The sequence below is a fragment of the Triticum aestivum genome, chromosome 7B, assembly GCF_018294505.1.
Source record: "Triticum aestivum cultivar Chinese Spring chromosome 7B, IWGSC CS RefSeq v2.1, whole genome shotgun sequence".
In the NCBI taxonomy this organism is placed as follows: domain Eukaryota; kingdom Viridiplantae; phylum Streptophyta; class Magnoliopsida; order Poales; family Poaceae; genus Triticum; species Triticum aestivum.
Window position 1 is genome coordinate 1127536 of NC_057813.1, and position 72089 is coordinate 1199624.

At 46.3% G+C, this 72089-nt stretch overlaps 1 protein-coding gene and 1 pseudogene across 1 annotated transcript; both read left to right on the forward strand.

Annotated features, from left to right (window-relative positions):
• Positions 1–36702: 36702 nt before the first annotated feature.
• On the forward strand, positions 36703–37930 carry LOC123162259 (phytosulfokine receptor 2-like; annotated as a pseudogene).
• Positions 37931–42818: 4888 nt separating this feature from the next.
• On the forward strand, positions 42819–44229 carry LOC123159460 (phytosulfokine receptor 2-like). Its single transcript, XM_044577300.1, has one exon. It carries the CDS (start codon positions 42834–42836, stop codon positions 43959–43961), a length of 1128 nt encoding a protein of 375 aa, XP_044433235.1. The 5' UTR covers positions 42819–42833; the 3' UTR covers positions 43962–44229.
• Positions 44230–72089: the final 27860 nt, after the last annotated feature.

The window sequence follows — 72089 nt, forward strand, 5'->3', positions numbered from 1 at the left end:
ACAAATAATATGTATGGACGGACATTCTCTCACTGAAGCACACTACATAGTTCTACAGAATTCCACCTTGGTGGCTCCGTATATGGATGAACATAAGAATTTGCTACGCTCCAAACACCCGGAGCGGTTTGAAGACTGGATTACACGTGAACAAACCAGGAGTTTCGCCAGCTGGTTGCAGACACGTACCATGCATGACACCTCTATTGAAGATGACCTGTACTTGCTGTCTCAGTTACCATCTTCGAATATAATGACTTTCAAAGGGTATGAGATAAATGGTAATACATTTTACACGATCACCCAAGATAAGAAGAGCACCAACCAAAACAGTGGTGTCCGCTTTGATGCAGAAACCAAGACGGGAAAGGAAACATATTATGGTTATATACAGGACATATGGGAACTTGACTATCGATGTGGTTTAAAGGTCCCTTTGTTTCGGTGCAAATGGGTCAATATGACACGAGGCGGGGTAACGGAAGACCCGCAGTACGGAATGACAACAGTGGATCTCAACAATCTTGCGTATGCAGACGAACCATTCGTCCTAGCCAATGATGTGGCACAGGTTTTCTATGTGAAGGACATGTCTACCAAGCCAAGAAAAAGAAAAGATAAGGAAGCGAATGCATCGTACGATGAGCCAAAGCGGCACATAGTTCTTTCTAGGAAGAGAAACATCGTGGGAGTGGATGACAAGACAGACAAGTCAGAAGATTATGAAAAGTTTGATGAAATTGCTCCATTCACAGTGAATATTGACCCGAGCATCCCGTTAAATGATGAAGATTTTCCATGGTTACGGCGCAAAGGGACACACGCCAAGAAAAAGTTTCACACCAAAAGATCTGGGATGTGATCGGCTTCACTATCATCACTTTCTTCTGTGTTTCACACCCAGAGGGGAATCTCTGTAATAGTTAAGGTAGTTATGTGTTTTGGCATTTGAAACGCGAAGAAATTTTATGTGCAAACCAATTCTTTCATGCCTTTACTGATTTTTAAAGTTAAGTTATTCACAAACTAGTGATTCACATTAATTTCAAATATTCACAAAGAAACTCTAAATACACAACCTGCCTAGGCCAGAGCGGCCTGCATATGACTAGAAACCCAACCTGTTGTTGGGCCAGGATGCAGGCCCGCAAAGGCCAAGTGGGCCCACAGGACAGCAAAGAACACGTAGGCCCAGTAGGCCTGCTTTGGAGAGGAGCTCGAGAGAGCGACCGCACTGGGGTTTATAAACCAGTGCGGTCGCCCCTCGGCTAGCGAGGTGGGATTAAACTTGCCGCACCGCACCTGCGCCAGCGCACCCCCTTTAGTACCGGGTCGTGGCACAAACAAGTACTAAAGGGGGGGCCTTTAGTACCGGTTGGAGCCACCAACCGGTATTAAAGGGGGTGCGGTTCCCGCTGCTTGGCCTGGCTAAAACAGGCCTTTAGTACCGGTTGGTGGCTCCAACCGGTACTAAAGGTGCCTTCTATATATACAACACTTACGAAAATTTCATTCTCCCTCTGTTTCTTCCTCTGTTTCCCCATTGAAGCATCGCCCGCGCGCCCCGATCGATCGACGCCGTCGCCGTCGCCGCCCCCGTCCCCGTCGCCGCCCCCGTCCCCGTCGCCACCCTCGTCTCCGGCGCCGCCTCGGGCCCGTCCCCGTCGCGCCGTCCCCGCGTCGCCGCCCCCGCGTCACGCCCCGGCCTGTCATCGCCCCCGGCCGTCGCCTCGCCGTCACCGTCGCCCCGCTGTGAGCTCTCCCCCTCTAACCCCTCTCCCTCGCCCCTGGCGGCCACCATGGGTGCCGCCCCTCCCCGAGCCCATACACACACACACAAGCATGATGAACACACACACACACACACGTACATATGTATGAATTAATGCATGTATATATTAGTATATACGTATTTTGTATGCTTAATTAGTTTAGATTATTTAGATTATTATTTTTTCACTATTATATATGTATGAATGCATGTTAGATGGATATAATTAGTGTTTAATTAGTATGGAATTTTTTTATATAATGTTGTTTTCAGTTTTTTAATGGATGTATAGAAGTTGTGTTTTCTGTTTTTAGTGTTAGATGCTTAATTAGTATGAAATAGTATATAGATTTTTGACATATGCAATGATAGCATAATTAGTGTTATATAGAAATGTTAGAAATTTTAGTTATCAAAATCCAATCATTAAAAAAATGTTACTTTTTGCAGGCATATAGCTAGTATTTGTTCTCGACGATGCCCGGCCCGCATCCTCACCGTCGACCCATCCGCGACGACGTCCGGCTGACCCATGTCCGGGACTGGGCTCCGCCGGGCTGGCACTGGGAGGTGCTGCCTGGAGGGGCGCGCCGCTTGATGAGGAACCCGGCCCCGGGTCCCGTCGTCGACCCTGATCTCGTTTGGTGGCGTTCCCGTGGGCTAGTTTCGGTGCGGAGGGACCCGGCGCCGCCGGAGGTGGTACGTCGTCGTGTCAGGGAGGAGGACGAGCACGTCCATCGCTACATGGTTGCGTTAGAGGGCGGCAGGTTCTCCAATACCTGGCAGTTTCTTCAGGGATCTCACTTCAGCTATGATCCTGTGAGGGTTCCTTCTCTTTGGGTGTCCACCGCCCGCGCCGCAGGAACCGCGAGTGTCCTAGATTCTTCTATAGTATTCGATCTTTAATTAGCTACCTAGCCAGTGATGTACTATTCAATATTATATATTATTCGAGACGATGTATTCGAGATTATATATATTATTCTAGACGATGTATTCAAGATTATATCTATTATTCGAGACGATGTAATTTGAATACTAAATTGTTTTATATTTCTTTTGGATTAGTTAAATAAAAGCTATGGCAGACAATATCGACAGAGAGGGAGAACAGACCAAGTTCGATATGATACGCGGGCCAGATGATGATCAGAATGAAGAAGATTATGACGGCTCCGAATTTCTAAACAACACCGGAGAGGGTGATATGATATTCGATCGCGACGACCGAATTGATGAAGTCATGAACTACGATTTTGACGATGACAAATAACATGTTGATCCTGAAACAACAAAGACCGGCAAGGTATATATATTTATATAAGCAGGCATCTGGTGATCATCACATGTTTTAAATGACTTGAAGATATATTAACGAATCGATCTTTGTTCTTTCAGCCATCCGGATCGAGCAAATCTTCAGGCAAAAGGACGAAACGAGGCCCGAACAAAAAGTTGAAGGAGGGCGTAAAGTACAATATCGAGGCAGTCAAACCTAATGGCGAACCATTAGCGCCTAAGAAGATTGCGGACAAGTTCGTTCGTCAGTGCGGAGTTCTTGTGAAGGACCAACTCCCGATCAAACTTCAAGAATGGAGAGAGCCAGCAAAGCCACGTCCAGATGTTACTTTTGTCGACAAGAATCAAAAAGATCTGCTTTGGGATACTCTCATGGAACATTTCACCCTACCAGATCATTTCAAAGAAGAAGATGTGCAGAAAGTCAAGGACGCTGCTCTTAGGAAGATGGCGGTTGCATTCAAGAACCACAAGAATCGTGAATGGGACAAGTACGTCAAGGGAGGAAGGAAGACTCCAGTATTCGAGGGAACACTAGAGAACCAACATGCTCATTGGAACGATTTCGTGAAATTCAAGGATTCGGAATTAGCTAAGGAACGGTCGAGAATAAACAAGAAGAATGCCGAAAAAAGGATAAGTTCCATAAGCTGGGGCCAGGTGGCTATGCGGTGGCAATGCCTAAGTAGGATAAGTCTGAGAAAGAGATGGAGGATGCAGGTGTCACTCCGGTTACTAAGAGCTGGCCCCCCAGGTGTAGGACTTGGTTCTATGCGCATGGGGGGGAGTTGGACCCGATGACAGGCAATGTTTCGACGAAGGCAAGTCTGAAGGGAGCCGAGGATGCGATACTTGTTGCAATAGAAGAGGCACGATCGGGGGTGTTCCAGCCCAACAGAGAGAACGACGAGCTTACGCGTGCCCTGGGAAATCCTGAACACCCAGGAAGAACACAAGGCAAGGGCGCTATTCCGTGGTATGAGGGGTTTTCAGACTGGAACACCGACTACAGAACCCGTGCGAGAAAGAAGATTACGGAGGAGAAAAAGAGGAAGATGGAGGAGGAGCAGAGGAAGCGGGACTATGAACGCCTTCAAGGCCTAGAAGCAAGTCAAGCGGAATTGGCAGTCAAATTCCAGCGGCAGCAGGAGCAGATCGACTCACTTACCCAGCAAAGGGGGTCTCAGCAGCTGCAGCAGCTAGCGGATGATCCAGCATTGGATAGCACCGCCCCATCCATGCCGAGAAGCAGCGTGGGTTTCACCCCAGACGACGCAATGCTGGGTAGATACCCCGTGGATGACATCACGGAGAACACTAACTGCGAGCTACACGTCAAAATGAAGAACATATCCATGAAGGTGGCGGACGGTGTTGCTTTTACAAATCCCCCCGAGGCAACCTTCCATTGCAACCCGATTCCAGCGGGCTATGCTCGTGTCTTGGTTGATGAGGTGGTGGACCCACCATATTCGGAGCTACAGCTTGACATTCCTGGAGGTGACGACGAGCGCTTTCTCGGAGAGGCCAAACATCGTATCATCCTATGGAAAAAGGATTGCATCATCTTTCGAAGGCCACCGACACCGCGTTAGCCGACTCCTCGTCGAAGTCCGCCACCGAATCAGCAGACTCCCGCTCCTGCAAGTCCGCCAAGTCCGGAAAAGTGTCAGGCCACTCCTCCTCCTCCAAGTCCGCCACAACGTCAGACGTACACTCCTCCTCCAAGTCCGACACAACCTCAGGCCACTCCTCCTCCAAGCCCGGCACAGTTTTAGGCCACTCCTCCTCGTCCAACTTAGCCCGGCCGTCAACCATCTCCGCCGCCTCAGCAATCGCAGAAGAGACACCTCGCAGCTATGGTGCGTAGCGGTAGGAGTCGAGGTAGTACAGGAAGTACAGGCGGAGGCAAGCGATATAAATATGGTCCAAGCCTCACACCTCTTCCGCAGAGGCCTTATGACAAGTCCGAGGAGGAAAACGCAGCCATATCGAAGGCCAAGGTGGAAGCCCATTTTGCACCGAAACCGCCACCGCCGCCAAGGGAGAAAGTGCCTAAGGAAACGATTGACCACTTCATTCATATGGCTCAACCACCAGCTCCCAAGCCTGTTGACACAGACTATGAGCGCCACATCAGGAAGTTAAATCGAGCACGTCTGCGTAAGGAGGCGAGCTCGGGATCGAGCAAACAACAAGCAGCTGTCAAAAAATGCGGGAAAACCATTCCCCAGCTGGGAGAACAGGCGGCGCAATCGATCCCCTCGCTTGTTGTGCCAACAACACGTGACAGTACACGCGCCCAATATTATTGTGGGCAAACAGTTTACGTTCCCGAGGTGGGCAATGTGGTAATAACCAAGGACCATATAATGCAGGCTAAAGTTCTCAACATCACTGTTGGACAACTCCTCGAGATCAAGCCCATGCCTGTGCTTACAGAGGATGAAATAAAACGGAAATATGTCGGGGGCCAACCTTTGGTCGAGCCAGACAAGGTCAAGAACCTCCCAACGAGAATGTATGAATTGCATCAATGGTACATGAACATTACCAAGATTTCCAATCGAGAGTCCCTCATGGTGAATGTCAAGGAGGAGCATTACTTCCATGAGAAAGCTCTGTCCGTTGAGTATTCTGAACTGTTTCAGTTATACAATCAAGACGCACTTGACAAATCTATCGTCAGTTGCTATTGTCTGTAAGTGATTTCTTTCTGTAATTTAAGTCTCACGCTAGCTGTAGTGATCCTTTTGATCAATCATTACCTGTAATTATCCTCACTATATTCTTTTCTTTGGTATTATGCAGGATGAAGATATATGAAATGAGAAAAGTTGACGCCGGAACAGTTGAAATACTGGACTCACTACTCAAAGCAAATACTGACTATAACATCTTATTTGGGATAGTCAACAGGTAATTTCAATCATTATTAACTATATATCTCGGCCTATTTAGTTCGTCATTTCATGATATGAACTATTTAATAACCCCTTTATTCATTTTCTTTGTCGGCGGGCAGGGCTTGGGCAAGGTTCATCAGCGTCACGGAAGGCGAATGGAAAAAAAGGCTTAAATGGTTTCGACCCAAGGTAAGTAATTAAGTAGTACTAGCTAGCTAGCTAGCTGCCATCTCTTTAATTATCATGCTTGATTAATTATTATCTGATCAAATTCCATTCTCGTAAAGGCCCTGAAGCAGGCGCAGGGGACTGATCTGTGTGCATTCTGCATTTGCGAGAACATTCGCATGATGGTGTCCGAAAGGAGCAGATCTCAAAGACAGGAATGGGTACGCTTGTCAGAACACTATTCACAATTTTTACACCATTATCGATATCTAGTCACAAAACTAATACACATGCATATTGATCTCCTTCTTAACAGTTCAAAGAGGTGCGGGAGAAGCTCCTAGAAACGGAGCGCGTAGAAGCACTTCAAGAGGAAATAGCGGGATTTTTGCTCGACTAGGTCATAAATCCGAAGGGAGAATACTATTACCCGCTACCGCCCTCATGAAAACCACTTCCAATTGTCATCGTGCTCCGAAGGCACCAATTAGGCTAATGCCACTGGCTCCGAAGGCAACATGCATATGTAGGAGAAATTGTATATAGCTATACATGTGTGTATCTGTGAATTAATTAATATGGTGATTTGTGAGACATTGATGATATATATATGCATGATTGGTTCCACTAAAATTCTATTTATATATATACATACATATATATATATATATGCATAACGTGTACAATGTGTATTATCGTAAAATACCAGCAAATGAAAAAGAATTAAAATGGAAACACAAAATTAAATGAAAAAGAAATCATAAAACTAAAAACCCCCCAAACCTTATAGTACCAGTTGGTCTTACCAATCGGTACTAAAGGGCTCCAGGCCCCCGGAGCTGGCTCGTGCCACGTGGTTGCTGTCAGGACCCCGACTCAATGCCACATCGATCTAGCATGTAACACCCCATATCACTTTGCGGCCTCACGCACGGTATTCCCACGGGTGTCGCCTTACCTTTGCCCGGGACCGTTTGCGTCTTTTGGCACACGTATATGATAGTGTCGCTAGCATCCATATGGTAAGGAGCCCGGGCTGACATGGCTAGTCGTAAACCCAAAGTGGCACAAACTTACAGGGACAGGCATCCATGACCCAACATCGAACGTGTCGGTCATCAGCGAGTGAATCCAGGCTGTAGCACTGGGCTAGCAGGACTCCGGTGAACCGGGCTGTAGCGGGCTAACAGGACTCCGGTATTCATCGCGTGACATTTCCCCGAAGGGACAGACACAGGAACGAAGAAGGACACATGCCGGCCAGCCTAAGTGTTCCGGAGCAGTAGCAAGCTACCATGGCTCAGTGGAAACACTAGGAGACATTTCCCGGTAAGAGAGGCTACTAAAGATAAACAACTAGATAGTCAGATCCCACACATACCAAGCATTTCAATAACATACACACAATATGCTCGATATGTGCAGATACAACATGGCATCACAACATGACTCTACGACTCAAGTAATTTATTCAATAGGCTCCGAGGAGCGAGATATTACAAACATGGGTCTCATGACCCAACAATCAGAGCATACAAGTCAAAGCACAAGCGGAAGCTATCATGTCTGAGTACAGACAACTATAAATGAAAAAGGCTGAGAAGCCTGACTATCTACCAGATCCTGCCGAGGGCACAAGATCGTAGCTGAGGTAACAAGCTAAACGTCGAAGTCCACGCGGAACTACTAGTGAGACTGAAGTCTCTCTGCAAAACATAAAATAGGCAAACGTGAGTACAAATGTACCCAGCAAGACTTACATCAGATCTATCTACATATGCATCATTATCAACAAGGGGGTGGAGGGGTTTGACTGCAGCAAGCCAGCTTTGACTCGGTGGCTATCCTGAACTACGACTGCAAGTAACTCTTTTGAAGGTGGCGCACACGAGTCCACATATTCACCATATCAATACACCACTATGGATCCGCTCCCGTCTCCCTACGAGAACGCCATCCATAGCACTCACGCTTATCTTGCGTATTTTAGAGTATCCACTTTCACTTGTCTATGAACTATGCAAGGGGTCCAAGTTTCCATATCCGAGGAATCCGGCTATTCGAATAGATGATGTTAACCCTGCAGGGGTGTACTTCTTCACACACGCTTTCGCCACTTACCGCCCTGTACACGTCATGTACCTCGGCAACCTTCAAGCGGAAGCCGGGCGAGGGAGTCGGCCACGACCTGACTAACCGAACAAGTCTCTAGTCCAGGTTTATCGCCTATTCGGGTTCCATCCGCAAGGAGATCCGGCCGGGGTGTCGCTTACGGCCCCAAACGATGTGTGCAGGGTTCCCAAGCCCACCAACCGGGTGCCACTTGGTACACCGTGCCACTGTGCCTAGTCTGTCCCAAGCCCACCTGTACCGGGTGCCACTTGGTAGACTACTAACACTACCTACAAACACCAGAAACTAGTTGCAACTCCTGGACAGAGATCATGTTGATTAATAAGTCGAGAGGGGCACTTAAGCATTCCAATGTGTGGTAGTAGCTGGTCATGGATCACAAACACAGAACTCAGTTCCTGAGGACGGCTGCAATGAGACAACCCACCATGTACTCCTACATGGCCTCTCACCGCTACCTTTACCAAATCGTGTTCACACACTTAGCTCACACACATTGGGACATGTTCACACGCCTCTGATTCATCCCCGATGAATCAGACCTGACACAACTCTAAGCAGTAGCAGGCATGACAAACAAGCATGAATGAGTAGGCACATCAGGGCTCAAACAACTCCTACTCATGCTAGTGGGTTTCATCTATTTACTGTGGCAATGACAGGTCATGCAGAGGATAAAGGGGTTCAGCTACCGCAGCAAGTAACAAGTATATCGTTGTTGTCCTAATGCAGTAAAAGAGAGCAGGAGCGAGAGAGTGGGATTTTATCGGAATGAACAAGGGGGTTTTGCTTGCCTGGCACTTCTGAAGATAACATTGAGCTCTTCATCAGTGTCAACGATCACATCATCGGTATCACGTCTATCGAGAGGGGACAATACCGGCAACACAGAAGGAAACACAATCAATGCAATGCACAATATGATGCATGATCATGACATGGCAAATGAATGTGTTTTGGGCTAATGCACCTAAAACCAGATTAAATGAAGTTGGTTTGAATCCAAGATTCAAATTCAAACTCCATATGTGGTTATTTAAATGTCATTCACTTCATTTGCCTAAACAGTAGTGATAAGTTGTTCTAACATGCATGAAAATGGTACAGATGGATTCCTTGAATTTTTCTGATAATTTTTCATATATAAATTATTTAATTTGGAGTTACGGTTGAATTTCTATGAATTTTAGAAGTTTTAGGCATTTTCTGGAATTAATAAATCATTTAAGAATTATCTAAATTCCAGAAACATTTACTGCGTCAGCAGTGCGTCACCGTGACGTCAGCAGGTCAACAGACGCTGCTGCTGGTCAAACCTGACGTGTGGGGTCCACACGTCAGTGACACAGGTTAGTTAACCGGGTTGATTAGGGTTAAACTAATACTAACGAAAATGTCAGCAGGGCTGGGCCCACATGTCAGTGGCTTAAATAATTAACTAACTTAATTAGTGTTAACTAATCTAACACCTAAACTAATTAACAGGGGCTGGCCCCACCTGTCATCGACCCAGGGGGGTTCCGCCGTGGTCAAGTGGGTCAACCCCACCGGCGTCTCGACGCCGGCGAGGTCCGGGACGGTGGCGACCGTCGGAAACATGCTACAGGGCACGGACGAGGCCGTGCTTGGGCTCGTTGGAGAGCCCTTGCTCCCGCGCGTCGAGCGGTGCGGTTGCTAGGTCGTGGGGAGGCCGGAGCTGACGACGGCGAGCTCGGTTGCGGCCGCCGGAGCTCGGGTAAGACACGGGCGACCACTAGGGAGCGCGAGAGGGCGAGCTGCGGCAGGCAACGGGCTCGTGGAAACGTTCTGAGCACGATGGTGCACTCGGGTGGGAGCTCCAGTGGCTGCAGTGACGGCGGCGACGAGGTCAGCGGCGGCCGGAGTTCGGCCGCGGCGGAGCTATGGCCTAGAGCTCGCAAACGCGAGGGGAAAGAGAGGGGTTCTGCACGGAGGCTCACCGCGGAGCTGTAGGGAGGGTTAGTGGGCTCGGGGGCGCGCCGGAGTGGCCGAATTGACGGAGAAGGGCGCCGGGGCCGAAGCTTGAAGACGATGTCGATGGCGGCTGCTCGGGGCCCTTCTGGTCGCGTGAGACGATGAGGAGGACGAGGGCGGAACAGCGGAGCTCTGGGAGGCGTCGGGGAGGCGAGAGGGTGGTGGTGGCCGCGGCGAACGGCGTCGGTGGCGACGGGGCTCCGCTCGGTGGAGGAGAGAGGGAGCCAGAGAAAGGGGGAAGAAGGCACGGGGAGAGTGCGAGGCCTGGGAGGGTGCGTGGCGTCGCGGACGGGGTCCAGGGCGACGAGAGGAAGCAGGAGGTGGCCAGGGGGAAGCAGGAGGTGGCCGAGGCCTCTCGGGCGCGCGCCACGCCTCGCCTCTGTTCGTCCTCCTGGCAAAGGAGGAAGATGACAAGGGGGGGGGGAGGAGGTGGGCTGGGCCGGCCAGATGGGCTGGCCAGCTGGGCCGGCTACAGGTAAGTGGCCCAGGTAGGCTTCTGTTCTTTTTATTTTTTTCTTCTGTTTTGTTTTATTTAATTTATTTTGCCACTGTTTTGAATTTAAAATAATTCAAACAATGCCAAAAACTCCTCTGAATATTTTATATTGCTAGATGGACTTTTCCAAAAGCTTATAAAATATATCAGGGGTATTTGAAATTATATTCTAATTATATGAATATAATTCAAATTCAAATAGCTAATGAATTAAATCCAAAGTCCCAAAAATAATTCCTTAAAAATGTTCAATATTTTGGTTGGGACCAGAACCCTTACCAAAAATTATCAAGCATTTAAGAAGAGCATTTTGGAGCAATGAATGAGATTTTTAGGGTTTTTGCCCTTTTTTTATTTAAGTTTTTGAGGCTTCCAAAATTCCTCAGTTCAGGTTTCAAAAATTTAAACATGATGCTCAGATGGAAGCAGGCCTAGGACAGGCCAGAACTAGGGATGTGACAACTCACCCCCACTAAACAAGAATCTCGACCCGAGATTCAAGGGTAGGGTAAGACGAAGGGGAAACGCAAACTAGTACAATCTTCATGATCCAGGTTGCACTTCAAATGAACGTTGATTTGAACACCATCTTTGTCTTGTCGTCTTGCTCTGAGAACTCCAGCTAATCATGACAAGAAGAGGAAAGGAAAACTCTGGAAGGATCGGTCTTCTCGAAGGTCGAACAACTCAGGATTAACTCCCGGAATGTGACATAGCAACATCTCTCGAGCTGAGAGACGAAGCATACCTCTAGAAGGATGGAGTGGAGCAGGTGACGAGGTTCACTAGGTAGACAACAATTCCAGACTTAAGAATGTGGCGATCGGTTTTCAACGTAGCGAGGAGTTGAATTGCCATGATACCACGACGAAACATCCTGGAGAAGGGTGATTCGTAGATTATTATCTTAAGTGGCAAAAAGAATTACCTTTGATACCGAGATCATTGAAACTCTCTATATCAGCCGAAGGCAAATCACAGCAATCGATTGGCGGGGGTCAGTAGAATGGCATACTCGGACTTGGATGATGTGGATTACCTTGTTGAAGACAACGTAATGGATGAATTTGCTTATCACCGGAGATGGAAGAGACCCATGGTAGAATGGCACATTGGCGGTGCAAGCTAGGAACAAAATGCAAATGCTGGGAATGATTCTGGTAACTGGGGAGGAACCCAACAACAGAGAGTGAATTCACTGTTTGAATAGGTCATAGCATTTCCGAGGAAACTGAGAGCAAACCCAACTAGTTCCGAGGATAACACGTAGCGCTTGTGCGTGCTCTCAAGAACTTGAGCATTTCCACAATCATCAAGGTTTTACCAACATCCGTGTCAAGGGTCCTGGCCACACAACTTACTACCCTGATGAATACCGGTGGAAGATGCAGATGCAAAGGAAGATAACACTTTCTCAGATTTCACCCTTGGCGGGTCCAAGGAAATAAAATCTGGATGATCGACCGAGAGACATTTAGCACTCCGCTTCTAATGTTCTCCTTGATGTGCTAGTGTAATCCATAGATAATTATGGTTTGATATCTAGAACATCAAGTAAAAGGTCGGACTTCGGGAGCACAAGAATCCATAAGGAATAACTACGGAGGTAAATCCTACGAAATCCTTATGGGGAGGTGGCTAACTTCCTCAAACAAGATACTATAATAATAGGTCTACCGGATGGGTGTGTTGGCCACGACATCCACCTTGCCGGTTATTGAGAGACCAATATTATAATTCTTGGGAAATGTTCCAACCCATCATATCTGCCTGAGACTCAGATCTGGTTGGTGTCAGGATATTCCAGACTCATCGAGTCTAGGAAGAAAAATGAAAGTTTGCAACACAAATCGACGAGATGACGTTGCGAGATTCTCGAGGGACGAACTGCGATAGCAAGCTCCAAAACATGAGCTGGTTCTGCTAAACATGTGAACACGCTGTCCTAGACAAACATTATCACATGGTAGTCTTACAATAAAACACTACCGAGTTCAGGTGGGGAATCATAATCGAGGATATTGAAGTCTTGTGCATGACCTAGGATTAGCACATCAACTCCTTTTCCGTGAACAAATCAATCAGTGGCTTGGTGTGCTAGGATATACATATGGAATGGAGGTTGCAAGTCTCCGAACCACAGAATACTTCGCACGTATGCATGACTGATTTGGGATGATTCCAAAGGAAACAACATTGACTTTCTCGAGTCCACGGCGGCAACTTGCATCCAATGCACATGAACTAGAGGAAGTCTCTCCTTACATCCGAACATATGCTTCATGAGCTAGCATGAACAAATGCTTTCAAAAGTTTCCAACACTAGCTTAATGCTCAGCAAAATTATGGAGAAGGCAAGGATGTTGTCAATGGGCTCAACAACAATTCATCTGGGTTTCCTTTCAAAAGGAATTCCATAGTTAAGTGAACAAGTGATAGCATTGGTCAGACCCAAAAGATATAATGGTGTATGCTCGAAGGATCAACCACGAGTAAGACAACATTACGAATATCGTTGGTTCTGGTCTGATTGGATGATAGCCCATACTCAAATCAAAGATGGGGTAAGACAATAGGCCCAACAACTAATCACAGGGACCAATCGATGAAGATATCATCTTTCTTCAACACACACCACACAAGGATATCCCTTTGGAACGAACTAAGTCAGGCAAGCTTTTATCTTCCAACTCTCCAAGTTGTTGTCTAGCTTAACCCACTAGCTTCGAGATATCCATCACAGATTCTTGGAGAAAGGGTGGTTCACAAGAACCCGACTTGATCACGAGCTCAACATAGCAGTCAGGTGACAACCTGGTAATACTTCCGAGAAGACATTCAGAAAATCACGAACCACCGGTATGTTACTAAGCTCGAGAACAACCTCGCCTTTCAGGGCAAGACGATATGATCAAATGAGCGAGGACTTGACAAAATCCTAACTCATCAATCGAAATGTGCACCAGGAAGATGGACAAGGTAGCACGATCAATCTTAGAATGATGATTCAAGAACCAACACGTTAAGAATGAGGTTATTGTCCATTTAACTACCAAGCAACGAGGTTGCTGGGAGTATTGATTTCACACATCACAATTCATTTGTCGGTATTCCGGTTGCATCAACACGAGGGCCGAGGAATGGCTAATGATGGTGAGAAGTATCACTACGTCAAAATTCATGAGAGTTGGTGCAGTTCTCATGACAATTCTGACATAAAGGGGGTAATACTCCAAGGTAGAACAGAACCAAAAGCTGAATTGGCATTTGATCTGCGGAATACAACTACTTTGACCCAATCCTAGATATGGATGAGGTACTGGAGTTTGTTTCTCCAAGTCATTCAGGACAGAATGGCTTGACGGACCACAATGGTAATAGGCATCGATAAACAAAGGTATGCATAACCTTGACTATCAATTGATAGACGAAGGTCAGTAGACAACTAAAGAGGGACAACTCAAAGGAACATATAATTTTCTGAGTTGTGGATGCATGGTTTAGCATGTTGAACCAAGTTCAACATGTTTCTTCCGGATAACCCATGCAGAAAGGTAGAACTGGCAGAGCCACAATATATAATGGAGAACTCATCAAAAGTAATCTTGTTGTGATATTTCAGTTCAACGAGGAACTTCTGCCATAAGTAGTTCATGGTATTTGGAAGAAGAAGATACCACGGACTTCAAGGACTATCGCAAAGGTTACTAATATCCTAAAGGCACTAGCAATTACTATCAACATGAAGTAGGTAGAGTGAATCTCGGGTTCAAAACCCAGAAATAGAATACCTACTACTAAGTAGCATCACGGGATGCTTTCGAGGGTAAAGGCCAGAATCATCACACTGGGACACAAATCATGGCTAAATTACTAGATGATCCCCTAAGACACCTAGGGTCATAATACCAGCTCCAACATATATGTCAAGGCAATAAAGTACCTCAACTCACTGATTAGTGTGATTAATCTGGCCCAAAGGCACATCGAAACAGGAGGAAGGAATTTGCAAATGCATCCAACTATTTAGAAACCTGGGATGACTCGGACAGCATAACGGCTGTAAATGCTCAGAAAAGATTTGAGACATTCACAAAATGGTGGCATAACCACTCAGAAGCACGATATCAAGGTTTCGAGATCAACAATTAACATACGGAAGTAGTAGAAACTGAACTCAAGCTTAAATCCAACAATCTTATAAGTCTACGGATTAGTAACACGTGATCCTGATAGAAAGAAGAGAAAGCCTAGTTCTTAATCCCCGTAGGAAAGATAAGATGACTCAGATCAGAAGGCATAAGGTATAAGGAGTAAAAAGAGCCTTACGTTCCATCCCACAATCAATTCCCTTATATAACTAAAGAATTTCTAGACTCAACTTCGACCAGTTTGGCTTGGTAATCCTACAGGCAGTCAAGCTCTGATACCAACGCTGTCAGGACCCCGACTCAATGCCACATCGATCTAGCATGTAACACCTCATATCACTTTGCGGCCTCACGCACGGTATTCCCACGGGTGTCGCCTTACCTTTGCCCGGGACCGTTTGCGCCTTTTGGCACACGTATATGATAGTGTCGCTAGCATCCATATGATAAGGAGCCCGGGCTGACATGGCTAGTCGTAAACCCAAAGTGGCACAAACTTACAGGGACAGGCATCCATGACCCAGCATCGAACGTGTCGGTCATCAGCGAGTGAATCCAGGCTGTAGCACTGGGCTAGCAGGACTCCGGTGAACCGGGCTGTAGCGGGCTAACAGGACTCCGGTATTCATCGCGTGACATTTCCCCGAAGGGACAGACACAGGAACGAAGAAGGACACATGCCGGCCAGCCTAAGTGTTCCGGAGCAGTAGCAAGCTACCATGGCTCAGTGGAAACACTAGGAGACATTTCCCGGTAAGAGAGGCTACTAAAGATAAACAACTAGATAGTCAGATCCCACACATACCAAGCATTTCAATAACATACACACAATATGCTCGATATGTGCAGATACAACATGGCATCACAACATGACTCTACGACTCAAGTAATTTATTCAATAGGCTCCGAGGAGCGAGATATTACAAACATGGGTCTCATGACCCAACAATCAGAGCATACAAGTCAAAGCACAAGCGGAAGCTATCATGTCTGAGTACAGACAACTATAAATGAAAAAGGCTGAGAAGCCTGACTATCTACCAGATCCTGCCGAGGGCACAAGATCGTAGCTGAGGTAACAAGCTAAACGTCGAAGTCCACGCGGAACTACTAGTGAGACTGAAGTCTCTCTGCAAAACATAAAATAGGCAAACGTGAGTACAAATGTACCCAGCAAGACTTACATCAGATCTATCTACATATGCATCATTATCAACAAGGGGATGGTGGGGTTTGACTGCAGCAAGCCAGCTTTGACTCGGTGGCTATCCTGAACTACGACTGCAAGTAACTCTTTTGAGGTGGCGCACACGAGTCCACATATTCACCATATCAATACACCACTATGGATCCGCTCCCGTCTCCCTACGAGAACGCCATCCATAGCACTCACGCTTATCTTGCGTATTTTAGAGTATCCACTTTCACTTGTCTATGAACTATGCAAGGGGTCCAAGTTTCCATATCCGAGGAATCCGGCTATTCGAATAGATGATGTTAACCCTGCAGGGGTGTACTTCTTCACACACGCTTTCGCCACTTACCGCCCTGTACACGTCATGTACCTCGGCAACCTTCAAGCGGAAGCCGGGCGAGGGAGTCGGCCACGACCTGACTAACCGAACAAGTCTCTAGTCCAGGTTTATCGCCTATTCGGGTTCCATCCGCAAGGAGATCCGGCCGGGGTGTCGCTTACGGCCCCAAACGATGTGTGCAGGGTTCCCAAGCCCACCAACCGGGTGCCACTTGGTACACCGTGCCACTGTGCCTAGTCTGTCCCAAGCCCACCTGTACCGGGTGCCACTTGGTAGACTACTAACACTACCTACAAACACCAGAAACTAGTTGCAACTCCTGGACAGAGATCATGTTGATTAATAAGTCGAGAGGGGCACTTAAGCATTCCAATGTGTGGTAGTAGCTGGTCATGGATCACAAACACAGAACTCAGTTCCTGAGGACGGCTGCAATGAGACAACCCACCATGTACTCCTACATGGCCTCTCACCGCTACCTTTACCAAATCGTGTTCACACACTTAGCTCACACACATTGGGACATGTTCACACGCCTCTGATTCATCCCCGATGAATCAGACCTGACACAACTCTAAGCAGTAGCAGGCATGACAAACAAGCATGAATGAGTAGGCACAACAGGGCTCAAACAACTCCTACTCATGCTAGTGGGTTTCATCTATTTACTGTGGCAATGACAGGTCATGCAGAGGATAAAGGGGTTCAGCTACCGCAGCAAGTAACAAGTATATCGTTGTTGTCCTAATGCAGTAAAAGAGAGCAGGAGCGAGAGAGTGGGATTTTATCGGAATGAACAAGGGGGTTTTGCTTGCCTGGCACTTCTGAAGATAATATAGCTCTTCATCGGTGTCATCGATCACATCGTCGGTATCACGTCTATCGAGAGGGGACAATACCGGCAAACAGAAGGAAACACAATCAATGCAATGCACAATATGATGCATGATATGACATGGCAAAATGAATGTGTTTTGGGCTAATGCAACTAAAACCAGATTAAATGAAGTTGGTTTGAATCCAAGATTCAAATTCAAACTCCATATGTGGTTATTTAAATGTCATTCACTTCATTTGCCTAAACAGTAGTGATAAGTTGTTCTAACATGCATGAAAATGGTACAGATGGATTCCTTGAATTTTTCTGATAATTTTTCATATATAAATTATTTAATTTGGAGTTACGGTTGAATTTCTATGAATTTTAGAAGTTTTAGGCATTTTCTGGAATTAATAAATCATTTAAGAATTATCTAAATTCCAGAAACATTTACTGCGTCAGCAGTGCGTCACCGTGACGTCAGCAGGTCAACAGACGCTGCTGCTGGTCAAACCTGACGTGTGGGGTCCACACGTCAGTGACACAGGTTAGTTAACCGGGTTGATTAGGGTTAAACTAATACTAACGAAAATGTCAGCAGGGCTGGGCCCACATGTCAGTGGCTTAAATAATTAACTAACTTAATTAGTGTTAACTAATCTAACACCTAAACTAATTAACAGGGGCTGGCCCCACCTGTCATCGACCCAGGGGGGGTTCCGCCGTGGTCAAGTGGGTCAACCCCACCGGCGTCTCGACGCCGGCGAGGTCCGGGACGGTGGCGACCGTCGGAAACATGCTACAGGGCACGGACGAGGCCGTGCTTGGGCTCGTTGGAGAGCCCTTGCTCCCGCGCGTCGAGCGGTGCGGTTGCTAGGTCGTGGGGAGGCCGGAGCTGACGACGGCGAGCTCGGTTGCGGCCGCCGGAGCTCGGGTAAGACACGGGCGACCACTAGGGAGCGCGAGAGGGCGAGCTGCGGCAGGCAACGGGCTCGTGGAAACGTTCTGAGCACGATGGTGCACTCGGGTGGGAGCTCCAGTGGCTGCAGTGACGGCGGCGACGAGGTCAGCGGCGGCCGGAGTTCGGCCGCGGCGGAGCTATGGCCTAGAGCTCGCAAACGCGAGGGGAAAGAGAGGGGTTCTGCACGGAGGCTCACCGCGGAGCTGTAGGGAGGGTTAGTGGGCTCGGGGGCGCGCCGGAGTGGCCGAATTGACGGAGAAGGGCGCCGGGGCCGAAGCTTGAAGACGATGTCGATGGCGGCTGCTCGGGGCCCTTCTGGTCGCGTGAGACGATGAGGAGGACGAGGGCGGAACAGCGGAGCTCTGGGAGGCGTCGGGGAGGCGAGAGGGTGGTGGTGGCCGCGGCGAACGGCGTCGGTGGCGACGGGGCTCCGCTCGGTGGAGGAGAGAGGGAGCCAGAGAAAGGGGGAAGAAGGCACGGGGAGAGTGCTAGGCCTGGGAGGGTGCGTGTCGTCGCGGACGGGGTCCAGGGCGACGAGAGGAAGCAGGAGGTGGCCAGGGGGAAGCAGGAGGTGGCCGAGGCCTCTCGAGCGCGCGCCACGCCTCGCCTCTGTTCGTCCTCCTGGCAAAGGAGGAAGATGACAAGGGGGGGGGGGAGGAGGTGGGCTGGGCCGGCCAGATGGGCTGGCCAGCTGGGCCGGCTACAGGTAAGTGGCCCAGGTAGGCTTCTGTTCTTTTTATTTTTTTCTTCTGTTTTGTTTTATTTAATTTATTTTGCCACTGTTTTGAATTTAAAATAATTTCAAACAATGCCAAAAACTCCTCTGAATATTTTATATTGCTAGATGGACTTTTCCAAAAGCTTATAAAATATATCAGGGGTATTTGAAATTATATTCTAATTATATGAATATAATTCAAATTCAAATAGCTAATGAATTAAATCCAAAGTCCCAAAAATAATTCCTTAAAAATGTTCAATATTTTGGTTGGGACCAGAACCCTTACCAAAAATTATCAAGCATTTAAGAAGAGCATTTTGGAGCAATGAATGAGATTTTTAGGGTTTTTGCCCTTTTTTTATTTAAGTTTTTGAGGCTTCCAAAATTCCTCAGTTCAGGTTTCAAAAATTTAAACATGATGCTCAGATGGAAGCAGGCATAGGACATGCCAGAACTAGGGATGTGACAGTTGCCCTTTAGCACCGGTTCGTGCTGAACCGGTACTAAAGAGGGGGGGCTTTAGTTCCCACACTTTAGTGCCGATTATGGAACCAGCACTAAAGGGCCTTACGAACCGGTGCTATTGCCCGGTTCTGCACTAGTGCCGGGAGAGGAGCCTCAGGGGGCTGGATTGCACGCGCAATCCCACGGGACGCAAGACTGATCTTGATGTCCATAGCCCATGTAGGGTAGTTGTGGCCATTGAGGGCAAGCTCCTCAAACTCTTTGGCAGTCACTTTTGCCTACATGGGGAACAAAGATAATTCATTCACGGGCGGTAAATTAAAAAACCATCATTGTTCTGTAATAAAAATGCAAAAATTTGATACTCAAGTGAAAACTTGAAAAATTCTCAACCTCAATTATGTGAACATAACACATTGAAGATCACTTAGATCTCGCAGTAATAGGCCGCATTGCTATTACCTTGTGTATGCCACAATTTAAATATAAGGAATACACGTTGAAGGTAATCGTTTGTCTTTTGACGAAACGTAGACCTCACAGTAAGAGGGGATAGTCTGCAAATGAGCGGTAGATCCCAACTTATTACCTTATGATTCCAAATATAATGAGAGAGAAATATTCAAATATTTGCAAGTTTGATATGCGTGATAAGATGATCTCCATCGCAAAAACATTTTCAAGAGAACTTATTATGTGGTAAACACATGGAACATGTCGTTCTTCCCAGATGAAATCCCGGTACTATATCTATAGACAAAAGTATATTTTTCGTCTCTCAATTCTTGGCGGAGTCTAGATTTGGTCCTTTAACACCAAAACCGGACAATTTGCATCCTTAACAATTACCCCGGCTTTGACCGTGCCGACTCAAATTCACGTACTTTTTCAGGTCCACTTAACATTTTCAAATTCGGGTACTTTTTCAAATACGTGATCTTTTTAAAAATTTGTGTACTTTTTTCAACTCAGTGTACTTTTTCAAATTCACGTACTTTTTTTAAGTTAATGTGTTTTTTCAAATTCATATAATTTTTAAAAATTGATGTACTTTTTCATATTCACGTACTTTTTTGGAAAGAGTTCATGAATTTGAAAATTTTGTGAAAACTTAAAAAAAGTACGCGGATTTGGATTTTTTCACACAAATTAGAAAAAAAATATGTGCATTTGAATAAATTATGTCAATTTGAAACAAGTACGTGAGTTTCAAACAAAGTTCATGGATTGAAAAAGGAACACGGATTTGAAAAAAATATACGCAGACTTTAAAATGTATGCGGATTTGAAACAAGTACGCAAATTTCAAAAACAGTTCATGGATTTGAAAAAATGTACTTGGATTTGATAACATTACACGAACTTGGAAAAAATACGTGACTTGAAAAAAGTACACAAATTTGAAAAAAAAATCATGGACTTGAAAAAAGTACGCAAATTTTAAAATGGTTCATAGATTTGAAAAAAGTATGTTTATTTTTAAATAAATTACAAGATCTTGAAAAAACTATTTTGAAAAGAGTATGTAAATTTCAAAAAGTTTACGGATATGAAAACATTACGTGAATTTGAGTCAGCACCGGTCAAAACCGGGGTGAGTTAGAACCAAAACCGGTCCAAACCGAGACCAGGGACGAACAATGTCCGGTTTCGGTAGTTGGGGGTGCAGGTTGTCCGGTTTCGGAGTTGAGGGACCAAATCTACACTTCACCAAGAGTTGAGGGACGAAAAATATATTTTTCTCTTATTTATATTATCAATCCATTACATAATATAAACTCACTAATAATTACACAAGTCCTAAACTAGATTTAATCTAGAACTAGACTAGAATGTAAGTAGCAGTGAAACTAGGTACTAAATAGTACTAAACATAGTCTAAAACTGCACTAATACAATAATAAGTACTAATGTTTAATTAAAAACAGAGAAAAAAAGAAAAAGAAAAAGGAGACCGGCAGAACATGAGATGGGAGTAAAGATATCGAGATGGGATAGTGGGAAAAATGATTTATTAGTTACCAGTGTTCCTGTGTTCCTGTGTGTGTAAGCAAAATGAATGGAGACACACAGATTAGAATATGGGTGCATCCCTTGTTCGTCCGAGGAAGACATTATTATTACTACGGAATAGATGAATCCCGAACGTTCGGAATTTAAGCATATCATCCCAAACGTTTTTTGATGGCAATTTTAGTTGCCGCGAGGTGGCAACTTTAGTTGTTAACACATGGCAACTTTGTTTCAGTCTGATTTTTTGTCAGAAAATTGCCATTGTCAACATCGCCTTAACTAAAGTTGCCATGAAAAGAGTTCGGATTAGTATGCTTAAAAATACGAACGTTCAGGACTTATTGAGGTCCTATTACTATGCAAACGACACCTGCTGGCCGATTTGGACACGACAGTAGGCAACCAGTGGTTGTGCTGCAGTTTAGTATGTGCATGGATAATTAGATTGATTGTATCGTACCAAAATTGGCCAGCAAGTGTCGTTTGCATTGCAGCACTCATTTTTCAATGGTTTTTCTTAAAACCCATCTCAACTTAAAATCTCCCGGGAGAGGCTTCAAAGATATAGGGCAACAACAGTAGTCTTAACCGAATAACGTTATTGACAAATGCAACTACCTTCTTGCCCTCATTGGTGGGCAGGATGATCGTAGGATTCTTTCACCGTGTGAGAGAAAATTCAGGAAAGCACTCGAGAAACACATCACAAAGCTCTTAAGAGGCAAAAATGATTTATTGGAGAAAGAGAACAAACATTAGATGGGATAATCTTGGCGATGAGAATACAAACTTCTTCCTACGACCGGCAGTTAGGTGAGCTACAGGACGTCCATCTCTCCCTTGCCATCGTCACAGAGAACAACAACCCTCGAACAAAACACCTCCTTCTCCGAGGTCCTCTTCAACGCCACTTTCGATGACACAACCATCATGAGACTGGGTGTCGCTCCCTTCGACGTGCTGAGGAAGAGCTCGATCGCATGTTCTCAACTACATGGCGTGCTCGACAAACGTTGCGCAGATCGATCGTGGAGACATGGAGGACACCCACAAGACTAGCATCATGGCCTTCAACACTTGGCCAGGCGAGGATGTACTAGAAGGGGTGCATTGTGGTGGACAACAAGCTATGGATTCTACTGGCCCAATGACACAACTTGCTTTGCCTGATGAAGAACTAATCTGAACTAGCTTCTAACAATGTTCTGCTCATGCACTCAAAAGTAATTAATGTAGGTTTTGACATCATTTTTTGTCGATTTCTCATCGAGAGTCTTAATTGGCTGAGTTTTGACCTGACTATCTTCGCTTGGTTTCCATAATCACGGCTTAATGTTAGAAGCCATATCTACTCCATTCCATGAGCGCAATGCCCTCCTTTGTGATAATTTTCATATCTGCTATATATGGGCCAGGAGGGCACATGCCCCCCACCCCACATACACACATAAACCTATATTTAGTTTCTAGCTCGTTCATCACGCAGAGTGAGTTGTGCCGTTGGGCCTCTCCACAACACCGAGCTCCTCCAAAGTTCAATGTTCAGCTACCTTTTGTGGTACTTCTCTTGGCACCGGCTGGAAGGGAGATCAACCATGTGCCAGCGGATCATCGTGGTGCTCCTCACCATAACGGTGGCTCTAGTCTTGGCAGGTGCGATCACCTTGCTGGTGATGAAACTCGGGCTACACCGGACATCACCCTTCCTCTCCTTCCAGTCAGCGGGCCTGGAGGAGCTTACATAAGACCGACAACTAGGCGGACTGCAGGACATCCGGCTCTCCCTCGGCGTCCTCGTGGAGAACAGCAACCTCCAGGTGGTTGTCTACTTCTCGAACGTCAAGTTCAACATCAGCTTAGGTAACACGACCATCCCCAAGCTGGGCGTCACTCCGTTCGACATGGCGAGGAAGAGCATGCATGCACTCAACTACCTGGTAACTTTATGAGGGATTATGCATTATTTCAGTTCTTATCAGCTAGCGTTAAGTTGGATTATGCATTAACGGATGGCACATGGTGCGAACCAATTTGTAACTTCCTTGTTATATTGTTGCAAGCATATTTCTGTTCTACTGTTGTAAGCAATCTGTGTTATCCTATAAGGGTTCAATATCATATAACTTTTCTTACAAGTGTAGAGAGGCATCTCTCTCCCTAATCATCGTGTTATCCTTATGAGTAGATGAAGCTAACTTCTATTCAAATAATTGTCTACTTGGGGATCATGCTTTGTTGTTGATGTATATTGATGCCCTTTTCACCCTTTTTATGCCACCAAGTCATGTAATAGACTAAATGATCCATATTATCTACTATATTCTTGCTTCAGTTACCAAAACATGATAAACTATCAATAACAAATCACTACAGGAATCAGCTTCTTTGCCGTCGGCAAACCTCTTTGCCGTCTGCCACCGACGGCAAACCTTCTCGACAAAGAAAGCTACGGTAAACAGGTTTGACGTCTGCTTCCCCAAAGCGGATGGCAAAGAACCTTTGCGGACGGTGAGTCCATGACAAGGTTGAACTCCGGATTCTCATCCCTAAAGCCGAGCTTCCATCCACCACCTTCAGCAAGGACACGATGCAGGTGCGCGTCGACATAGCCCGATCAGAGATCTTCTATTTTCACTAGAGTGCATAAACTCATCGTTGAAGCCGTCTGTACCACCCGCCCTTATCCTTCTACCGATGCCTTGATAGCTGGATAGCTGTGGAGAAGACAAACGAATGAAAAAGACGTCCCATACCGCGCCGCCATGTATCGAGGAAGAGGTCACACCTCCACGGATCTAGCGCCCTCGCCGCCTTACAACCCCGGAAGGAGGAGCAGCCCTCCGCCGCCGTCGTCAAACGCACGGGCTCTGCCCGACGCTGCCCCCCGACAACGACCGAGGGGAAGGAGAGATGGGATTGAGGTGGCTGGGGGCCAGGGTTGCCCCCCTCAACCCCTCCCCCCGATCTTCGTCGAGGGACGAGCGACGAGGGGATGTGAGGGCAAAACTGAATATGACAGATGTTGATGAGTGATGGGGTAAGTGGCACTTGGGAATCAGCGAATTGCAGCTTCCACTTCGTGACGTCTCGCAATGTGATTTTTAGAATCAATTCGTAGAAGTTGTGGTGGATTGCTAGCTATTTGTTTGCGATTCAGATTTGAGTAGAATCCCAGAATTGAGTAGATTTGAGTAGCTGGCTATTTGTAGGATATAAGTGAGCCCCGTCCCCTGCGTCCCTCCCTGAGGCGACTCGGGGGAACCCTAGCTCCCTCCGCCGCCGGCCCTCCTCCCCCCTCGCCGCCGCCGAGGGACACAGCCGGGCAAAGCCCAGGCAGTGCCAGCGGCGGTGGGGCCTCTACCTGGCGTCTCTCTCTCCCCCCTGGCAGCGGAACGAGTTCTTCCAGCGGCGGCTTGGCGGCGTGGCGCGGCGGAGCTCCGGCGATGACTCGGTCCTATGGCGGGGTGGAGGGCAGGGCACCGTCCAGTGGTGCTGCCTCCGCGGCGGCTGTGGCTTGGGGCCCTTGACCCCGATCCGATCTGGATCTGGTGGTGCTTGGATCTGGGCCATGGCAGCTGGCGAGGCGTGGTGTTTGTTGGGGCTTGTCGGCCTCTAGGTACCATGGGGGTGCCGGCGGCAACGCGTGCCCGACGTGGTGACGCTGGTGGACGTGGTGGTCATCTTCTTCCAGAGATGGCCGGCCAGAGGCTTGGTGATCGGATCTCTAGATCCATCATCTAGTCCCGCCTGCGAGTAGGGGAGACATGGTTGTCGGTGAAAACCGATCCTACGGCAGGCGATGGCGGCGTTCTCGCCGTTACCTTGATGGAGGCATCATCGGGTAACTACTATCGACCCACTCATGCTACTCCGGGGGAAACCCTAGGATCCGGTGTTCCAGATCGGAAGAAGGCGGCACTGCGGTGTCGTTTCTCTCTTGGGAGCATCATTTGTGGAGCAGCGCTGAAAGTCAGAGGCAGGAGGTGGAGCGGCTTCGTCTTGCACGGAGCTTCGGTGGAGACGTCAAGTCATGCCTGACCGACAGGTGCTACGCTTTGTCATGCCTGGTCGGCAGGTGCTACGCACGACAGATGTTTCAAGGACTTCAAGCTATGTCGGCTGGTGGTACTTGGCAGCATGGCGCTGAGGTGTATCAGTGGCGACCGTGACGTGCACAGCTGTTTGCACGCAGGGAGGAGGTGCCGTTGGGCACCGTGGTGGCGTCGACGATAACTAAACCGAGCAAGGTTGATTCATCAGTACAGTTCTGAAGTTGGAGCTGTGGCAGTTGGCGGCGGCGGCCTCTGAGAGCACGCCGGACCAGTGTGTGCCCCAGACTCGGCAAGTGGCTAGGTTGGGGTCTGGATCCAGGAGGTTCACCGACGTCGCCTACTCCGTCTGACTTGATTTTCGATCTATTTCACGCAGGTTATTCCGAGGATGATGTAGCCACTACCGTAGACTCGGTTTTGCCGGTGGGGGATCCGGCACGGATCGGGCTACATTCAGATGAGAGGGTGGAGATGGTGCGCCGTGTAGTTCACCGGAGAACGGCGGCGACGGCGATTAGGCCATGGAAAGGCCCCATACCTAAGGTACGCCTTCCAAATCTCACGCTTTTCGATTTGATTCACCCGGATTCGTGGTCGGTGGTGAAGAAGAGAAAGGCTAATCGCCGGCTGAGAGCCGGAGCACTGCCGGCGGCGGCGGCTGTGGTGACGTCGCGGACGCCGAGCGGGATCCGGGCGGCTCGCAGCGCTCGCTTGAACGAGTTGCTGGGCTTGAACGAGCGGCTGGGCCAGTTTGGGCCTGTTCAACCAAGTGCTGACGCCTTGCTAGGTGGGCCGGAGATGGCTGGGTATGAGGCCCAGACCATACCGGGCGCCACATGCATAGCGCTTCGCGCTACATGCACGAACGAGATCGACTCCTCTTTCGCATGCGTTTCTGCCCCTTCGCCTAGGGTTCATCGGCGTGGGACGCCCGTCTTTCCTCCGTGCGGTCCTGGCCGCGCTCGCTGAATTCCCCCCTTGCGTGCGATGGCGGGTCATGGTTCGGGTGGGCCGCCGGCAGTAAAGCCTCATGCGGTGGTGAGTAGGGCTGGGGCGGTCGTGCCGCCGCCACAGCCTGGGATGGCTGGTCGAGGGGCTCCCGGCGCAGGACGTGGTGCTGCCAGTGATGGGCCTTTTGGACCCGGAGCCGGGCGAGGCGCCCCTACTCCATCGGGAAGGGCTGGCGGCAACCAGGGATCACGGCCACTCGTGCCTGCGGTGGACGGGCCTTCGGTGGTACCTACAGGAGGCGGCGGACCTGCTGGTCCCCGACCCTCGGGACCATTGCCCGCTAGGCCGCCGGGGCTCCATGCGGGAAGAGGGGGCCCCATAGGGCAGCGGCCCCCGAGGCCATCGCCGCCGATGCCTACTGCCATGGGCCATGGCGGCGGGTCTGGCCCTAGACCTGCGGTGCCGGTTCCAGGTGGTGCACCGCCCCAGGCTGCTCCGCCGCCACACTATGCTGCGAGGCCGGCTCAGTATCGGTCGGGGCCTCCGCTGCCTAGGAAAGAATCAGCAGTTCGAGAGACCTTTGAATCGCCCCGTGGTCAGTGGGGTGATGATGGTGTGGATGCGTATGGTGACGGACAGCACCGCGGCTCCTCGTCTACCGGTGGTGGCCGAGGCTATACTTGGCAGAGTGACGGGTCTGCTGAGAGACCTTTCCTCGGTTCTCCTGGTGGCTTCGTCGAGGGGGCCTCCGGTCCGGACCAACGCCAGAGACGTGGAAACCGTGGACATCGGGGTGGTCGGGGTGGGGGCCGTGGGAGGTTTCGTCGGCAGCCCCCGCCTCCGGCTGCTGTTGACCATGTGGCTACTGCGGGTGCGACAGATTCTGTTCAGTCTACGGATCTTCCTACTCAGGCGATGGAGGTGGTAACGGCCCTGGCCAAGGTTGATGCTTCGGTGACTGGGGCTGTGGGTGATGCGTCAGACAAGTCTGAGACCGAGAGGGCGGCCAAGTGGGCGCGCAAGAAGGAAAAGATGTTGTGTTACCGGTGTGGTGAGAAGGGCCACTTTATTGCAGAGTGCGTTGCTGAGCTGTGTGACTCGTGTGGTAAGCTCGCACATGATTCGCGAGAGTGCCCGTTTCTGCGTGACCAGGCTCCATCGCTGACTATGTATGGGCTGTACTGTGCCGAGTTACTGTTCTTCGAGTCCCCGGCTGCGAGGGAGATTCCCGAGGAGACACAGCGCCTGACCACCGGGATTGTGAAAGCGACTCAGGGCGACGTGACTGAGGCTCAGATTATTCGGAGCCTTCAGGAGTTGGCACCGAGGGACTTTCAGTGGGAGCTGGGCTTCCTCGAGGCTAATGTCTTTAAGGTGGAGTTCCCTTCGGTGGAGGATTTACAGAGATTGCTGAGTTTTGGCTTGTGTAGAGTTCCTGGTACTACGTGTATTTTGGAGTTTCACGAGTGGACGAAGGTGGAACCTAAAGGAAAGCCACTTACGCAGATCTGGTTGCGCTTTTCTGGGGCCCCATCTAAGCCTCTGCAGGACGTTCGAGTTGTAGCCAACATGGGTATCATGGTTGGAAAGACGGAGAGAGTGGACATGGCTTTCACGCGGGCTCATGGTGTAGCTCGGATATTGGTGAGTGTTCTGAATGTTGATTTTGTGCCTGATGTGGTCCACTGGACATATAGGGGAGAGGTATTCCCGCTTGACATTGAGTTTGAGGACGTTGAGATGTTGGTTGATGAGGTTGCTGGGGATGATGTTGATATGCACGAGAGTGATGGTGGTGCAGGGGCCAAGGGGGCGCCAGACGAGTCTGCTCGAGAGGGGACGACCGGGTCTCGCCCAGAGTTACATGGGGAGGGGACCGGAGTCGCGCCGACACTGTCACCTCCAGTGCCCACAACAACATTGCGATTTGGGTCCTTTGCGCCTGCTTCTGCGCCTCCCAAGCTGTGGAGTGACAGGGTTGACACTGATGATGTGTTTAAGCACACGCTTCCTTCCTTGGACTTTGTGGGGACTGCAGTTCAGGAGGTACAGCCGGAGGTCGACTTTATTCCGATTGAGGAGACTCCGGCACTATCACCTTCGACCGATGTGTGTCTTGGGGGACGGGGGTCCGGGCAGGAGGCCTTGGCCTCTTCCCTCCCTATACCGACGCCGGTGTCGCCGGCCATGTCGGGGCACGCTAGCACTAGGAGTGGGAGCCCGAGGCAGGTGGCTTCGGCTCTTCCTCCTCACGCCCTGGTTGTGGCGCCCGCATCTCCCGCGACGCTGGGAGAGGGGGGGCTGGGGCAGGTGGCCCTAGAGACCCCCTCCTCGTCTGCGGTCAGGAGGACCGCACCGTCGGCGCCTTCGTCAATATGCTCTGAGCCGGTAGGCGGGGCAGGAGGAGGGACTGGGCAGGTGGCCCCAGTTGTTCCGCCTCTTGTCCTACCCGCCGGGCACTCTTCCGCGGGCATTGGGTGCCCGCAGATTCCCCCTTCTCGTGAGGAGGCTGCGGTCTTTAGTGGAATCCCAGACCCGGCCTCGACGGGGAGACGGATGAGTGCTCGCGTTTTGGATCTCCCGGAGGTGGACGATATGCAGCAGCGGTGCGCTATGAGGGCGGCCAAGCTTCACGATGCTGCGATCACTACTGGTATGTCCATTAATATATCTAATTCTTTATTGCATTTTGCTCCTGAGGACATTATTCGCAATGCAAACCAATTAGGAGTTTCACTAGGCGATAATGATATTGAAATCTCCGAATCGGTGAATGATATGTTAGATTTAGAGGCGGAGCGGGCCTTAGAGACTATTCGTAATCTTGCTGCGGTCAAACCCATGAATGATGATGAAATTGATGCGTTAGGGGTTACCGTGCTAAATAATCTTTGTGCGGATCTAGCACCTTCTAATCAGGAGTCTGAGGGCGATGATGCGCCCGTAGATAATGCAGATGTCGGGTCCGTTCAATCCGGTTATGAGGACCGGGTGACGGAGCCCACTAAGCTAAAGTGTAAGTGGAAGTGAAAGATTTATCTCGATTCTGCAGTTCGTAGGAGTGCTAGGATTCGGACTGCTAAAAAATTCCATGATGAACTATGAAAGGAATCTTTTGGAATAGCAGAGGTCTCAAGGACTTGGCTAAAAGAAGGTTTCTTGCTGAAGCGTCTCTGGAACATCGGTTAGATTTCATTGCTCTATCGGAAACCGGTCGAGACAATTTTGCGCCTCAGTTTCTTTCCTCTCTTGTGGGTGGTCTTGAGTTCGATTGGCATTGCCTCCCGCCACGAGGTAGATCCGGGGGCATCTTACTGGGTGTGAGATGTGATTCCTTGGAAGTCCGGAGTGTAGTAATGGGTGACTTCGCGGTAAAGTTTCGAGTTAGGTCTAAAGTTGATGGGTTCAACTGGGCTTTGGTAGCGGTATATGGTGCTGCCCAACCCGAGCTTAAACCGGAGTTCCTGGCGGATCTGGTTCGGATATGTGGGTCCGAACAGCTTCCGATCTTGGTTGGGGGTGATTTTAACATCATCAGAAGGAGAGAGGAGAAAAACAATGATAACTTCGACGGCAGGTGGTCGTTTATGTTCAATACTATCATTGAAAGCTTAGATCTCAGGGAGATACAGCTCACTGGTAGGCAGTTTACCTGGGCTAATGCTATGCCAAACCCAACATATGAGAAGCTGGATCGGGTTCTCGCCAGCATGGAGTGGGAACAGAAGTTCACTCTTGTTACGGTGCAAGCTCTCACGCGGGGCATCTCCGATCACACACCTTTGTTCATGAACTCAGGGGAGCCGAACCATATAGGAAACAAAAACACCTTCTCTTTTGAGATGGCCTGGTTCGAACGCGAGGGATTCTTAGACATCATAGCCAGGGAGTGGGCTAAGGGTGTTGGAGGAAGGACGGCAGTCGAGCGCTGGCAGAATAAAATTAGGCATTTGAGAAGTTTCTTGCGGGGTTGGGCTAAGCATCTAAGTGGGGTGTATAAGATTGAGAAGGATAGGCTCCTCTCTCTTGTACAGGCTTTGGACGTAAAAGCTGAATCCGCGTTGTTGCTGCCCACCGAGCTCCAAGTTAAAAATGAGGCAGAGAAGAGGCTGAAAGAACTTCTCCGCGAAGAAGAATTGAAATGGGCTTTGCGTGCCAAGATCCGCAAAGTAGTCCAAGGGGACGTGAATACTCAATTTTTCCACCTCATTGCTAATGGTAAACATAGAAAGAAACGGATCTTTCAGCTAGAGCAGGATGAGGGTACTATTGTAGGGCAGGATAATCTCAAAACCTATATCACCGAATACTACAGACAGTTATTTGGACCGCCGGAGGCCAATTGTGTGTCCCTCGATGAGTCCAGGGTTGAGGACGTGCCTCAATTAACTGCTGTTGATAATGATATTCTGACTGCCCCGTTCTCAGAAAAGGAGGTATTCGATGCTATTGCACAAATGAAGAACAATAAGGCTCCCGGTCCGGATGGGTTCCCGGCTGAGTTCTATAAAAAGTGCTGGCACATTATTAAGGGGGATTTACTACCTATGTTTCATGACCTATTCTCTGGACAGCTTCAATTATTTCACTTGAATTTTGGAACTATCACATTGCTTCCGAAGAAAACGGATGCTGCGAGGATCGAGCAGTTCAGGCCGATTTGCCTCCTCAATGTTAGTTTCAAAATCTTCACCAAGGTCGGAACTAATAGGCTCACACAATTTGCGCAATCTGTGGTGCAGCAATCCCAAACTGCTTTCATGCCGGACAGGAACATCCTTGAAGGGGTGGTTGTCCTTCATGAAACGCTCCATGAAATCCATTCCAAAAAATTAGATGGAGTAATTTTTAAGGTGGATTTCGAAAAAGCGTACGATAAGGTTAAGTGGCCATTCCTCCAACAGGCATTGCGTATGAAAGGTTTTGCTGAAGCCTGGCGTCGACAGGTCGAATCATTTACGCAAAAAGGGAGTGTGGGAATTAAAGTGAATGACGATATAGGTCATTATTTCCAGACACATAAAGGCCTAAGACAAGGAGATCCGATGTCCCCTATCTTGTTTAACATTGTGGTGGATATGTTAGCAATTTTGATAAGCCGGGCTAAGGAAAATGGTCAAGTGGGTGGGTTGGTTCCTCATCTTGTGGAGGGAGGTGTTTCCATCCTTCAGTATGCCGATGATACAATCATCTTTATGGAGCATGACTTGGCCAAGGCGAGAAATATGAAGCTTGTGTTATGTCTGTTTAAACAACTGACCGGGTTAAAAATCAACTTCCATAAGAGCGAATTGTTCTGCTTTGGTAGAGCCAAGGACGACCAGGAGTCTTATAGGCAGTTGTTTGGGTGCGAGTTGGGGAGTTTACCTTTATCTTACCTTGGTATCCCGATTCACCATCGTAGGCTAACAACTAGAGAATGGAAATGCATAGAGGATCGATTTGAGAAAAAACTGAGTTGCTGGAAGGGTAAGCTCATGTCATACGGAGGCCGGTTGATATTGATTAATTCGGTGCTCACGAGTATGCCTATGTTTCTCTTATCGTTCTTTGAGGTCCCAGTTGGTGTTAGGAAACGACTGGACTTCTATCGGTCGCGTTTCTTTTGGCAGGGTGATGAACTTAAAAGAAAATATCGGCTTGCTAAATGGGACATCATCTGTAGACCAAAAGACCAAGGGGGTCTCGGTATTGAAAATCTTGAAGTCAAGAACATATGTCTTCTTAGTAAGTGGTTGTGGAAGTTGTCCTCTGGGACTGAGGCCATGTGGGCGCAGATCCTCCGCAACAAGTACCTCCAAACAAAAACATTGTCCCAGGTCGCAGTCAGGCCGACTGACTCGCCTTTCTGGAAAGGACTAATGAAAGTCAAACAATCTATGTTCAGTAGGACAAGATTTGTTATTGGAAACGGTACAAGTACTCATTTCTGGGAGGATACTTGGCTTGGTGAATCACCTTTAGCCATTCAATATCCGTCTCTATATCGGATTGCTCAACGACGTGAGGTGTTCGTGGCAACGGTATTCCAATCTATCCCCCTTAATATTCAGTTTCGACGGTCGCTAGCGGGCAATCGTTGGGAAGAATGGATTCATCTAGTTAGGAGACTGATGGAGGTTCAACTTTCTCACCGACCCAATATATTGCGTTGGAAGTTGACTAGTTCTGGAGTATTTACAGTTAAATCAATGTATATTGATGTTATTAATTCAACTGCTATTCCAACTTCCAAGTTTGTTTGGGCTGTCAAGGTGCCTTTAAAAATAAAAGTGTTTATGTGGTTCGTCCATAAACAAGTTATTTTAACAAAGGATAACCTGATTAAACGCAATTGGACAGGACCTACTAGGTGTAGTTTCTGTGATCGGGATGAGACGATTAAACATCTATTCTTTGATTGCCCGTTGGCTAGAGTTCTTTGGCGGACGATCCATATAGATTTTAATCTTACTCCACCGACTTCTGTTAATGCTTTATTTGGGACATGGCTTAATGAGGTTGAGCCTGTTCTCGCAAGACATATTCGGGTTAGAGTTTGCGCTTTGTTATGGACTATCTGGAATTGCAGAAATGATTTGGTTTTTAACAGAACATCACGGATTCATTTCTTGCAGGTTATTTTCCGAGCTACGGCATTGATCCGTTCATGGTCGCTACTCACTCCGATGGAGGCCAGGGAGCATTTGGTTACTGGATCTATCCGTTGAGAGATGGTCGCTCGGGATATCTTCAACCGGTTTGGATGGCGGTCATGTAATAGGATAGGCAATTAGTTTCCCTATCTATTGTTAGCCAGCCGGTTGTGGCTTCTTTTTTGGGCTAGTTTGTATTTCTAGCCGTCTGTAGCTCTGTGTGAGCTGCATTTCTTTTTATCCTTTTGTTTAGCTGGAGATTGTGGAACCTTGTCGGCACTTTTGCCTTTGTTATTAATAAGATGGACGTATGCATCGTTCTGATGCAGAGGCCGGGGAGACCCCCCTTTTCGAAAAAAAAAATTGCGCCCCTTCATCAACTGGATAGGTGTAGCGACAGTTTGTTGTTTAGACGGCGGCTTTAGTCTTACTGTTGTATGACTTTGTAAGGTCTTATGAGTATAATTAATAAAATGACCGTATGCATCGCTCAAATGCAGAGGCCGGGGGTCATACTCCTTTTCTAAAAAAAAAGTAGCCAAAGCTCAAACAAAGGCCACCTAACTCAGGTCTGCGAATAAAGAGCTTGGTCGTTGACCTTTGCTTTGCAGATGAAGCACTTGGTTGGTGAACACTGATCAACGGATCATGTCTGTTATCTACAGACGATGTGGGCTCTAGAATATGGTCCTGACATGTTCTCCACATATGAAGAGTCCGTTCCTCCAACTGACACAAGTGGTCAAGGGTACAAACCAAGAGTAAATTCAACCCGTCAGTTGTCCTGGTTGCTAATGTATTGAAAGAGAACAGTCAGAAGCTGCTGCAAGAATAATACCCCCTCCGTCCTATAATGTAGGGCGTTTTTTGACACTAATGTATGGGACGGAGGGAGTATGTTCTTGTGTTAGTAGATGATTCAGGGAACGGAAGCCTAGCATGACACAGACACGACATGTCACACAATTGTGGCAGCTTCTTGTTGTGCTTCCTTCTTGTCGTATGTAAATTCTAAATTTGGATGCAGAGCATTTGCAGTTATTGTATGTTTGCTGTTTCAAAACCTCGAAGTTTCAGATATGGGCCAACCAACCGGAAATATGTGTATTTTTCTTGGGTTTCCAAGTGTAAGCAGATATTACTTTCTTTCTGCTCAAAAGTAGAAGACAATCTTTTTTTATGAAGGCAAGAAAACCTTTGCGTGTGTTACTTATGTTATTGTTGTCAAAGTAAAAAATGAGAGGGTAATGGCAAATGTATGTTTGTATGTCTATCCATTAGCCAAACGAAAAAAATGCTTTTTTTAAACTAATGTTTGTAGTAACTAATGTTGCTGAGGCGGGAAACCGATGTTACTAGCAAAATGCAAAGCATATGTGATGTATGCCTCTTTTTTTAGGTTTGTTCATTAAATAATTAACCATATTATTTATTACCAGTACTTGAAAATGTATTTTTGCAGTGCAGAAAAACCAACTCCAGGTCTTTGGTATGATGATTTAAGAGTGCATGCCAGAAAAGGATATGATAGGGTTCCACTATCAAGAAAAAGAGTCAATGGAACAGCAAAAGCATAAAAAGCATTATGCTGCAAAAAGTAAACATAAAACGGCTAACAGCAACAAAAAAAATGACTTTGTCCTTGTTTTTGAATATTGAAATCTTCCTCCTCTTGATTCTATCCTCAACATAACATTCAACTTAGTATATAGAGATAGATTTCCTCTTTGTTAGACAAAATTAACCACAGGAGGTCCATTCCCTTGTTTTTGAATGTTGAATCTTCCTCCTCTTGCTTCTATCACTTCGACATATATTGAGATAGATTTCCTCTTCGTTAGAGAAAATTAAGATGAGATCGCATCCAGTCAAGGAATTTGGGGGAATATTCAAATGTAATCTCAACCTATGAAAAAACAGTCGAATAAGACACAGTACCGCCTCGCACCCCTCGCGTCGCCTTCCCCCGGGCGACGCCAGGGGCCCCAACCCTAGCGCCGCCAGCACCTCTCCCTCCACCCCTTCCTGCCGCCGCTGCCGCCGGCGTGGGCCGCGGTGGTGGCGGGCTCGGCGCCAATGGTTCTGGGGGGGGGGGGGGATCCCATCTGAGGCGGCGGGGACGGCCCTTCTCATGCGATCCAACGGCGGCGGCTAGGACAGAGATTTCGGGCTGTGCGGCGGGGGCCCGAGCACCATCGCCCGCGGAGCGGCGGCCCTGCATGGACGGCGGCGGTGGCAGCGCCCCATCCGGCGAGGTGGGCTGTCCTGCTCGTGATGGTCACGACGGCTACTGCGGATCCAACGCCCCGTTTGGATCCGTCGCGGGGAGGCCTTTCGCCGACCGGCGGCGCATGGAGGGACCGGTGAGGAGATGCCGGATCTCCACCGGAGTACTGACGGCAACATACGTCTTCGTGACGAGGTTCCGCTCGGTTCCAGCCAGCCACAAGATCGGGAAGACGTGGCTTCCGGTGAAAATCGCGCCAGACTGCGGTCTTGGCGGACGATGGCGGCGTCTCAGACGTCGTTTCCTTCTGGAGGCATCGTCGTTGCAGGTCTCATCAACCTGATCGGGAAGTTCCGGGGGAAACCCTAGATCTGGGTCTACCGGATCGGACGATGACGGTGCTATCGGTACCGTTCTCCCTCCCGGGGGCATCGTTTTGGAGCGAGTGCTGGTTGGAGGGGATAAGAGGAGGAGCGGTGTTTCATCTGCTCCATTGATGACGGCGGATCTCGGCGGCGTGGCGCAGTGGAGACTCGGCGCTTGATGAGCGGAGATGGACTCGCGCAGGAGGGTGACGCTGCCTGGCATCATGGTGGCGTCGGCGGCAGTTGGACCGGGCAAGGTTGATACACCAGTACAGCTCTGAAGATGGGTTCGTGGCAGGTGGCTGCGGCGGCCTCATACCCGGCAGGGGTCCTGGTTGAGAAGCACGTCAGACTGGTGGGTGCCCATACCCGGCAGGCGTCCTAGGTGGGACCTCAAGTCTTTAGATGGTTAGGTTTGGCTGCGTGGTCTGTTTGGTATGAGGCCCAGACTTTCAGCGCCCCTACATCAACTGGATAGGGATAGCGACAGTTGTTGCTTAGTTTGGTGGCTTTAGACTTATTGTTGCATGACTCTGTACGGTCTTGTGTCAATAATTAATAAAGTGGCCGTATGCATCGTCCAGATGCAGAGGCCGGGAGTCGTCCTCCTTTTCTAAAAAAAACTAGCATAATGGCATATAGATATATAGAGTAGCAAGCTTGTGTTGCAATTAAGGAGGCGAATTAAAAACAAGGCGCTTCCACAAAGTTTGTTTGACAAGCTAGTGTCGACAAGCATTATTTTATTTTATCCCAACAATGCAAAAGAAAGAAACAATACAAGAAGCATGAGCACTACAACCCAGGTGCTCTTTGTCGACAGGTAAAGTATACGTTTTTTTTCCTTGATGGGAAATAAAGTGAAAGATCACTCTAGCACCAAAACCAAATCAAATCAAAATTTGGTGTACGTGGCGTACGGTGGCCACTCACTCTGCTACTACTTGCCACAACGTACATGTTGTTATCCCGCAAAAAAAAACCGTACATATTACTATAAATAACCATGCAACACCAAGGAAAATCACTCACTCGTCCTGAATGAATCCCATGGCTAAATGCCGCCTTCTGCTCTTCCTCCTCTTGCCACTTCTCTTGCCCGAGGCGCGTGCGGCTTCGTGCCACCCTGACGACCTCCGCGCGCTGCAGGGCTTCGCCGGGAACCTCAGTTGGGGTGGAGTCCTCCTCCGCGCCGCATGGTCCGGCGCCATGTGTTGTGGGTGGGATGGCGTGGGCTGTGACGGTGCCACTGGCCGCGTCACGGCGCCGCGCCTCCCTGGGCGCGGCCTTGTGGGGCCCATCCCAGGTGCCTCCCTCGCGGGCCTTGCACGGCTGGAGGAGCTTGACCTCAGCTACAACGGCTTGCACAACATCTCAGGGGCAATCACCATGTTGCATGGGTGCCAGAACCTCACCACACTGATCCTCACTAGGAATTTCGGCGGGAAGGAGCTACCCGACGATGGTTTTATTGGTGGCTTCAAGAGCCTCGTGGTTCTGGACCTTGGTGATTCTGCTCTTAGGGGCAGGGTTCCGAAATGGTTGTCTCAATGCAAGAAAATGGAGGTGCTTGACCCGTCCCGTAACTAATTGGTCGGCACTGTCCCCTCATGGATTGGTAGGCTTGACCACCTTTGCTACTTGGATCTCTCCAACAATACATTGGTTGGCGAGGTACCCAAGAGTTCTAAGGGCCTCAACACTACTAGATGTTCACCGGACAATGATTTCACTAACATGTCATTGTATCTGAAACATAGCGGAAGAAGTAGACATCGCCTACAACATAAGCATGCCCCAAATGTCATAGCTGGGACCAACAACATTGTTAGATCTGGTAGCAACAACGTTCTGGCTGGGAACGACAACACTATAATATTTGGGAATGACAACGCCGTATCTGGGAGCAACCAGGTCGTATATGGGAATAACCATGTCGTAACTGGAGATAATCATGTCGTATCTGGGAGCAACCATGCCGCATCTGGGAGCTACCATGTCGTGATTGGGAAACACAATATTGTATCCGGGACTCACAATGACGTAGGTGGGAGCAAAAATATCGTATCTGGTAGTAAAAATGTTGTATCTGGGAGCCATAATACCGTGTCCGGGAAGAACCATTTCGTAACTGGGCACAACAAAGTCGTAACCTGAGGTTAATAGATGTACACATCATAGCATAAGTGTGTGCTGCAGCGTTCGCCCATCCATGTTGACACAAGATGTACTTGCATGCATGACAAAGAATAAATAAAGAGACTCATATATTCGGAGCAAAACTGATGTATCAAGAATTTTAATAGCTTGAATGACATATCCAAATTAAACTCATGTATGCATGCATGCATGTATGTATGTATGTATGTATGTATGTATGTATGTATGTATGTAAAAGGAAAACAAGATGTGTCCCTTCGCTCTTACATGTCCTTTTCCCTGGGTTATGCTTTGCTGCAAATCCATGCCGACCTGCCATACATACCTCTATCGTTTCATGCCATGCACTACACTACACGCTGTCCATCATTTTTCTTCTCACAAGTATTTACGTAGTAAACAATAAGTAGATAAAACTCCCAACAAATCAATCTCCATCCATCCATCCATTGTATGAGCTTCGGAGCCGTTGTGGACAAATGATGCCTCCGCAGCAGCAGCCACAAACAGTAGGTCGGAGCCACGCCTGTCTCATCGTGCACTGCACCAACGACAACTGTGTGGCCGTCTTCAACGGTAAGGGGCATGTGTGTAGCGTTAGGATCGGCCGGCCTTGACAAGATGAATGGTGGTGCCGCAAAACTGTTTGGAACAATTTGGCGGTGGTGCTACTGCAACACTGGAAACCGCACTGCTGCAACACTGGAAAGTGTTGTTCCAAATAGTTTTCTTGACCGCCCATGAGTCTGGATCACGCCCTCAAGCTGGAAAACAACATTACATGCATAAGGCAACAAAAGAGGAGGATACCCTGTTAAGGGGGATATCCTGTATATGTCCTCGTTTGATCAGATGCAAATTGTTAAGTATAACACCACCGCCACGCCGAGAGAATATTACGTGCAAACGGGTGAAAACCACGTTGAAACTATCTTTTGAAGTTCTAAAAAATTCTCAAGAAAATACAGTATGTGGAAGAGATGCCTTTCTATAGACATGGTGAATTACAAGATAAATCACAAATTTATCTACTAGGTATGAAGAAAAAACAAATTCAAGAATGAATAATATTGAATATTATGCACAGTGTAGTGAGTGGTATTATAAACTAGTATCATCCGTATGATACTAGTCAGTGATACAACCTTCACAAAGCATAATTTCATAAAGTGAGTATCTTATTTAATCTATACCACTATACGAGAGGTGATTTCTTATGCATGGTGGTAGCTACGCACACATGGTGGCAGCTACACACAATTTGGCATAAGTTCGTTTTTTGATATATGAGGTGTCAGGTTTCTTATGGCATTGGCACAAGTGCATTTTTGTTGTCTAGAAATGATTTTTTTCTCACTTCTCTTTGTATTTTTATTACATTTTTGAAACAAGTGTCTTTTCATTGTGTAGAAAGGGCCCTTTCTTACTTCTCTCGGTCTTTTTGCTTGCCTTTTTTTTTTGCAAAACTGCTTTTTTGCTTGCCTGGCTGGTCCAAAGTCACGATATTTTTGTTATAGAGTTAATTTTTCATGGTCCAAAATAATTTAACAAAATAATTAGAGATAAAAATTGGGGCCATGTGTAGCTACCACCATGGTAGCAAATTATTTCTGACCACACCACTATATAGTGTGCAAATAGCTTCAAATATTAGTCATTGGATATGCCCATTCAACAGTTAAGAGATGGCAAATCCGAGCATTATCATCCGTCTGATAAAGTTTTCAACTCATAGGATTTTGCCACGTGGCCTTCTAATTGAACCCACAGGCCTACCATCTCATGTGTTCTAAAAGCATCTATCCACATGCTCATCTAATACTCTAATAAAAAGGGACCAGAACAATCTGGATTCTACAGAGGTAAGAACCAAGTTGGATCTTGTCCAATACGATTCTAGGAAAGGAAATACATATTTCAAATGTATTTTCCCATGTTCTTTATATATATTTAAATGACGTGCAAAGCACGCACAATTTACTAGTATTTGTAGAATCCTAATAAGTTGTGGACAAGATATATTTGACACTATGTTTTCTCAATTTACATGTTATGGTATGGCACCATATTATTATACAAGTGTCCCTCTCTTGATTTAATGATATGTCATGTCAGCCTCATGCTTAGTTGCTAGTTGGCACTGCATGATACAGTACTAACAATTATATTCCCACTAAAGAAGGCCAACTAATTAACCAGTTTGTAATTAATTAGTAAGAGACTTGGTAGAATTAATTAGTTGGTGCAAGACAAAAAAATCCTTGCATTAGTGGGCTAGCTTAAGATCTCTTAAGATGTGTCACCAAGTATTATCCCTAAAAAAAGGACAAGCATTTGCACTAATGCATGTCCACGACAAGTAAAATATAATATGAAAAAGAGGAGTTGCCACCCATAAATTTCAGTCGGCTGACTGTTAGGAGGCGTTAGGAGGCTAGTGGTACCCCAAACCCACAGTCGTTAGGAGGCTAGTGGTACCCCAAACCCCAGGTTTAAAACTTTGGTGTCTCATAAAGCCTGGGCCAGCGAAACGTCCGCGCCGGGGCTCCGCCGCCTCAACGGGGAGCTCGCGAAGATCGGTAAGGAGTGGTCTCTTAGCGAGACTGTTGCCGCCGCCAACAGCAGCGGCAAGGGCAAGGTTCCCCAGGCAGGGTCGGCGTTGACCGCGGCGGCCTTGCACACATCATAGGAGCAAGCAGAGCGTCTCCTCCGTGAGCGCTAGTCGGCGGCCGGAAGGGCTACCGCGCCTTTTCGCCGTTGGAAGGACCACTCAGATGACGATGACGACGACAACGGCACAAACAACGATAGAAATGCTGCCATCCATCCCGGCCATGCGTACAAGGTCGCTGTCCGCTACAGCTAGTGCAGGGTGTTTTTATAGGTTTTAGTTGAACGGAAGAAATACTATCCGTTTTATAAAATTATGTCGGAACTTGAAGTGAATTCCGTCGTGTTTGCAAGAAAATAATCCGCTTTGTTCAAATTTGGTTTGAAATGCATGTGGACACAGTTGGATGGCCGGCTGCCGTATCACTGTCCGCGGATACGTCCGCAGTCCGCAGGCAAATGCAGTGTCGGTTTTAGGGATCCGCGTTGGAGATGCTATTGTTTTTTTAAAAACTTTTAATCTATTCATCATCTATCGCACTTTAATAGTTATTTGAAAGAAGGTGAGAGCGCTTGGACAAAGTTGGTTTAAAAAAATCTAATATGCTGTGTAATAGATGCGACCTAGCTAGTTAGGGCGCGTTTGGTTGCCCGCATTTGGGCCAACCAGGCCCGCGCGGGATTAAAACGGCCCGTTCGGTCACCTGCACGGCATGAACTTTAAAGCATCCTTGAGTCAGGCCCGCGAGCTACGTTCGAATCGATAGTTTCTCGTGAGCCAGGCCCGAGCTATGCACAGCGAGTGGCCCCTCCCTTGCACGAGAAGAGACGGGGGATGCGAGCTTTCTAGGTGCTTCTTCTTCCTCCTCTACTAACCTCATGCTTAATCTCCTTTCTTTCTTCTCCTCTCTAATCTACACAACGGTGCTTCGATTGGATATAAGCTCTACACGAAAAAGATGCACATCATTGTTACGGTTCCATTCAGGTGACCAGTTCGTAGTTTTGTCGACCGTAAATGCTCTATTTTCTGTTTATATTTGAAGCTATTTTTGACGAATTTTGTTAGATTTTTCGCCTACAATCGACCGTTTGGAATTTTCTTTGCCCAGCAGCCTAATCTCGCAGTTCCTTACGACATTCGTGTTGTAAGTTTTCCGTTTTGTCGATCCTACTGCACTGACGCCATAATTACGCGCACCATGTATTTCTTCTCCTTCGTCCTCTGTCTCAGAGCCCTCATGTTCATCCCATTCGACGCCGGCGCCGTTCCTCTTGACCTCCTTGCCCACATCCTACTACACTGGAGTTGTCGCCGGCATCTGTCATCTGAGCCTCCTCCCTCTCGTCCTATTGCACTGACGCTGCCATGGCACGAGCACTGCATTTCTCCTCCTCTGTACAGTATCTTCGTGGAGACTTTCTCTGCGGCCACGAGGCTAGCAACTAGTTCGCCGCAGCGCCGACGGGGTCTCTTGCACACGACTCCGTGCATGTCGTGTCGGATGCGGCGCCACGACCACCGTCCACCGCAATCGCCATGGTCCCACACGCATTGCATTTCTCCTCCCCCATCCTCTGCCCCAGCGCTCCTCCGCATGGACTTCTTCGGCGGCGACGCTAGCAACTAGTTCGCCGTGGCGCCGACAAGAACCCTCGCCCGAGACTCCGTGCTCATCGTGTCAGACGCGGTGCCGCGGTCACCGTCCAATGCAGTTGTGAGGCACAGTGTGTGTTAACTGTAAGTGTTAGCTCTTAATCATATCCCGCGTATACAACCAAACACCGTACGCTAAGCCATCCCCTAGCGCGAAAGAACTAGATACGGGTAACCAAACAATGTGCAGATGTTGCATAACAGCCTGCATTTGCTCAATCAGCCCCATTGAGCCAGGCTGAGCTAAGCCAGGGCTGGCTGATACGGCTGCCAAACACGCCTTTAATGTTTAGTCTACGTTTAGTTCAATTTGTTGACTTTATTAATTTAAACTAATACGTTAAGGGTTATCTGACAACTCGGATCCACAGGTCACAACGCCTTAGTTTTTTCTAGAAACTTTCGATCTATTCATCATCTGTCGCGTTTTATTTGTTTCAACGTGAATAGAAATGTGAGACGCTAGCTTAGACAAAGATGGTGTAAATAGAAAGACAAATCCTTGCGTCAGTACGTAGTTGGCCAGCTTAGGATACGAAGAGACAAGCATGAATGGGCCACGACAAGTAAAATATAAACCACCGATAAATTGCCACCCACGAATTTCAGTGGATCAGCCACTTACTTGTAGTACGTGGCCTGGCCACTCACTACCACTTGCAAGTTGCAAGCCACACACTATAAGACACCATGTATCACCCAAGTAGTTTGTACACCAAGAGCACTTGCCAATCACTCGAGCAGAATGAATCCCATAGCCAAATGTTACCTGATGTTCTTCCTCCTTTTGGCAGTTCTCTTGCCCGAGGCGCGCGCGAATTCGTGCCACCCCGGCGACCTCCGTGCGCTGCTGGACTTTGCCGGGAGCCTCAATGGTCGGGATGTCCTCCTCCGTGCCACGTGGTCCGGCGCCGCATGCTGCAGCTGGGAAGGCGTGGGTTGTGACGCCGCCAACGGCCGTGTCATGGCACTACGCCTCCCCGGGCGAGGCCTCAAGGGGGCCATCCCAGGAACCTCACTTGCAGGCCTTGCGCAGCTCGAGGAACTCGACCTCGGCTCCAACAACTTTCACAACATCTCAGGGGTGCTCACCGTGTTGCATGGGTGCCAGAACCTCGCCACGTTGATTCTCACCAAGAATTTTGGTGGTGAAGAGCTACCCGGCGATAGTATTATTGGTGGGTTCAAGAGCCTCGAGGTGCTGGCCCTTGGTGATTGTGCTCTCAAGGGCAGGGTTCCGGAATGGTTGTCTCAATGCAAGAAAATGGAGGTGCTTGATTTGTCTCGCAACCAATTGGTCGGCACCATTCCATCGTGGATTGGTGAGCTGCACCACCTTTCCTACTTGGATCTCTCAAATAATTCATTGGTTGGCGAGGTACCTAAGAGTTTGGCACGACTAAAGGGCCTCGCCACCGCTGGGCATTCAGAGGGCATGACTTTCACTAACATGCCATTGTATGTGAAGCATAATAGAAGCACACTGGGACGACGACTTAACGAGCTCCCAAATGTCATAACAGGGACCAACAATGTTGTGAGATCCGGGAGAAAGAATGTTGTATCCGGAAACGACAATACTGTCATATTTGGGGATGAAAACACCGTATCTGGGAACAACCATGCGGTATATGGGAATCACAACACCGTATCCGGGAACAACCACGTCGTATCTGGGAGCAAGCATGTTGTATCTGGGAGCAGGCATGGTGTAACTGGGAGTAGCAGTGTCGTATCTGGGTTCAACAATGGCGTATCTGGGATCAACCATGTCGTATCTGGGAGTAACAATGTCGTATCTGGGAGCAACAATGTTGTATCTGGGATGAACCATATCGTAGTTGGGAATAACAAAGTTGTATCAGGAGCTTAATTTTATATATAATTAAGCCCTTATATACACATATTGCCTCCTCTTGAACTTCTCAACTATCTGAGGAGTTGAGATGAGATTATGTTCAGCCTTTGTAGTTTGTTTTTCTGCTACTATCCTAGGCCATGAGATACTATTCGATAAATAAGGTACATGAGTTGCCACACGAGATGTGCCTGCCTATGCCTCGCATTGTTGTAATAATCGAATCTTCATGGTCCATGTATTGTGTATCGAGAAATTTATTATGGTTTGACTGGTATGCCAAGTTGTATTGTGTATCGGAAAAGACGTGATCTCCAAGCTGGTGATGTGTGGCAACTTATAATTCCTTGCCCTCTTGGAGGTGTTGTCTCTCCTTGTTTTATATTATGCTTTAATCCATCCATACATCAAGAGGGTGTTCCATTGCCTCCATTGTTTTTTACTTTGCATACTTGTCTCAATTGGACCTGACTAAGCAGATGCAGGGTAAAAATTATGTTGTGCACATCGTTTGGTAGGCTGCAAATAGGTCGGCTGCATTTAGGAAGCAATTTTTGTCTTGCATTTGGTGGCCTACATTGGTAGGGCTTGATGCACTACGCGGTGTTTGATTGTATACATTGAACATGGTTAAGAGTTAACAGCTACACATGACACATGGATTTATACTAGAGTGCCTCGATAACTATCATGGACGACGGTCACGGCACCACATCCGACACGATGAGAACGGAGTCACGGCAAGCGATCCCATTGACAGCATGGCGAACCACTTGCTAGCGTTGTCACCGTAGGGAAAAACCATGAGAAGGGACGAGAAGGAGGGCGCCAAGGCATAGGACGGTGAGGATAAATACAGTGCGCATGCCATGGCGGCGTCAGTGTAGTAGGACGCGGAAGAGGAGGCCACAACGCAGACATCGGCGGCTATGTAGTAGGATGTGGGAGAGGGGGGCCGAAGAAACTACGTCGTCTGCAATGCTAGTGTAGTAGGACGCGGAAGAGGATGCAGAAGGAACGACGTCGGCGACGGTGCCAGTGTAGTAAGACGTGGGAGAGAGGCCGGGAGAAGCAATGCCAACGGTGTCGTCAGTGTAGGAGGACACGGGAGAGGAGGCTGAGAGGAACGACACCGACAGTGACGCTAGTGCAGCAGGACTCCTGAGAGCAGGCCGAGAGGAATGAAATATAAATCCACTTGTCTACGGTCGTTGAAACAGAAAAAGTACAAGAAGAAAGACATGTGAAACTGCAAGATGACTTTGGCAAAATTCATACAATATAGCTCCAAACATGAACACAAAATTAGACATTTGATGAACAAAACTATGAGTCGATCACCTGAATGGAACGACGTCGATGTGCTTCTTTTTTGTAAACCTTATCTTGTATCGAAACACCGTTGTGCACATTAGAAGTGACTAATAAGTGGGCGAGATTACGAGTTAAACCAACAAACCACGTGCAACCTCAAGTACACCACATATCTGGCCGCACGAGGTTGCATTGCTAGAGCCACCCACGTGCGCTCTTTTGCTTCGCCTGAGCCTGGATCGCTGGAGATGGCTAAATTGAGCGCCTCCAGTGGGTCTGGCTCAGAGGCTAATATCTATAAAAGTAGAGCTTTGGCTCGGTGGTTGGATATGCGGTTGTGCAGTCTAACGGCCCGAGTTTAACTCCCAGAATTAACAGGTGATACACAGGGGTTTTCCCTCATGTATTGAGGATTAAGCTTGGTGTGTGGTGAAACCACTCATTAAGAAATATCTTGATACTCATTTTAAAAATTCCGAGGATCAAATTTATCTTGGTACTCATGCTAAAATGGGTGTATGCATCCTTAGTTGGTGCAGAGGCCGGAAAATGAAAATCTCTCCCTTTTTTTTGCAGAGAGAGCCTTGACTCAGTCGTTTGGTATGCGGTTGTGCAGCCTAACAACCTGACCTCAATTCCCAGAATTGACAGGTGATGCACATGGGATTTCCCCCATTTATTAAGGACCAAGCTTAGTGTGTGGTGGAACCACGACATCAAGAAATACCTGGATACTCATTTAAAAATTTTGAGGGTCATGTTTATCTTGGTACTCGTACTAAAATGACCATATGCATCTTAGTTGGTGCAGAGGTTGGGAAGTGAAAATATCTCCATTTTTTGCAGAGAGAGCCTTGGCTCAGTCATTGGGTATGCGGTCGTGCAGCCGAACGACCCGAATTCAATTACCAGAATTGACAGGTGATGCACGGGGGGTTTTTCCATTTATTAAGGATCAAGCTTGGTGTGTGGTGGAATCACTCATCTAGAAATATCTTGATACTCATTTAAAAAAGTTTGAGGATCAAGTTTATCTTGTTACTCATACTAAAATGGTCGTATGCATCCTTAGTTGGTGCAGAGGCCAGGAAGTGAAAATCTCTCTCATTTTTAAATGAGTCCCTCCCGAGTCCCCCCCCCCCCCCCCGCAGGCGGCCGGAGGCACTAGTAGAAAAAGGGTCTAATGTGCAGCTCATTAGTCCCGGTTTAAAATTGAGCCAACACTAATGTGAACATTAGTGCCGGTTCCAACGGCTAGGTGGGCCGCTCTCTTTAGTACCGGTTCGTGCGGAACCTTTAGCACCGGTTCGTCCCACGAACCGGTACTAAAGAGAGTGGTGGCAGGATGTTGTCAGACTGGGGCCCGTCCAGCACCTTTAGTACCGGTTCTTACCACGAACCGGTACTATAGGTCATCCTACATATACACCCTTCGTCCAGCTCGATCTGTTCTCCCCCCTTTCCCCTCTCCTCCTCTCTGTTCTTCCTCTCTTACCCTCGAGCTCATCACACATTTTGCCCAAATTTTGTCAAGATTTGAAGGCCCCCATCCATTCAAGTGATCACAAAGGTTAGCAACTTTGTCCTTTCATCTCTCATTGCTAGATTAACTCTTGCAATGCTTTATATAGTGATTAATTTGTGGGTTTTAGTAATTTGGGAGGAATTATATGTGGTCGTTTATTTGATTTATATGCAATTTGAGCTTAAAATAACTCTTAGTTTGCATATGTAGGTGTGGTTTACTTAGTGCCTTCCCGTCTCCGTCGTAACCATCGTCGATCATCCGCACCGACCCGCCGCCGGCACCACCTTGTGGTGAGCCTCTTGTTCTTATCTTTTTTATATAAAAAAATATCATGTTTGTGTGATTTAGATATATAGTTACTTGTATAATTATCTTACCCGTACATGTTTGTTATACATAGTGTCATGGTTTTGATATCCGTCCCCGTCGGCCCTCGTCCGTGTTATGATTCGGATGTGGTATATTCTTTTTTTAAACTATTTGTTGCATTTCGTATTTATGACAAATTGTGCCCATCAAGTTGACATAGATATTTTTATCTAGGAGGTATGTGAACCGGAAATTCCAACCGATGCTATTGTCGAGAGTTAAATTTAGTTGAAAGAGAAAACGAGTAATTGAAAGAAAAATTGAAAAGAATTAAGGGGGAGAAGATGGAATTGGAGTTGCATGTTGCCGATGTCATCGATGATCATAAGATCAAGATGGAGAAAATGCGGTTGAAGATTAGAAAGATTAGAAAATATGCCATTGATAGTGTGGCTTGGTATTATTATGTTGTTGGATCAATTGTTACTTTAGTTACGATCTTGATCGCATTTGTTGTTGCATTTAAATGCTTTAGCTATAGAGTTATTTGTATGTTGCATTTAAGTGTTGTATGAACTTTATGTATGAACTTGTATTAATTTCGTCTATTCGGTGGTGTGTAATGAAGATGCGCCGGCAATGGATGTACGATGACCGATGCTCTCCCCAGTCCGTTGATGGCGTGCATACTTTTCTGATTGCGGCTTAGGAAAACAAGCGGGCGGATGGTTTTATGTCTTGTCCATGTGTTGGTTGTAAGAATGATCACAATTACTCTAACTCAAGAACCATTCACGTCCACCTGTTTGAGTCCGGTTTCATGCCCCACTATAATGTTTGGACCAAGCACGGAGAAAGAGGGGTTATGATGGAAGACAATGAAGAAGCAGAGGACGGCGATAGCTGTCCTGGCCATGGGTTTCCTGAATACGATGATACAACAATGGGGGAAGAAGCTGAGCCGGCCATGCGGGAAGAAGCTGAAGAAGAGGCATCAGATGAGTCCGCTGATGATCAAGGTCGGGCCATTGCCGATGCAAAGAGAAACCGCACAAACGAAAAGGAGAAGAAGAAGTTGCAGCGCATGTTAGAGGATCACAAGAAATTGTTGTACCCGAATTGCGAAGGTGACAAGAAAAAGCTGGGCACCACACCGGAATTGCTGCAATGGAAGGCAGAGAATGGTGTATCTAACAAGGGATTTGGAAAGTTGCTGGTAATGATAAAGAATATGCTTCCAAAGGACAACTGATTGCCTGAGAGTACGTACGAAGCAAAGAAGGATGTCTGCCCTCTAGGGTTAGAGGTGCAGAAGATACATGCATACCCTAATGACTACATCCTCTACCGCGGTGAGTACGAGGATTTGAACGCGTGCCCGGTATGCGGTGCATTGCGCTATAAGATCAGCCGCGATGACCCTGGTGATGTCGAGGGCGAGCGCCCCAGGAAGAAGATTCCTGCCAAGGTGATGTGGTATGCTCCTATAATACCACGGTTGAAACGTTTGTTCCAAAACAAAGAGCATGCCAAGGCGATGCGATGGCACGGAGAAGACCGTAAGAAAGATGGAAAGTTGAGAGTACCCGCTGACGAGTCGCAGTGGAGAAAAATAGAGAGAAACTACAGGGAGGAGTTTGCAGGTGACCAAAGGAACGTATGGTTTGGTCTAAGCGTAGATGGCATTAATCCTTTTGGGGAGCAGAGCAGCAACCATAGCACGTGGCCTGTGACTCTATGCTTGTATAACCTTACTCCTTGGTTGTACATGAAGCAGAAGTTCATTATGATGCCAGTGCTCATCCAAGGCCCTAAGCAACCCGGCAGCGACATTGATGTGTACCTAAGGCCATTAGTTGAAGAACTATTACAGATGTGGAATGGAAAAGGTGTACGTGCATGGGATGAGCACAAACAGGAAGTATTTGACCTAAAGGCATTGCTGTTCGTGACCATCAATGGTTATCCTGCTCTCAGTAACCTTTGAGGATAGACAAACAAGGGATACCGCGGATACACGCCCTGTTTGGATGATACCGACAGTATATATTTGGATAGTTGTAGGAAGAATGTGTACCTGGGACATCATCAATTTCTTCCGAGCAGACATCCCGTAAGAAAGAAAGGCAAGCATTTCAAAGATGAGGCGGATAACCTGACGAATCCTCGCCACCGTACTGGTGCTGATGTACATGATATGGTCAAGGATTTGAAGGTAATGTTTGGAAAGGGTCCTGGCGGACAACCTGTTCCGAAGGACGCTTACGGGCGTGCACCCATGTGGAAGAAGAAATCTATATTTTGGGACCTGCCCTATTGGAAAGACCTAGAGGTCCGCTCCGCAATCGACATGATGCACGTGACGAAGAATCTTTGTGTGACCCTACTTGGCTTCTTGGGCGTGTATGGGAAGACAAAAGATACACCGGAGGCACGGGAGGACCAGCAATGTATGCACGGAAAAGACGGCATACATCAGGGTCATGCCAGCTACGCTCTTCCAAAGAAGAGAAGAAAATCTTCTTTGAATGCCTGCTCAGTATGAAGGTACCGTCTGGCTTCTCATCGAATATAAAGGGAATAACAAATATGGCAGAGAAAAAGTTCCAGAACCCAAAGTCTCATGATTGCCACGTGATTATGACACAACTGCTTCTGGTTGCATTGAGGGGGCTTCTACTGGAAAACGTTCGATTAGCCATTGTGAAGCTATGTGCATTCCTCAATGCAATCTCTCAGAAGGTAATCAGTCCAGAAATCATACCAAGGTTACAGAATGATTTGGTGCAATGTCTTGTCAGTTTCGAGTTGGTGTTCCCGCCATCCTTCTTCAATATCATGACGCACGTCTTAGTTCACCTTTGCGAAGAGATTAACGTTTTGGGTCTTGTATTTCTACACAATATGTTCCCCTTTGAGGGGTTCATGGGAGTCTTGAAGAAATATGTTCATAACCGTGCTAGGCCAGAAGGAAGCATCTCGAATGGCCATGAAAATGAGGAGGTCATTGAGTTTTGTATTGACTTTATTCCTGACCTTAGGCCGATTGGTGTTCCTGAATCGCGGCATAAGGGCAGACTGGATAGAAAAGGCACGCTAGGAGGGGATCAAATAATATGTATGGACGGGCATTCTCTCACTGAAGCACACTATACAGTTCTACAGAATTCCGCCTTGGTGGCTCCGTATATGGAGGAACACAAGAATTTTCTACACTCCAAACACCTGAAGCAGTCTGACGACTGGATTACACGTGAACAAACGAGGACTTTCGCCTGTTGGTTGCAGACATGTGCCATGCATGATGACGATATTGAAGATGACCTGTACTTGTTGTCCCAGTTACCATCTTCGAATATAATGACTTTCAAAGGGTACGAGATAAATGGGAATACATTTTACACGATCGCCCAAGATAAGAAGAGCACCAACCAAAATAGTGGTGTCCGCTTTCATGCAACAACTAACACGGAAAAGGAAACATATTATGGTTACATAGAGGACATATGGGAACTTAACTATGGAGGTGGTTTGAAGGTCCCTTTGTTTCGGTGCAAATGGGTCAATATGACACAAGTCGGGGTAACGGAAAACCCGCAGTACGAAATGACAACAGTGGATCTCAACAATCTTGTGTATGCAGACGAACCATTCGTCCTAGCCAATGATGTTGCGCAGGTTTTCTATGTGAAAGACATGTCTACCAGGCCGAGAAAAAGAAAAGATAAGGAAGCGAATGCATCATACAATGAGACAAAGCGCCACATAGTTCTTTCAGGGAAAAGAAACATCGTGGGAGTGGATGACAAGACAAACATGTCAGAAGATTATGAAAAATTTGATGAAATTGCTCCATTCACAGTGAATATTGATCCGAGCATCCAGTTAAACGACGAAGATTGTCCATGGTTACGGCGCAAATGGACACACGCGAAGAAAAAGTTTCACACCCAAAGATCCCACTCTGGGATGTGATAGGCTTCACCGTCATCACTTTCTTCTGTAGTGACATTCCGGACTTATATATCTGGAAAGTGCTGCTTCGAACAAACCGGAGGGAATCTTTGTAATAGTTAGGGTACTTATGTGTTTTGGTATCTGAAAAGCAAAGAAATTTTATGTGCAAAAACTGGATGCACTTCGTCTACAAATTAGTTCGTCAAATAATTCAAATTTAAACTATTCAAATTTGAAAACTACTGGCACTAACAGAAAGTTTGTAATTTTTTGTAACTATAGAAATAATATTCAGAACTAAATAAATGAAAATAAATAAAGTAGAAAAGAAAAAAACTAAATTTTTGTTGAGAGAAAAACTAAATAAAAAAATAAACTATTCAAATTTGAAAACTACTCGCACTAACAGAAAGTTTGTAATTTTTTGTACCTAAAGAAAAAGTATTCAGAAATAAATAAATGAAAATAAATAAAGTAGAAAAGAAAAAAACTACAAAAAAGTAGACAAAAGTAAATAAAAAAGCCCACCTACTGGGCCACAGCGGCCTGCATACGACTAGTAACCCAACCTGCAGTTGGGCCAGGATGCAGGCCCGCAGTGTGTTGGAAATATGCCCTAGAGGCAATAATAAAAGTATTATTATTATATTTCTTTGATCATGATAATTGTCTTTATTCATGCTATAACTGTATTATCCGGAAATCGTAATACATGTGTGAATACATAGACCATAATATGTCCCTAGTAAGCCTCTAGTTGACTAGCTCGTTGATCAATAGATGGTTATGGTTTCCTAACCATGGACATTGGATGTCGTTGATAACGGGATCACATCATTAGGAGAATGATGTGATGGACAAGACCCAATCCTAAGCATAGCACTAGATCGTGTAGTTCGTATGCTAAAGCTTTTCTAATGTCAAGTATCATTTCCTTAGACCATGAGATTGTGCAACTCCCGGATACCGTAGGAGTGCTTTGGGTGTATCAAACGTCACAACGTAACTGGGTGACTATAAAGGTGCACTACAGGTATCTCCGAAAGTGTCTGTTGGGTTGGCACGAATTGAGACTGAGATTTGTCACTCCGTGTAAACGGAGAGGTATCTCTGGGCCCACTCGGTAGGACATCATCATAATGTGCACAGTGTGATCAAGGAGTTGATCACGGGATGATGTGTTACGGAACGAGTAAAGAGACTTGCCGGTAACGAGATTGAACAAGGTATCGGGATACCGACGATCGAATCTCGGGCAAGTATCGTACCGCTAGACAAAGGGAATTGTATACGGGATTGATTAAGTCCTTGACATCGTGGTTCATCCGATGAGATCATCGTGGAACATGTGGGAGCCAACATGGGTATCCAGATCCCGCTGTTGGTTATTGACCGGAGAACGTCTCGGTCATGTCTGCATGTCTCCCGAACCCGTAGGGTCTACACACTTAAGGTTCGATGACGCTAGGGTTATAAAGGAAGTTTGTATGTGGTTACCGAATGTTGTTCGGAGTCCCGGATGAGATCCCGGACGTCACGAGGAGTTCCGGAATGGTCCGGAGGTAAAGATTTATATATGGGAAGTCCTGTTTTGGTCACCGGAAGAGTTTCAGGATTTATCGGTAACGTACCGGGACCACCGGGAGGGTCCCGGGGGTCCACCAAGTGGGGCCACCAACCCCGGAGGCTTGCATGGGCCAAGAGTGGTGAGGGACCAGCCCCTTAGTGGGCTGGTGCGCCTCCCACAAGGGCCCATGGCGCCTAAGAGGTGGGAAGGGGGCAAACCCTAAAGGGGATGGGCCTTAGGGCCCATCTAGCTGCGCCTCCCTCCCCTCTCCCCTCTTGGCTGCCACCCCCTTTGCCATCTAGGGCTGCCGCCCCCTAGGGGTGGGAACCCTAGAGGGGGCGCACCCTCCTCCCTCTCCCCTGTATATAGTGAGGCATAGGGCTTCCCATAACATGCGATTCGATCTCTCGTTGGTGCAGCCCTGCATCTCTTCTTCCTCCTCTTCTGTGGTGCTTGGCGAAGCCCTGCAGGATAGCCACGCTCCTCCATCACCACCACGCCGTTGTGCTGCTGCTGGACGGTGTCTTCCTCAACCTCTCCCTCTCTCCTTGCTGGATCAAGGTATGGGAGACGTCACCGGGCTGTACGTGTGTTGAACGCGGAGGTGCCGTGCGTTCGGCACTTGGTCATCGGTGAATTGGATCACGACGAGTACGACTCCATCAACCCCGTTCACTTGAACGCTTCCGCTTAGCGATCTACAAAGGTATGTAGATGCACTCTCCTTCCCCTCGTTGCTAGTCTCTCCATAGATAGATCTTGGTGACACGTAGGAAAATTTTGAATTTCTGCTACGTTCCCCAACAATGGCATCATGAGCTAGGTCTATTGCGTAGATTCTATGCACGAGTAGAACACAAAGTAGTTGTGGGCGTTGATTTTGTTCAATATGCTTGCCGTTACAAAGTCTTATCTTGATTCGGCGGCATCGTGGGATGAAGCGGCCCGGACCAACCTTACACGTACGCTTACGTGAGACCGGTTCCACCGACAAACATGCACTAGTTGCATAAGGTGGCTGGCGGGTGTCTGTCTCTCCCACTTTAGTCGGATCAGATTCGATGAAAAGGGTCCTTATGAAGGGTAAATAGAAATTGGCATATCACGTTGTGGTCTTTGCGTAGGTAAGAAACGTTCTTGCTAGAAACCCATAGCAGCCACGTAAAACATGCAAACAACAATTAGAGGACGTCTAACTTGTTTTTGCAGCGTATGCTATGTGATGTGATATGGCCAAAGGATGTGATGAATGATATATGTGATGTATGAGATTGATCATGTTCTTGTAATAGGAATCACGACTTGCATGTCGATGAGTATGACAACCGGCAGGAGCCATAGGAGTTGTCTTTATTTATTTATGACCTGCGTGTCAACTTAAACGTCATGTAATTACTTTACTTTATTGCTAACCGTTAGCCATAGTAGTAGAAGTAATAGTTGGCGAGGCAACTTCATGAAGACACGATGATGGAGATCATGATGATGGAGATCATGGTGTCATGCCGGTGACGATGATGATCATGGAGCCCCGAAGATGGAGATCAAAAGGAGCAAAGTGATGATGGCCATATCATGTCACTATTTGATTGCATGTGATGTTTATCATGTTTATACATCTTATTTGCTTAGAACGACGGTAGTAAATAAGATGATCCCTTACAACAATTTCAAGAAGTGTTCTCCCCTAACTGTGCACCGTTGCGACAGTTCGTGTTTCGAAGCACCACGTGATGATCGGGTGTTAGATTCTAACGTTCACATACAACGGGTGTAAGACAGATTTACACACGCGAAACACTTAGGGTTAACTTGACGAGCCTAGCATGTACAGACATGGCCTCGGAACACAGAAGACCGAAAGGTCGAGCATGAGTCGTATAGAAGATACGATCAACATGAAGATGTTCACCGATGTTGACTAGTCCGTCTCACGTGATGATCGGACACGGCCTAGTTGACTCGGATCATGTAATCACTTAGATGACTAGAGGGATGTCTATCTGAGTGGGAGTTCATAAGATGAACTTAATTATCCTGAACATAGTCAAAAGGATTTTGCAAATTATGTCGTAGCTCGCGCTTTAGTTCTACTATTTAGATATGTTCCTAAAAAAATTAGTTGAAAGTTGATAGTAGCAATTGTGCGGACTAGGTTCGTAAACTGAGGATTGTCCTCATTGCTTCATAGAAGGCTTATGTCCTTAATGCACCGCTTAGTGTGCTGAACCTCGAACGTCGTCTATGGATGTTGCGAACATCTGACATACACATTTTGATAACTACGTGATAGTTCAGTTAAACGGTTTAGAATTGAGGCACCGAAGACGTTTTGAAACGTCGCGAAACATATGAGATGTTTTGAGGGCTGAAATTGGGATTTCAGGCTCGTGCCCACGTCAAGAGGTATAAGACCTCCGACGATTTTCTTAGCCTGCAAACTAAGGGAGAAAAGCTCAATTGTTGAGCTTGTGCTCAGATTGTCTGAGTACAACAATCATTTGAATCAAGTGGGAGTTGATCTTCCAGATAAGATAGTGATGTTTCTCCGAAGTCATTACCACCAAGCTGCTAGAGCTTCGTGATGAACTATAATGTATCAGGGACACATATGATGATCCTTGAGATATTTGCGATGTTTGACACCGCGAAAGTAGAAATCAAGAAGGAGCATCAATTGTTGATGGTTAGTGAAACCACTAGTTTCAAGAAGGTCAAGGGCAAGAAGGGATACTTCATGACACGGCAATTCAGCTGCTGCTCTAGTGAAGAAACCCAAGGTTGAACCCAAACCCGAGACTAAGTGCTTCTGTAATAAGGGGAACAACCACTGGAGCAGAATTACCCTAGATACTTGGTAGATTAGAAGGCTGGCAAGGTCGATAGAAGTATATTGGATATACATTGTGTTGATGTGTACTTTAGTAGTACTCCTAGTAGCACCAGGGTATTAGATACCGGTTCGGTTGCTAAGGGTTAGTAACTCGAAATAAAAGCTACGGAATAAACGGAGACTAGCTAAAGGTGAGCTGACGATATGTGTTGGAAGTATTTCCAATGTTGATATGATCAAGCATCGCACGCTCCCTCTACCATCGAGATTGGTGTTTGCGTTGAGCATAGACATGATTGGATTATGTCTATCGCAATACGGTTATTCATTTAAGGAGAATAACGGTTACTCTGTTTATTTGAATAATACCTTCAATGGTCTTGCACCTAAAATGAATGGTTTATTGAATCTCGATCATAGTGATACACATGTTCATGTCAAAAGATAGTAATGATAGTACCACCTACTTGTGGCACTGCCACGTAAGTCATATCGGTATAAAACGCATGAAGAAGCTCCATGTTGATGGATCTTTGGACTCACTCATTTTTGAAAGGATTGAGACATGCGAACCATGTTTGTTGGTAGATATGCATGAAGAAACTCTATACAGATGGATCATTTGGACTCACTTGATTTTAAATCACTTGAGACATGCAAATCATACCACATGGGCAAGATGACTGAAAGCCTCGTTTTCAGTAAAATGGAACTAGAAAGCAACTTGTTGGAAGTAATACATTTTGATGTGTGCAGTCCAATGAGTGCTGAGGCATGTAGTGGATATCGTTATGTTCTTACTTCACAGATGACTTGAGTAGATGTTGAGTATATTTACTTGATGAATCACGAGTCTGAATTATTGAAAGGTTCAAGTAATTTCAGGGTGAAGTTGAAAGATCGTCGTGACAAGAGGATAAAAGATCTATGATATGATCATAGAGATGAATATCTGAATTACGAGTTTGGCACAGAATTAAGACATTGTGGAAATTGTTTCACAACTAATACAGCCTGGAACACCATAGTGTGATGGTGTGTCCGAACATCATAACTGCACCCTATTGGATATGATGCATACCATGATGTCTCTTATCGAATTACCACAATAGTTTATGGGTTAAGCATTAGAGACAACCACATTCACTTTAAATAGGGCACCACGTAATTCCGATGAGATGACACCGTATGAACTATGGTTTAGAGAAACCTAAGCTGTCATTTCTTAAAAGTTTGGGGCTGCGACGCTTATGTGGAAAAGTTTCAGGCCGATAAGCTCGAACCCAAAGCGGATAAATGCATCTTCATAGGACAACCCAAAACAGTTGGGTATACCTCCTGTCTCAGATCCGAAAGCAATAAGGGATTGTTTCTAGAATCGGGTCCTTTCTCGAGGAAAAGTTTCTCTCGAAAGAATTGAGTGGGAGGATGGTGGAGACTTGATGAGGTTATTGAACCGTCACTTCAACTAGTGTATAGCAGGGCACAAAGAGTTGTTCCTGTGGCACCTACACCAATTGAAGTGGAAGCTTATGATATTGATCATGAGACTTCGGATCAAGTCACTCCCAAACCTCGTGGGATGACAAGGATGCGTACTACTTCAGAGTGGTACGTAAACCTGTCTTGGAAGTCATGTTGCTAGACAACAATGAACCTACGAGCTATGGAGAAGCGATGGTGGGCCTGGATTCCGATAAATGGCTTGAGGCCATATAATCCGAGAGAGGATCCATGTATGAAAACAAAGTGTAGACTTTGGAAGAACTACTTGATGGTCGTAAGGCTGTTAGGTACATATGGATTTTAAAAGGAAGACGGACAATGATGGTACGTATCACCATTAAGAAAGCTCGACTTGTCGTTAAGAAGTTTCCCGACAAGTTCAAGGAGTTGACTACGGAGAGACTTTCTCACCCGTAGCGATGCTAAGAGTCTGTTGGAATTATATTAGCGATTACTGCGTTATTTATGAAATCTTGCAGATAGGATGTCAAAACATTGTTTCCTCGATGATTTTCTTGAGGAAAGGTTGTATGTGATACAACCGGAAGGTTTTGTCAATCCTGAAAGATGCTAATAAGTATGCAAAGCTCCAGCAATCCTTCTGAGGACTGGAGTAAGCATCTCGGAGTTGGAATGTATGCTTTGATGAGATGATCAAAGATTTTGGGTGTATACAAAGTTTATGAGAAACTTGTATTTCCAAAGAGGTGAGTGGGAGCACTATAGAATTTCTGATGAATATATGTTGTTGACATATTGTTGATCAGAAATGACGTAGAATTTCTGGAAAGCATATAGGGTTATTTGGAAAGTGTTTTTCAATGGAAAGCCTGGATTAAGCTACTTGAACATTGAGCATCAAGATCTATAAGGATAGATCAAAACGCTTAATGGTACTTTCAAATGAGCACATACCTTGACATGATCTTGAAGGTGTTCAAGATGGATCAGTCAAAGAAGGAGTTCTTGCCTGAGTTGTAAGGTATGAAGTTAAGACTTAAAGCTCGACCACGGCAGAATAGAGAGAAAGGACGAAGGTCGTCCCCTATGCTTAAGACATAGGCTCTACAGTATGCTATGCTGTGTACCGCACCTGAAGTGTGCCTTGCCATGAGTCAGTCAAGGGGTACAAGAGTGATCCAAGAATGGATCACAGGACAGCGGTCAAAGTTATCCTTAGTAACTAGTGGACTAAGGAATTTTCTCGATTATGGAGGTGGTAAAAGAGTTCGTCGTAAAAGGTTACGCCGATGCAAACTTTGACACTAATCCAGACTATTCTGAGTAGTAAACTGGATTCGTATAGTAGAACAGTTATTTGGAATAGCTCCAAATGTAGCGTAGTAGTTGCATCTACAAAATGACATAAGAAATTTGTGAAGTACATACGGATCTGAAAGATTCAGACCCGTTGACTAAAACCTCTCTCACAAGCAAAACATGATCAAACCCAGAACTCATCGAGTGTTAATCACATGGTAAATGTGAACTAGATTATTGACTCTAGTAAACTCTTTGGGTGTTAGTCACATGGGGATGTGACCTTGAGTGTTAATCACATATCGATGTGAACTGGATTATTGACTCTAGTGCAAGTGGGAGACTGTTGGAAATATGCCCTAGAGGCAATAATAAATTAGTTATTATTATATTTCCTTGTTCATGATAATCGTTTATTATCCATGCTAGAATTGTATTGATAGGAAACTCAGATACATGTGTGGATACATAGACAACACCATGTCCCTAGTAAGCCTCTAGTTGACTAGCTCGTTGATCAATAGATGGTTACGGTTTCCTGACCATGGACATTGGATGTCGTTGATAACGGGATCACATCATTAGGAGAATGATGTGATGGACAAGACCCAATCCTAAGCATAGCACTAGATCGTGTAGTTCGTATGCTAAAGCTTTTCTAATGTCAAGTATCATTTCCTTAGACCATGAGATTGTGCAACTCCCGGATACCGTAGGAGTGCTTTGGGTGTGCCAAACGTCACAACGTAACTGGGTGGCTATAAAGGTGCACTACAGGTATCTCCGAAAGTGTCTGTTGGGTTGGCACGAATCGAGACTGGGATTTGTCACTCCGTGTAACGGAGAGGTATCTCTGGGCCCACTCGGTAGGACATCATCATAATGTGCACAATGTGATCAAGGAGTTGATCACGGGATGATGTGTTACGGAACGAGTAAAGAGACTTGCCGGTAACGAGATTGAACAAGGTATCGGGATACCGACGATCGAATCTCGGGCAAGTATCGTACCGCTAGACAAAGGGAATTGTATACGGGATTGATTAAGTCCTTGACATCGTGGTTCATCCGATGAGATCATCGTGGAACATGTGGGAGCCAACATGGGTATCCAGATCCCGCTGTTGGTTATTGACCGGAGAACGTCTCGGTCATGTCTGCATGTCTCCCGAACCCGTAGGGTCTACACACTTAAGGTTCGATGACGCTAGGGTTATAAAGGAAGTTTGTATGTGGTTACCGAATGTTGTTCGGAGTCCCGGATGAGATCCCGGACGTCATGAGGAGTTCCGGAATGGTCCGGAGGTAAAGATTTATATATGGGAAGTCCTGTTTTGGTCACCGGAAGAGTTTCGGGGTTTATCGGTAATGTACCGGGACCACCGGGAGGGTCCCGGGGGTCCACCAAGTGGGGCCACCAACCCCGGAGGCTTGCATGGGCCAAGAGTGGTGAGGGACCAGCCCCTTAGTGGGCTGGTGCGCCTCCCACAAGGGCCCATGGCGCCTAAGAGGTGGGAAGGGGGCAAACCCTAAAAGGGGATGGGCCTTAGGGCCCATCTAGCTGCGCCTCCCTCCCCTCTCCCCTCTTGGCTGCCACCCCCTTTGCCATCTAGGGCTGCCGCCCCCTAGGGGTGGGAACCCTAGAGGGGGCGCACCCTCCTCCCTCTCCCCTGTATATAGTGAGGCATAGGGCTTCCCATAACATGCGATTCGATCTCTCGTTGGTGCAGCCCTGCATCTCTTCTTCCTCCTCTTCTGTGGTGCTTGGCGAAGCCCTGCAGGATAGCCACGCTCCTCCATCACCACCACGCCGTTGTGCTGCTGCTGGACGGTGTCTTCCTCAACCTCTCCCTCTCTCCTTGCTGGATCAAGGTATGGGAGACGTCACCGGGCTGTACGTGTGTTGAACGCGGAGGTGCCGTGCGTTCGGCACTTGGTCATCGGTGATTTGGATCACGACGAGTACGACTCCATCAACCCCGTTCACTTGAACGCTTCCGCTTAGCGATCTACAAGGGTATGTAGATGCACTCTCCTTCCCCTCGTTGCTAGTCTCTCCATAGATAGATCTTGGTGACACGTAGGAAAATTTTGAATTTCTGCTACGTTCCCCAACAGTGGCATCATGAGCTAGGTCTATTGCGTAGTTTCTATGCACGAGTAGAACACAAAGTAGTTGTGGGCGTTGATTTTGTTCAATATGCTTGCCGTTACTAGTCTTATCTTGATTCGGCGGCATCGTGGGATGAAGCGGCCCGGACCGACCTTACACGTACTCTTACGTGAGACCGGTTCCACCGACTAACATGCACTAGTTGCATAAGGTGGCTGGCGGGTGTCTGTCTCTCCCACTTTAGTCGGATCGGATTCGATGAAAAGGGTCCTTATGAAGGGTAAATAGCAATTGGCATATCACGTTGTGGTCTTTGCGTAGGTAAGAAACGTTCTTGCTAGAAACCCATAGCAGCCACGTAAAACATGCAAACAACAATTAGAGGACGTCTAACTTGTTTTTGCAGGGTATGCTATGTGATGTGATATGGCCAAAGGATGTGATGAATGATATATGTGATGTATGAGATTGATCATGTTCTTGTAATAGGAATCACGACTTGCATGTCGATGAGTATGACAACCGGCAGGAGCCATAGGAGTTGTCTTAATTTATTTATGACCTGCGTGTCAACATAAACGTCATGTAATTACTTTACTTTATTGCTAACCGTTAGCCATAGTAGTAGAAGTAATAGATGACGAGACAACTTCATGAAGACACGATGATGGAGATCATGATGATGGAGATCATGGTGTCATGCCGGTGACGATGATGATCATGGAGCCCCGAAGATGGAGATCAAAAGGAGCAATATGATATGGCCATATCATGTCACTATTTGATTGCATGTGATGTTTATCATGTTTATACATCTTATTTGCTTAGAACGACGGTAGTAAATAAGATGATCCCTCATTACAATTTCAAGAAGTGTTCTCCCCTAACTGTGCACCGTTGCGACAGTTCGTGTTTCGAAGCACCACGTGATGATCGGGTGTTAGATTCTAACGTTCACATACAACGGGTGTAAGACAGATTTACACACGCGAAACACTTAGGGTTAACTTGACGAGCCTAGCATGTACAGACATGGCCTCGGAACACAGAAGACCGAAAGGTCGAGCATGAGTCGTATAGAAGATACGATCAACATGAAGATGTTCACCGATGTTGACTAGTCCGTCTCACGTGATGATCGGACACGGCCTAGTTGACTCGGATCATGTAATCACTTAGATGACTAGAGGGATGTCTATCTGAGTGGGAGTTCATAAGATGAACTTAATTATCCTGAACATAGTCAAAAGGATTTTGCAAATTATGTCGTAGCTCGCGCTTTAGTTCTACTGTTTAGATATGTTCCTAGAGAAAATTTAGTTGAAAGTTGATAGTAGCAATTATGCGGACTAGGTCCGTAAACTGAGGATTGTCCTCATTGCTTCATAGAAGGCTTATGTCCTTAATGCACCGCTCAGTGTGCTGAACCTCGAACGTCGTCTGTGGATGTTGCGAACATCTGACATACACATTTTGATAACTACGTGATAGTTCAGTTAAACGGTTTAGAATTGAGGCACCGAAGACGTTTTGAAACGTCGCGAAACATATGAGATGTTTCGAGGGCTGAAATTGGGATTTCAGGCTCGTGCCCACGTCAAGAGGTATAAGACCTCCGACGATTTTCTTAGCCTGCAAACTAAGGGAGAAAAGCTCAATTGTTGAGCTTGTGCTCAGATTGTCTGAGTACAACAATCATTTGAATCAAGTGGGAGTTGATCTTCCAGATAAGATAGTGATGTTTCTCCGAAGTCATTACCACCAAGCTGCTAGAGCTTCGTGATGAACTATAATATATCAGGGACATATATGATGATCCTTGAGATATTCGCGATGTTTGACACCGCGAAAGTAGAAATCAAGAAGGAGCATCAATTGTTGATGGTTAGTGAAACCACTAGTTTCAAGAAGGGCAAGGGCAAGAAGGGATACTTCATGAAACGGCAATTCAGCTGCTGCTCTAGTGAAGAAACCCAAGGTTGAACCCAAACCCGAGACTAAGTGCTTCTGTAATAAGGGGAACAGCCACTGGAGCAGAATTACCCTAGATACTTGGTAGATTAGAAGGCTGGCAAGGTCGATAGAAGTATATTGGATATACATTGTGTTGATGTGTACTTTACTAGTACTCCTAGTAGCACCAGGGTATTAGATACCGGTTCGGTTGCTAAGTGTTAGTAACTCGAAATAAAAGCTACGGAATAAACGGAGACTAGCTAAAGGTGAGCTGACGATATGTGTTGGAAGTGTTTCCAATGTTGATATGATCAAGCATCGCACGCTCCCTCTACCATCGAGATTGGTGTTTGCGTTGAGCATAGACATGATTGGATTATGTCTATCGCAATACGGTTATTCATTTAAGGAGAATAATGGTTACTCTGTTTATTTGAATAATACCTTCAATGGTCTTGCACCTAAAATGAATGGTTTATTGAATCTCGATCGTAGTGATACACATGTTCATGCCAAAAGATAGTAATGATAGTACCACCTACTTGTGGCACTGCCACGTAAGTCATATCGGTATAAAACGCATGAAGAAGCTCCATGTTGATGGATCTTTGGGCTCACTCGTTTTTGAAAAGTTTGAGACATGCGAACCATGTCTATTGGTGTATATGCATGAAGAAACTCCATGCAAATGGACCGTTTGGACTCACTTGATTTTGAATCACTTGAGACATGCAAATCATACCACATGGGCAAGATGACTGAAAGCCTCGTTTTCAGTAAAATGGAACTAGAAAGCAACTTGTTGGAAGTAATACATTTTGATGTGTGCAGTCCAATGAGTGCTGAGGCATGTAGTGGATATCGTTATGTTCTTACTTCACAGATGATTTGAGTAGATGTTGAGTATATTTACTTGATGAATCACGAGTCTGAATTATTGAAAGGTTCAAGTAATTTCAGGGTGAAGTTGAAAGATCGTCGTGACAAGAGGATAAAAGATCTATGATATGATCATAGAGATGAATATCTGAATTACGAGTTTGGCACAGAATTAAGACATTGTGGAAATTGTTTCACAACTAATACAGCCTGGAACACCATAGTGTGATGGTGTGTCCGAACATCATAACTGCACCCTATTGGATATGATGCATACCATGATGTCTCTTATCGAATTACCACAATAGTTTATGGGTTAGGCATTAGAGACAACCACATTCACTTTAAATAGGGCACCACGTAATTCCGATGAGATGACACCGTATGAACTATGGTTTAGAGAAACCTAAGCTGTCATTTCTTAAAAGTTTGGGGCTGCGACGCTTATGTGAAAAAGTTTCAGGCTGATAAGCTCGAACCCAAAGCGGATAAATGCATCTTCATAGGACACCCAAAACAGTTGGGTATACCTCCTGTCTCAGATCCGAAAGCAATAAGGGATTGTTTCTAGAATCGGGTCCTTTCTCGAGGAAAAGTTTCTCTCGAAAGAATTGAGTGGGAGGATGGTGGAGACTTGATGAGGTTATTGAACCGTCTCTTCAACTAGTGTGTAGCAGGGCACAAGGAGTTGTTCCTGTGGCACCTACACCAATTGAAGTGGAAGCTTATGATAGTGATCATGAAACTTCAGATCAAGTCACTACCAAACCTCGTGGGATGACAAGGATGCGTACTACTTCAGAGTGGTACGTAATCCTGTCTTGGAAGTCATGTTGCTAGACAACAATGAACCTACGAGCTATGGAGAAGCGATGGTGGGCCTGGATTCCGATAAATGGCTCGAGGCCATAAAATCCGAGAGAGGATCCATGTATGAAAACAAAGTGTAGACTTTGGAAGAACTACTTGATGGTCGTAAGGCTGTTAGGTACAGATGGATTTTAAAAGGAAGACGGACAATGATGGTAATGTCACCATTAAGAAAGCTCGACTTGTCGTTAAGATGTTTTCCGACAAGTTCAAGGAGTTGACTACGATGAGACTTTCTCACTCGTAGCGATGCTAAGAGTCTGTTGGAATTATATTAGCGATTACTGCATTATTTATGAAATCTTGCAGATAGGATGTCAAAACATTGTTTCCTCGACGATTTTCTTGAGGAAAGGTTGTATGTGATACAACCGGAAGGTTTTGTCAATCCTGAAAGATGCTAATAAGTATGCAAAGCTCCAGCAATCCTTCTAAGGACTGGAGTAAGCATCTCGGAGTTGGAATGTATGCTTTGATGAGATGATCAAAGATTTTGGGTGTATACAAAGTTTATGAGAAACTTGTATTTCCAAAGAAGTGAGTGGGAGCACTATAGAATTTCTGATGAGTATATGTTGTTGACATATTGTTGATCAGAAATGACGTAGAATTTCTGGAAAGCATATAGGGTTATTTGGAAAGTGTTTTTCAATGGAAAGCCTGGATTAAGCTACTTGAACATTGAGCATCAAGATCTATAAGGATAGATCAAAACGCTTAATGGTACTTTCAAATGAGCACATACCTTGACATGATCTTGAAGGTGTTCAAGATGGATCAGTCAAAGAAGGAGTTCTTGCCTGAGTTGTAAGGTATGAAGTTAAGACTTAAAGCTCGACCACGGCAGAATAGAGAGAAAGGACGAAGGTCGTCCCCTATGCTTAAGACATAGGCTCTACAGTATGCTATGCTGTGTACCGCACCTGAAGTGTGCCTTGCCATGAGTCAGTCAAGGGGTACAAGAGTGATCCAAGAATGGATCACAGGACAGCGGTCAAAGTTATCCTTAGTAACTAGTGGACTAAGGAATTTTCTCGATTATGGAGGTGGTAAAAGAGTTCGTCGTAAAGGGTTACGCCGATGCAAACTTTGACACTAATCCAGATTATTCTGAGTAGTAAACTGGATTCGTATAGTAGAACAGTTATTTGGAATAGCTCCAAATAGAGCGTGGTAGCTGCATCTAGGAGATGACATAGAGATTTGTAAAGCACACACGGATCTGAAAGATTCAGACCCGTTGACTAAAACCTCTCTCACAAGCAAAACATGATCAAACCCAGAACTCATCGAGTGTTAATCACATGGTAATGTGAACTAGATTATTGACTCTAGTAAACTCTTTGGGTGTTAGTCACATGGGGATGTGACCTTGAGTGTTAATCACATATCGATGTGAACTGGATTATTGACTCTAGTGCAAGTGGGAGACTGTTGGAAATATGCCCTAGAGGCAATAATAAATTAGTTATTATTATATTTCCTTGTTCATGATAATCGTTTATTATCCATGCTAGAATTGTATTGATAGGAAACTCAGATACATGTGTGGATACATAGACAACACCATGTCCCTAGTAAGCCTCTAGTTGACTAGCTCGTTGATCAATAGATGGTTACGGTTTCCTGACCATGGACATTGGATGTCGTTGATAACGGGATCACATCATTAGGAGAATGATGTGATGGACAAGACCCAATCCTAAGCATAGCACTAGATCGTGTAGTTCGTATGCTAAAGCTTTTCTAATGTCAAGTATCATTTCCTTAGACCATGAGATTGTGCAACTCCCGGATACCGTAGGAGTGCTTTGGGTGTGCCAAACGTCACAACGTAACTGGGTGGCTATAAAGGTGCACTACAGGTATCTCCGAAAGTGTCTGTTGGGTTGGCACGAATCGAGACTGGGATTTGTCACTCCGTGTAACGGAGAGGTATCTCTGGGCCCACTCGGTAGGACATCATCATAATGTGCACAATGTGATCAAGGAGTTGATCACGGGATGATGTGTTACGGAACGAGTAAAGAGACTTGCCGGTAACGAGATTGAACAAGGTATCGGGATACCGACGATCGAATCTCGGGCAAGTATCGTACCGATAGACAAAGGGAATTGTATACGGGATTGATTAAGTCCTTGACATCGTGGTTCATCCGATGAGATCATCGTGGAACATGTGGGAGCCAACATGGGTATCCAGATCCCGCTGTTGGTTATTGACCGGAGAACGTCTCGGTCATGTCTGCATGTCTCCCGAACCCGTAGGGTCTACACACTTAAGGTTCGATGACGCTAGGGTTATAAAGGAAGTTTGTATGTGGTTACCGAATGTTGTTCGGAGTCCCGGATGAGATCCCGGACGTCACGAGGAGTTCCGGAATGGTCCGGAGGTAAAGATTTATATATGGGAAGTCCTATTTTGGTCACCGGAAGAGTTTCGGGATTTATCGGTAACGTACCGGGACCACCGGGAGGGTCCCGGGGGTCCACCAAGTGGGGCCACCAACCCCGGAGGCTTGCATGGGCCAAGAGTGGTGAGGGACCAGCCCCTTAGTGGGCTGGTGCGCCTCCCACAAGGGCCCAAGGCGCCTAAGAGGTGGAAAGGGGGCAAACCCTAAAGGGGATGGGCCTTAGGGCCCATCTAGCTGCGCCTCCCTCCCCTATCCCCTCTTGGCCGCCACCCCCTTTGCCATCTAGGGCTGCCGCCCCCTAGGGGTGGGAACCCTAGAGGGGGCGCACCCTCCTCCCTCTCCCCTATATATAGTGAGGCATAGGGCTGCCCATAACATGCGATTCGATCTCTCGTTGGTGCAGCCATGCATCTCTTCTTCCTCCTCTTCTGTGGTGCTTGGTGAAGCCCTGCAGGATAGCCACGCTCCTCCATCACCACCACGCCGTTCTGCTGCTGCTGGATGGTGTCTTCCTCAACCTCTCCCTCTCTCCTTGCTGGATCAAGGCATGGGAGACGTCACCGGGTTGTACGTGTGTTGAACGCGGAGGTGTCGTGCGTTCGGCACTTGGTCATCGGTGAATTGGATCACGACGAGTACGACTCCATCAACCCCGTTCACTTGAACGCTTCCGCTTAGAGATCTACAAAGGTATGTAGATGCACTCTCCTTCCCCTCGTTGCTAGTCTCTCCATAGATAGATCTTGGTGACACGTAGGAAAATTTTGAATTTCTGCTACGTTCCCCAACAGTGGCATCATGAGCTAGGTCTATTGCGTAGATTCTATGCACTAGTAGAACACAAAGTAGTTGTGGGCGTTGATTTTGTTCAATATGCTTGCCGTTACTAGTCTTATCTTGATTCGGCGGCATCGTGGGATGAAGCGGCCCGGACCAACCTTACACGTACTCTTACGTGAGACCGGTTCCACCGACAAACATGCACTAGTTGCATAAGGTGGCTGGCGGGTGTCTGTCTCTCCCACTTTAGTCGGATCGGATTCGATGAAAAGGGTCCTTATGAAGGGTAAATAGCAATTGGCATATCACGTTGTGGTCTTTGCGTAGGTAAGAAACGTTCTTGCTAGAAACCCATAGCAGCCACGTAAAACATGCAAACAACAATTAGAGGACGTCTAACTTGTTTTTGCAGGGTATGCTATGTGATGTGATATGGCCAAAGGATGTGATGAATGATATATGTGATGTATGAGATTGATCATGTTCTTGTAATAGGAATCACGACTTGCATGTCGATGAGTATGACAACCGGCAGGAGCCATAGGAGTTGTCTTTATTTATTTATGACCTGCGTGTCAACTTAAACGTCATGTAATTACTTTACTTTATTGCTAACCGTTAGCCATAGTAGTAGAAGTAATAGTTGACGAGACAACTTCATGAAGACACGATGATGGAGATCATGATGATGGAGATCATGGTGTCATGCCGGTGACGATGATGATCATGGAGCCCCGAAGATGGAGATCAAAAGGAGCAAAGTGATATGGCCATATCATGTCACTATTTGATTGCATGTGATGTTTATCATGTTTATACATCTTATTTGCTTAGAACGACGGTAGTAAATAAGATGATCCCTCATACAATTTCAAGAAGTGTTCTCCCCTAACTGTGCACCGTTGCGACAGTTCGTGTTTCGAAGCACCACGTGATGATCGGGTGTTAGATTCTAACGTTCACATACAACGGGTGTAAGACAGATTTACACACGCGAAACACTTAGGGTTAACTTGACGAGCCTAGCATGTACAGACATGGCCTCGGAACACAGAAGACCGAAAGGTCGAGCATGAGTCGTATAGAAGATACGATCAACATGAAGATGTTCACCGATGTTGACTAGTCCGTCTCACGTGATGATCGGACACGGCCTAGTTGACTCGGATCATGTAATCACTTAGATGACTAGAGGGATGTCTATCTGAGTGGGAGTTCATAAGATGAACTTAATTATCCTGAACATAGTCAAAAGGATTTTGCAAATTATGTCGTAGCTCGCGCTTTAGTTCTACTGTTTAGATATGTTCCTAGAGAAAATTTAGTTGAAAGTTGATAGTAGCAATTATGCGGACTAGGTCCGTAAACTGAGGATTGTCCTCATTGCTTCATAGAAGGCTTATGTCCTTAATGCACCGCTCAGTGTGCTGAACCTCGAACGTCGTCTGTGGATGTTGCGAACATCTGACATACACATTTTGATAACTACGTGATAGTTCAGTTAAACGGTTTAGAGTTGAGGCACCGAAGACGTTTTGAAACGTCGCGAAACATATGAGATGTTTCGAGGGCTGAAATTGGGATTTCAGGCTCGTGCCCACGTCAAGAGGTATAAGACCTCCGACGATTTTCTTAGCCTGCAAACTAAGGGAGAAAAGCTCAATTGTTGAGCTTGTGCTCAGATTGTCTGAGTACAACAATCATTTGAATCAAGTGGGAGTTGATCTTCCAGATAAGATAGTGATGTTTCTCCGAAGTCATTACCACCAAGCTGCTAGAGCTTCGTGATGAACTATAATATATCAGGGACATATATGATGATCCTTGAGATATTCGCGATGTTTGACACCGCGAAAGTAGAAATCAAGAAGGAGCATCAATTGTTGATGGTTAGTGAAACCACTAGTTTCAAGAAGGGCAAGGGCAAGAAGGGATACTTCATGAAACGGCAATTCAGCTGCTGCTCTAGTGAAGAAACCCAAGGTTGAACCCAAACCCGAGACTAAGTGCTTCTGTAATAAGGGGAACAACCACTGGAGCAGAATTACCCTAGATACTTGGTAGATTAGAAGGCTGGCAAGGTCGATAGAAGTATATTGGATATACATTGTGTTGATGTGTACTTTACTAGTACTCCTAGTAGCACCAGGGTATTAGATACCGGTTCGGTTGCTAAGTGTTAGTAACTCGAAATAAAAGCTACGGAATAAACGGAGACTAGCTAAAGGTGAGCTGACGATATGTGTTGGAAGTGTTTCCAATGTTGATATGATCAAGCATCGCACGCTCCCTCTACCATCGAGATTGGTGTTTGCGTTGAGCATAGACATGATTGGATTATGTCTATCGCAATACGGTTATTCATTTAAGGAGAATAACGGTTACTCTGTTTATTTGAATAATACCTTCAATGGTCTTGCACCTAAAATGAATGGTTTATTGAATCTCGATCGTAGTGATACACATGTTCATGCCAAAAGATAGTAATGATAGTACCACCTACTTGTGGCACTGCCACGTAAGTCATATCGGTATAAAACGCATGAAGAAGCTCCATGTTGATGGATCTTTGGACTCACTCATTTTTGAAAAGTTTGAGACATGCGAACCATGTCTATTGGTGTATATGCATGAAGAAACTCCATGCAAATGGACCGTTTGGACTCACTTGATTTTGAATCACTTGAGACATGCAAATCATACCACATGGGCAAGATGACTGAAAGCCTCGTTTTCAGTAAAATGGAACTAGAAAGCAACTTGTTGGAAGTAATACATTTTGATGTGTGCAGTCCAATGAGTGCTGAGGCATGTAGTGGATATCGTTATGTTCTTACTTCACAGATGATTTGAGTAGATGTTGAGTATATTTACTTGATGAATCACGAGTCTGAATTATTGAAAGGTTCAAGTAATTTCAGGGTGAAGTTGAAAGATCGTCGTGACAAGAGGATAAAAGATCTATGATATGATCATAGAGATGAATATCTGAATTACGAGTTTGGCACAGAATTAAGACATTGTGGAAATTGTTTCACAACTAATACAGCCTGGAACACCATAGTGTGATGGTGTGTCCGAACATCATAACTGCACCCTATTGGATATGATGCATACCATGATGTCTCTTATCGAATTACCACAATAGTTTATGGGTTAGGCATTAGAGACAACCACATTCACTTTAAATAGGGCACCACGTAATTCCGATGAGATGACACCGTATGAACTATGGTTTAGAGAAACCTAAGCTGTCATTTCTTAAAAGTTTGGGGCTGCGACGCTTATGTGAAAAGTTTCAGGCCGATAAGCTCGAACCCAAAGCGGATAAATGCATCTTCATAGGACACCCAAAACAGTTGGGTATACCTCCTGTCTCAGATCCGAAAGCAATAAGGGATTGTTTCTAGAATCGGGTCCTTTCTCGAGGAAAAGTTTCTCTCGAAAGAATTGAGTGGGAGGATGGTGGAGACTTGATGAGGTTATTGAACCGTCACTTCAACTAGTGTATAGCAGGGCACAAGAGTTGTTCCTGTGGCACCTACACCAATTGAAGTGGAAGCTTATGATATTGATCATGAGACTTCGGATCAAGTCACTCCCAAACCTCGTGGGATGACAAGGATGCGTACTACTTCAGAGTGGTACGTAATCCTGTCTTGGAAGTCATGTTGCTAGACAACAATGAACCTACGAGCTATGGAGAAGCGATGGTGGGCCTGGATTCCGATAAATGGCTTGAGGCCATATAATCCGAGAGAGGATCCATGTATGAAAACCAAGTGTAGACTTTGGAAGAACTACTTGATGGTCGTAAGGCTGTTAGGTACATATGGATTTTAAAAGGAAGACGGACAATGATGGTACGTATCACCATTAAGAAAGCTCGACTTGTCGTTAAGAAGTTTCCCGACAAGTTCAAGGAGTTGACTACGGATGAGACTTTCTCACTCGTAGCGATGCTAAGAGTCTGTTGGAATTATATTAGCGATTACTGCGTTATTTATGAAATCTTGCAGATAGGATGTCAAAACATTGTTTCCTCGATGATTTTCTTGAGGAAAGGTTGTATGTGATACAACCGGAAGGTTTTGTCAATCCTGAAAGATGCTAATAAGTATGCAAAGCTCCAGCAATCCTTCTGAGGACTGGAGTAAGCATCTCGGAGTTGGAATGTATGCTTTGATGAGATGATCAAAGATTTTGGGTGTATACAAAGTTTATGAGAAACTTGTATTTCCAAAGAGGTGAGTGGGAGCACTATAGAATTTCTGATGAATATATGTTGTTGACATATTGTTGATCAGAAATGACGTAGAATTTCTGGAAAGCATATAGGGTTATTTGGAAAGTGTTTTTCAATGGAAGGCCTGGATTAAGCTACTTGAACATTGAGCATCAAGATCTATGAGGATGGATCAAAACGCTTAATGGTACTTTCAAATGAGCACATACCTTGACATGATCTTGAAGGTGTTCAAGATGGATCAGTCAAAGAAGGAGTTCTTGTCTGAGTTGTAAGGTATGGAGTTAAGACTTAAAGCTCGACCACGGCAGAATAGAGAGAAAGGACGAAGGTCGTCCCCTATGCTTAAGACATAGGCTCTACAGTATGCTATGTTGTGTACCGCACCTGAAGTGTGCCTTGCCATGAGTCATCAAGGGGTACAAGAGTGATCCAAGAATGGATCACAAGACAGCAGTCAAAGTTATCCTTAGTAACTAGTGGACTAAGGAATTTTCTCGATTATGGAGGTGGTAAAAGAGTTCGTCGTAAAAGGTTACGCCGATGCAAACTTTGACACTAATCCAGACTATTCTGAGTAGTAAACTGGATTCGTATAGTAGAACAGTTAT

What these genes read in the sequence shown, in the direction of transcription:
- LOC123159460 (XM_044577300.1), top strand. Translation starts at nt 42,834, where the DNA reads ATGAATCCCATAGCCAAATGTTACCTGATGTTCTTCCTCCTTTTGGCA.